This window comes from Medicago sativa, chromosome 6 (assembly GCF_051527215.1).
Source record: "Medicago sativa cultivar Bolivia chromosome 6, Bolivia_mono, whole genome shotgun sequence".
Lineage (NCBI taxonomy): Eukaryota > Viridiplantae > Streptophyta > Magnoliopsida > Fabales > Fabaceae > Medicago > Medicago sativa.
Window position 1 is genome coordinate 58,791,440 of NC_140754.1, and position 72,089 is coordinate 58,863,528.

The 72,089-nt window shown below is 37.6% G+C and overlaps 1 protein-coding gene and 1 non-coding gene across 2 annotated transcripts; one reads left to right on the forward strand and one right to left on the reverse strand.

Annotated features, from left to right (window-relative positions):
- Positions 1–17,061: 17,061 nt before the first annotated feature.
- On the forward strand, positions 17,062–22,128 carry LOC146915943 (uncharacterized). Its single transcript, XM_085721500.1, has 5 exons — positions 17,062–17,711; positions 17,856–19,569; positions 20,053–20,586; positions 20,722–21,398; positions 21,591–22,128. Exons 1-5 carry the CDS (start codon positions 17,062–17,064, stop codon positions 22,126–22,128), a joined length of 4,113 nt encoding a protein of 1,370 aa, XP_085577626.1.
- Positions 17,428–17,534, reverse strand: LOC146915944 (small nucleolar RNA R71). Its single transcript, XR_015017174.1, has one exon. It is a non-coding gene; the product is annotated as a small nucleolar RNA R71 (small nucleolar RNA).
- Positions 22,129–72,089: the final 49,961 nt, after the last annotated feature.

Consider the following 72,089-nt stretch of genomic DNA (forward strand, 5'->3'; position numbering starts at 1 on the left):
CAAGCTTCTAACAAAAAGGTTCGTCCCCTTGAATTTCAATAAGGGAACTTTGTACTACTTTCCAGCCAGACTCCAGGGGCAAGTGGACGCCTAACTATGAAGGCCCATGTGCAATGACTCTTGTGACTATGGATGGTGACAAACTCACACATCCCATGAATGCCGATGCAGTCAAGAAATACTCTGTCTCGATAAGTCGCAAATTCTAAAAAGCGGCTTAGGCAAAAATGAGCGTCTCGGTGGGCTGAAAACCCGAAAGGGCGGTCCAGGCAAAAATTAGAGACAAAAAAATGATGATTATCCTGATAGATTGAAAACCAAAAAGGCGATCTATGCAAAAGTTAAGGATCAAAAGACAAAGTAACTGCATCCGGTCAGGCACAATCCACTTGAGGCATATCTGCTATTAAAGAACCTCCAATTTGAAGCATTTGAAGCATCCACAAATCAAAGACTCGCATACTGGGGCATTCAAAGTTGTCAGGGAGTATAACGGTTATTGTGTTCAATGTACCTTCCCATTATATTTACCATTTTCTAAATTTTTTAAAGATCTGTGGAGCCATACCATTGGTAGGCCACCACTCAATTCATCAAATTTGAGCCTGTGCCCATTTATTTGGAACTCCCATTTATTCTATTTGCAAAATTTCTTCTATTTTTGATGACAATACTTGAAGCAAAAATTTTCAAAAATACGAAACTTTTTTTACATCTTTTGAAAAGTGTGAACAACAAACACACTCTCTTTGAACTCGTGAGTAGTTGAAGCGTACATCAGCATCTGCCTCGAGAACGGTTACATTCCGAAAGAGAAACATGGCTAAGCACTATGGAGAAGACCTCTGCTTCGAGCAAGATGCTTTCACAGCCCAAAAAATACAAAAAAAAAAAGAAATACAAAAAAGAGCTCGCTAAGCTGAAAACCTGAAGAGGCGGCTTAGGCAAAAATGAGCGTCCCGGTGGACTGAAAACCCGAAAGGGCGGTCCAGGCAAAAATTAGGGGCATAAAAAAGGATTATATTCCCGTTTTATCTTGGTTTTCGGGTGTCAAACATTGATTACGTTTGAACCTTTTTAACCTTTGATATCTCATTTTTTCTTGGGAAGGGAAAAAGTAAGCAAAACCCTTGAGAATCGAGGTCCGGGAGTTGTTTTCGCTACGGGAAGGTGTTAGGCACCCATAACGACTATAGTAACCTATAGGAACCGTCTTTAATTTCTACGCGCGCGCTTTATTTTTAAATGCTATTTTGAAAGATGATATTAAGCCTAAGAGTATTCTAAGTGAAGAATTGGAGGGAGAAGAATGTGTTTGAATTTTTATTTTATTTGAATTGAAGGAATTTTGTTTCCTTACCTACGTACCCGTTTAAGGGATCAAATCCACCGTAGTTCTCTTCCAAAAAGGTTTTTGTTTTCGTCGGTTGATTTTAAGTTTGAAAATAGGAATTTTGAAGAATGAGAGAGAGAGAGGCCTCAAGGGCATAAGATTGTGAAATTGTGAGGTGGAATTAGTTATTTTGCAAAATGTGGTCTAAGTATTATTAAAATTCATTCAAAATTTGATTAAAAAACAAAAGGGAAATTACAATGGGATTTTGACCCCAAGGTTTATTAGGAACACATTTGAGTGATGTTGTTCATATATTTTTTGGAAAATGATTTTTCTAAGTGTAAAGCCTAAGCATTCATCTAAACATACAATCCTAAACATACATCTAAACATGCATATTCTAAGCATACATCTAAAGTGAGGTTTGTGCATGTGTCGGTGCTTGTGTCGGTGTACATTATTAGAGTCCATTGTCCTTATTACATCATTGGCCTAGATACATTCTATGGTCTTGCAAGAAATTTAGAAATTGCATAAAAGTAAAGTACAAAAAAATCCTAAGTTTTTACATTCTAACTCTTGGTAAAATTTGAAGTGCAAGAAATAAAGTGAAGGAGGAGATGAAGTATGGAATGCTCATGATGTATGAAACAATGAACAAATGGTTAGTAATACAAGATATAACATGGAAAATAAGCAAGTGGAAATCGCATAACAAAATGAGCAAAACCTAACCAAAAAGTAATGAAAGCTTTAGCCAAAAAAATGGGAAAATGGACTTGAAGAATTACCATAACATCAAAGCAAATTTAAGACCTAAAATTCTCATATCAATGGTAATTTTCAATTGGTTCATTTCAGCCACATTATGAGAATCGTAAGGACAAATATGAGCCAAGACCTATAGTGCATTTTCAAATCCATTTTACACATCATTTCTCATGGTAACAATACACATTATTTACGAAACAAGAAATTCACAACTTGCACTTTCAAAACAGCCAAACAAACACAATTTTCAGAAGTAAACACATCACACATTTGTGTATTAAGTGTCAACATGATGTGGCAAAATATTGGAATCAAAAAGCATGCAAAAAAAACTCCACAAAAATTGACAAGAGGTAACACAAAATCACAAGAGAATTATACATAAACTCTTATCAATTTTTAACATGCAAGGAAAAACACAAGAATAAAGTCCCATGTATCAATACCAGCCACAAGAATGTTTATGCAATTTTGAAAGTTTTTTCACGATTTTTACCAAAGTTAAAAACACTAAACTAAACAAGCGATCAATATTTTCACCTATATTTTTCTAAGCAATTTTAACATATAAGACACATCAAGAATTAACAAAAATACCAAGAAGAACAACTAGAAAAAATTTAGTAATTTTATCAAGCAATTTGAGGCAAACAGGGGCGTAAGAAGCATTAGACAATGTAGAAATATCAAGAAAATTCCAATAAAGCAAAAACTGCAAACAAATAAGGCCCAGGCCCAGTCCAGGATGAAAAACGGGTAGGGTTATGGGTTGAAGAGTTGGAGCGGATAGGATCCATAGGTTATGGGTTATATGCACCTATATAAGGGGGTTTTTGTTAGTTTTAATCATTTCCTCCCACAAACTTCTCTCTAAAAAAAACGCAACAACTCCCTCTCTCTCTAGGAAAGGTACAGCTCGCCGGAACTGTGAGGAAGACGGCCGGAAAAATTTCCGATGCGGTGGTCGGTGGCGGCACCACCGCACCGGAGTTCTAAAACTTCACCAAACTTAAAGATTTTTACATGTTTCGAATCCTCTCGTCTTCCTCTATTCAAGAATCAACTCGGTTTTCACAGACAATTATCAAACAGTCCTAGATCTGAAAGTATAAAACGAGGAGGAAATGTTACCAAAAGAAGAACACGAACTTGTCACTTCCCGTTCCTTGTTCAGTTCGAAGCTTGTGATGATGAACTTGCAATTCTCGGCTTCGTTCCTATTCCCTTCGCTCTTGCCTATGCCGGTTTGCTCCTGTTTTGCATGAAACTGACGAGATTAACGCGTGGAGGTCTAAGTTGATGTTGTTCTTGTAGTGTTGAGGTCTGATTCAGCTTCGTTTCTTTGAGTTTGGTCCGATTTCCTTCTCTGCTGAATTTCTTCTCCCAATTTTGGACATTGTGCGTTTGTGATGGACGGATTTGGCCGAGTTTCGTATTGAATTCGGTTGTGAACCGAAGGTTTATGTTGTTGAAATCGGTGATGATGGAAAAATGGTGATGAATTTGGGTGGTTATGGAGGATATTGAAGGTGGTGGAAGGTTGTTATGGTGGTTTTGGTGATGGTGGGAGGTTATAGAGGAGAGAGAAAGTGGGAAAGAAAAGTTAGTTATGGTGGTTTGAGTGGTGGAGGAGAAAATTTGTTATGGTGGGAGAAGAAGAAAAGGGGCGGTTAGAGAGAAGAGGGAAAAAAAGAAATGATTTTGTGGTTTTTGTATTTTGTGGAAAATGATTGAAAATAAAATTGGTGAAAGAAAAAAAATGATTAGTTCCTTCACCTTGACCATGACTTTGACCTATTTATAGGTGATGTGGGAATGCTTGGACCAATGATGTGATGCCATGTGGCACTTGACTTGTAACAAACCTTGACTTTGACTTTAACGAACTTAAAAAGGGATTAAAATGCAAATAACAAAAGTACAAGGACCGAAATGAAAATTAAAACTAAAATTGAATTGAAAAAGTAAATTGAAAATTAACGTAAAGCGAGACGATTAAAAACAACAAAGCAGATTAAAATGAATCAGAAATTTTATGTGAAATGACCAAAATGCCCCTAGGGACTAAATTGACCTAAAATGACGCAAATGCAATTTTAAAATGATTTTTTAACAGAGAACTGAAGCAAGAGCTTATACAAACAAATTAAAAGGCTCAGAGACAATTTTAAGAGATTAACCAGAGCTTTAACACATGAAAAGACTAAAATGCCCCTAGGGGCTAAACTGACTCAAAATGACTTCAAATGCAATTTTTGAAATGGATTTCGACATAGAATTGAAATGAAAACTTATTCAAACCAATTGAAAGACTCAAACAATTTTTGAAAGATTGAAAGAAATTTAAACATAGGAAATGACTAAAATGCCCTTTTATGTGAATTTTTCAAGTAATATTGAAATAGGAAACAGAGAAAGATGCAATTGATCAGAGACATATTCAAATGACTTGAAATGCAAGAAAAAAAGAATTGAACTAGTATTTTTAGGTCCAAAATTAGGGTATAACAATTCCCGGTGGGCTGAAAACCCGAAAGGGCGGTCCAGGCAAAAGTTAGGATTTTCAAAACAAAAAAAAACATAAAAAAAACATGACTGTTGAAGCATGCCAGGGGAAAAGCACTCTGCGTCGGTTTACAAATGGCGACTTCTTGCAGACTTTTGGTTAAACAATGGGCTCCTTCCCAAGAGGCATCAGTTGCTACCTTGTACTGGGTTTTACACCGTCAACGGCTCGATTTGTTTACAATAATATCACTTCCAAGGAACTTTGCCGAGTGTTTGTACTGCGATGTTAGTCTGCCTCCCATCTTACCCGTCATGTCTCGTTTCATCGAGTTACCCGTCATATACAGTTTATACAGTCGTACAAGTTACATCCATACATCCATTTATACAATCATACATTCATACATCATACATTCATGCATACACAATATATACACAACATTTGCACAATACCAATTCATACATGGTTGCATCAGTCACCCAAAGTCTTTTTTGGTCGTATCCTCTCGTCTCAGTCTTCAATTGTTTCAAGCTGCCAATCCTAAACAACGGGCCGCTTGAGTTTACCTTTTGTCTTGTTTCAAGCTGCCAGTCCTAAACAACAGACCGCTTGAAATTATCTTGTTTCAAGCTGCCAGTCCTAAACAACGGACCGCTTGAGTTTACCTTTTTGTCTTATTTCAAGCTGCTAGTCCTAAACAACGGACCGCTTGAGTTTATCTTTTTAGTCTTGTTTCAAGCTGCTAGTCCTAAACAACGGACCGCTTGAGTTTCCTTTTTGTCTTGTTTCAAGCTGCCAGTCCTAAACAACGGACCGCTTGAGTTTCCTTTTTGTTTTGTTTCAAGCTGTCAGTCCTAAACAACGGACCGCTTGAGTTTCCTTTTTGTCTTGTTTCAAGCTGCCAGTCCTACACAACGGACCGCTTGAGTTTACCTTTTATCTTGTTGCAAGCCGCCAGTCCTAAACAACAGACTGCTTGAGTTTACATTTTTATCTTGTTTCAAGCTGCCAGTCCCAAACAACGGACCGCTTGACTTTACCTTTTATCTTGTTTCAAGCTACCAGTCCCAAACAACGGACCGCTTGAGTCTACTTTTTATCTTGTTTCAAGCTGCCAGTCCTAAAGAACGGACCGCTTGAGTCTACTTTTTATCTTGTTTCAAGCTGCCAGTCCTAAACAACGGACCGCTTGAGTCTACCTTAAATCATGTTTCAAGTTGCTAGTCCTAAACAACGGACCGCTTGAGTTTACATTTTTATCTTGTTTCAAGCTGCCATTCCTAAACAACGGACCGCCTGAGTCTACTTTTTATCTTGTTCCAAGCTGCCAGTCCTATACAACGGACCGCTTAAGTCTACTTTTTATCTTGTTTCAAGCTGCCAGTCCTAAACAACGGACCGCTTGAGTTTACATTTTGTCATGTTTCAAACTGTTAGTCCCGACGAATGAACAATTTGAAATCACATTTTATTTCCTCCGGTGTCATCCCCAGTGCGTCTGGTCAAGAGTTGTCACTAAAAAGTTTCGTCTTCATTAAAGCTACCACTCTAAATCAATACGATAGTAGACGGTCATTTTCCCAAGTGAAACTACATTCCCTCCAGCAGAATCGGATCCCTTTTCTTCAACGAATTTAGGTATCCCGTTGTTGTTTCTCGTCTCAGTCAAGTCATATTTGTCGTCTTGCATTCATACTTGCATCAAGAGCATCCATAGCATCTTTGGTCCAAAATTGGTGTACTTTATATTTAAGTCTCTTCGACCCGTCAAATCAAAGATTTCATCTTCAAATCTCCGGACGAAGAAACTTAAATAGGGGCATCTGTCATACCCCAATTTTTGACCTAAGGATCCTACATTCATACACCGACATGTGCCCTTCGATCCTGATCGATCTTTGACTTTTCGGTAAAAATCCGGCAGAGAGGTATTTTAAAATACCTCGTTTTTTTGTTCCGAGTCGGGCTCTCTTCTCTCTATCATTTTTATTTTTAGTCTTTATTTCCATCTATTAAATTTTTGTTTTTTTAATTAATTAAATTTTAAGTTTAGTTTAGTCATTATTTCTTTTAATTCTTTTATTTCCTTTTAGATAAATCCAAGTTTTATTCTCTTTTTTTTTTCATTTGTTAATTAGATAAAAATCAAAAAAATGTTAACGTGTCTATCCCTTTTTTAGTTCTTATTTTATTTTTTATTTATAAGTGTTAAGTCCAAAAAACAGTCTACATTCACATCCAAGCAGCTTGTTCACATCTCCCCAATCTAGTACGCGCTCTTCCTCTATCCAAACCCAAAATCCAGGAACAGATTCACTTTCCTTCTGCACAAGCCAGGGATTCGGTTTCTTCTAAACCTGGCACTATAAAATAAGCATTTGTAGAACACAACAGAGGAGGCTGAAACGTTCATCAGTAAACCCGCACATGCCAACAATTCAAAAGCCAAAATTCAACACAGCCAGTAATACATAATTTTTTTTCAATACGTAAACCTGCCCAAACAAAAAACCAGAATCACACTTCTCAAAAAAGGCAATAACACACAGCCTCAACCCAACATCAACAACACATCCGCATCCTCAACCCAACACAACAGAAACCAAGGACGAACCATACCAACACATAAAACCGATTTCTCAATAACCACAGAGGAGAATTGCAAACCCCAATCACCAGTACGTGAACCAATCACAAACATCCCGATCCAGGTCAACATACAAGCAGAACCCGCAAAGAAATCAGAAGGAATACGACGCAAAGACAACCGCGACACAAACAGGACGTCACGAACCAAACCGCAACCGTCGAAGCCGTCCGCAGCATTCAATCATTCCAGCACCGACATCATCATCAGTCTGAATCATAGCGTTACGCAGACCGTGAATCCAAACACAACAGGTTGTTGTTTCTTTCTTTTTTAGTTTTGAATTCATTTGTGAACTTCCTGGAATTTTTGTTTTAGAATAAAAAAAATCAAAAGAAAAGAGAGAAGAAGAAGGTATAGGTGAGAAATAACAAAAAAACAAAAAAGGATAAGCTTAGCAGTTACCGGCGGCAGCGCCGCCACCCCTGGCCGGCCAACCGCCGCCGGAACCTTCATGTGGGAATACAGTTACAAGAACACCGAGAAAGATAGGAAATAGAGAGAGAAGAGAGAAAATAGGATAGAAGAGAGAGAAACAATTTGGGAAAATGTTGAAAGAACGGTCCTGTGGCCTATGTATATGTCGAACCGGTTTGGTTCTCTCTGAACCGAACCGGCCCCCCGGAACCGACCCAAAACCGGTCCCTTTGGCCCATCTGCGTCCCCTTCCCTTTAAGCCTAATTCCCATGTTGTTTTGATTTCTGCACCCCCCAGGCTTACTGTCCACACCCCCTTTTGCATCATTTTTTTTATCTTCTTCATGCATTTTAATTTCATCTTGCATTTTTATTATTTTATAGCATGTTATTATTCTTATATTTATTAGACTAGGCTGCATATCTATCATTCATTTATCTTTTGCATACATATTTATTTGGTGTCATTTATTTCTTATCATATGGAACTTAGAATGTACATATAGGTTTGATGTAAATAATTCATGCATATTCAAGCGCATATTTTAGAATGTATATTTAGGTTTTAATGTAATTCATTCATGCATCTTTATCGCTTTCGCATCTTAAGTTATTTCTCGTCGGATTTTAGAATGTAAATATAGGCTTAATGTAATTTATTTATTTTCTCGCATACCATATCATGTATCATAGGTTTAATGTAATAGTTTTAGGTGCATGTGTGCGTGCGTGTGTGTATGCCTCTCATCTTGTTCCTAGTCTAGGTCAATGGTCTTTGTGGTGATCCAACGTCACTGCAAAGTACCTACGCTTTTATTTTTATGCTCCGTTAGCTATTTATTCAAAAACAACAAAAACATGCAAATAACCAAAAAAGCACAAAAATATTTTCTTAAATAAACCTTGATCTTAAATCAAGTGACGTCTTTCTTATTTTCTTTTCTTAATCAAATATCAATCAATTTAACTTATTTTGAGTCTATTTTCTTTCAAATTAAAAAACACAAACAAATTTATTTGCCATTTGGCTTTTCCTTTTAAAACATTTTTTTCAAACCAATAAAAAACACACAACCAATCAAACGTCAGTTTTTTACCACGAACTACGTGATTTTGATCCCTCACGGGTACGTAGGCAAAGGACTTGTCCTCTCAAATCAATAAAATGTAGATAAACTAGGTCTCCTTTCTTTTATCATTTCAAACTCCATTTTTTTTTCAAAATAAGCAAGTTATAGCACATTAATTAAATGAAACCAAGAGGTTCCCGTAGAGTACTACGGACATAAAGGGTGTTAACACCTTCCCTTCATGTAACTAACCCCCGAACCTAAAATCTTTTCAAAATGGGGTAGTTTGAACTTTTTCCCCCTTTTCCTTAAAAAATTAAATGTTCGGTCGTGAAATAAAAAAAGTGAGTCAAACGCTAATCAAATAGCCTTGATCTCCGAAAAATGACGCGACAGATGTATAATCCCTTTTGGAAAATTTGTAGTCGTAGACTATTTACTTTGATGTTTTTTTTATCATAGTGATTTGTTTGTACGTTTAATTTTCCTAATATCCATAAGAATTAAAATTTGGAGAAGTTTTTCAAATTGGTTAAAATCATGCATAAGAATAGATAACTGTTCATATTGGATTTATATTCCTAAAACATAATTCAAAATTGTTTTTAATACATTTTAAAGTTTATGAACCAATTCATGAAGACAATGAAATGATTCATAAGATTTCCTTATGTTAAAATTCTAACTAAGAGTTTATGAATAAATTCTTAATGATTTCAAAATTGCAACATTTTAGTAAATCATTCATAGAAAATAAATCAGTTGCTTCATGTATAGATTTGTAGAACATGAGTCGATTCGTGATATTATACCGATAGTAAAAAAACATAAGTGCTCTGCCTTCTCTCTAACTAAACCCACCGTCGTACTCCTCCTTCCCCCCACATCCAAACTTCAACCTCCACCATGTAGCTTCCATTAACGGTGGTGCGTTGAGCTTCAACCTCCGCACCACCGTCGCGCCTCCGGTCCAGCCTTCCTCTGTTCCATATCGACCTTCTGCCGTCAGATTCGTGCCGGTTTCGTTACTCTGTTTCCGGTACGTTTCTGGCAGTTTCGGCAGCCTTTGGCTCCAATGTCGGTGGTGTTGTTCGGGTTTGAGTCTGCTGTGATGGTGGCAGCACTGTCGTCTATGTCTCGCCGGGTGTGTTGGTTTGAAGCTTTAGATGCAACGACGCGATTTTGTTTTTCTGTATCTTTCGTGTTTTGTTATTTCTGTATTGTTTGGGTTTTGTATTGTACTGCTTGTTTTCAGGTTCTATGTCGAGAGTCAAGGTGGCTTTAGACATGGTGTTCTGTTGGGTTTTGGTGTGTTTCGTTTGCTGGGTGGTCGTAGGTTGGGTTGTGCGCCTTCTTATGGCTTGTTTTTGCTGTTGGTGGTTTGTTTTGTTGTCCAGATCAGTGTCAGTGTGCAGCTGGATTCTTTTCCGTTGTGCTTTTTTGGGTAGCAGACTCCGTCTTTTGCCGACGGGTGTTGTGTTCTGTCTGCTATTTTTTCTGTTTTGGTTGTGTTTGTTTTGCTGTGTTTGTGTTTTAGGTGTTGTGTTCTGTCTAGGGTTGGTTGTTTAGATCTCCCTCAGCCTCTTGGTGGTTCACGTTCAGCTGTCTTGTTTGTGTTTGTTTTGCTGTGTTTGTGTTTTATGTGTTGTGTTTTGCCATGGGTCTAGGGTCGAGGCTTTCTAGATCTCCCCCAGCCTTTTGGTGGTTCACTTTCTTCTCTGGTCGGTTTCTTTGAGTTGTTGGGTGTGTTTTGTCGACGTTGCCTTTTGTTCCTTTGGAGCCTTGCCGCTGGAGGCCTCCTGCTCTTGGATTTGGATTTGGTTGCTTGGCTGTTGTTGCTCGAAAGAGCTAGGTGTGTAGATGCTTCGTGTTGACGGAGTAGTCTTTTGTTGCACCTTAAGCCTTCCTGACTGCTTTGTTGTCGGCGGCTGCAGATCCTTCACGATTAATCCTCCTTCTTCGCAACTCCCGGATCGTTCGTGGTTGTAAGGATCGTGCTGGTTTGTGGTTGTCTAGCCGAGGGTTCGGGCGTGCGCCAGTCTATTCGGGTGGTGGTGATGCAGGGTGATTTGGTGGCTTGTTTTGAGATTGTGTTCGAGCTGGTTCGCTTTGCGCTACTATTCCGCCTTTTCTCTGTCTTTGGATTTTGGCATTAGGTTTTTGGTGGGTCAAGGTTTTGGACAGGTTAAGGTGTTTGCTTTGGTGGTTCGTGAGTTGAGGGGTGCCTGTTTTGACTTGTGTCGGGAGTCTTGTGGGCCGATCGCTTATGATTCGAGGTTGGAAGCAAGTTTGTGACTCAGGTCCTTTAGGCTGTTGTGATGTCTCCTCCGATAGACCGGAACTTGAGTGGTGGCCGTAGTTGATCGTTTTGAAGCAAAATCATTATCGGGTGCTTAATTGTCCACTGTTGGTGTTATTGGTTCTTTGAGGAGCTTTTGTTAGCGGATTCGACATTTTGAGGGTGCTGGTGGTTTTTCTTTGGGGGGTTTTTGGTGTTTTATTTTCTCTTGTTGGTGTATTACTTGGGATTTAATCCCCTTATATATATACTAGAACGTTGACCCGTGCGCCGCACGGGTCTTTTAGAGTTGAATGTTGTAATATTTTTAACCATGGATATTGTATCTTTATTTGTTTTGGTAGAGAAGAGCGCAGAGCCCAAATTATTTCTTGATATTTTATTTTTAATTAACATATTAAATGGTCATGTAAGTTTGAAGAAAAAATTGTTTATTAGATAATATAAAAAATTAGTTATAAATTTGTCTTGTATTAACATTATGTATGCAATGAGATTATATAAAAAGGGAAATGATATTTGAACAATAATTTTTTAACAACTTTTATGATAACTTTCTCTCTCATACTCATAGTATGTTTTTACTCTATCTCTCTATTACTTTGGTTTTTATGTCAATACATCATTTTCTTTATAAAATTTTGTTTGTTTCAAAAGTTGTCCTATATATGATGTTCAAATTAAATAACACAACTCATATAAAAAATAGTGATATGGATCCTTAGTACATAAATCTTCTAACAAATGTTGCTTGGTGACATTATTATATATATTTTTACGATGTATTTTCCCTCTTTTTACAATTATCAACGACGTTATTGAGGCAGCAACTTACCAATTTGAATGCCATTTATCTCAATATTGATCTTCAATGACATTTGAATATTACCAATTTTTTTATTTTAGTTTTAAGGGATCTATAAACATAATTATACTTATTTAAAAACACCTTAAAAATAGCGATGGCAACAACTTTATAGACTCCAAGTCTTTAAACCTTATTAGCTTCCTAATATTTTTTTTAGGAAAAGATACTTGCATTAAAATTTATTTATTTTTTTGAACAAATCAAAATGGAATATATTGCATTATATGTTGCATTATAAATTTGTAACAGAAGTACCCAAAATGGAAAGACACAAATCTAATGTACTAATTGATTTAAGTATTAATATTAGTTCCAATGGAAATATGGTGAATATAACTACTTTTCAATAATTTTTCAATATCCATCGTAAGCAATGGAGATTTTTTCATGTTTCATTACCTAACTATTGCCTATGATGATCATTGCCACATAGTTGCTTTAAAATAATTAATAGTTTATATGAGTAGCAAAGTATATAAAGGCTGATAAACCGTTCAAATTGCTTGTTTACCACGTGAATTAATGTGTGTGGGAAATAAACAGTTGTATGACCCAATATTCTATCACTTATACTGATAACTAAAATTCATTGGAAATTCCCTATTAATTAGGCGTGAGCATATACCATTTCCCAATTAAACAAAAATACTTTTTCCAGCATTTGAAGCTCAACCGTTTGTATATATCACTTCCAACAAAATAGGGATTAAACAGACATAAAAGCTCAACCGTTTCGATTTATACGCAGTAAAATCATTTATAAAATGATTTTATAAATGATTTATATTAGTTTTTCATGAAACTTAATAGTTATTAACAAATTATTACTACAAATTATTCATTATATTAATTTATAAAATGAAATATAAATCATGTTTATCAAATAACTTAATATTAATAACCAACAAACTCTTGAAGTTCCTTAATATTATTTTTGATACACATGTTTATCAAATAACTTGTCCCGTAAGTGTAGCTCAGTTGGTAGCTACCAGGGACAATGTTTGCAGGGGCCGGGGTTCGAACCCCGGATTTCCCACTTCTCCACACTTTAAAAAAAGTGTGTGATCTAGCCACTAGGCTATTGAACCAAAAAAAAAAAAACTTGATCTCAATCCAACTTACATATTTTTCTTTTCTCTTTATTATGTCACACAGATTAAAGCTTAAAATTAAGTTAAGTCTATTTTTTTTTTGTCAAGAAGTTAAGTCTATTTTAAAAACCGGTGGAAATCAGTTTTAATTTTTTTTTGTTTATATACTTTGCTGAAACGTTGCATTATAACATGCATCTATTCCCTCAAAAAAAAAAAAAAAACATGCATCTATTAAGTTTAAACGGCATCTGGATAGCTTTATACTATCACCAGGTGTGCACATGCCATTGATATTTTATGGATTTATGGAATATGAATATAACTAACTGATTGCATTCAGTACTCTACACATTCATTGCTTAAAGGTGCAATTTAAAGTTAAAACATTTTCTGCATATCAATATCCCTAATCACGGTTCTGGATTTTTTTTACTGATTCAACCATGTAAAATGTCATCTACTTTTAGTTTGCTTATATGAAAATACTAATTATTTAAATGCAAATTGAAATAACCAAAACATGAAATAGCAAATTTGATAACACAAAACTGATGCTTCCTCACAGTGACAACTGAAGCATCTAATGTTTAACGTATAACAGAAAAGCAAATATCTTTTGTTTGGTGGTCGTCTGATCCTTCTGAAATCTTTACTGTCATCTCTGCCGGTTTACTTTCTTTCCTTCTTCAAGGCACCCACAAGTATAATTTCTTCCATAGAATCTTTATTTAAAAATTTCTTTTTGGGGGGGGGGGGGGGGGGGTGAGGATGTCAAGAAAATTTCATGGGATACTATTTGTTTACCGAAGGAGGAAGGTGGTTTAGGTGTCAGGAGGGTGAGGGAGTTTAATGTCGCTCTGTTAGGAAAGTGGTGTTGGCGTATGTTGGTTGACAGGGATGGACTTTGGTATAGAGTCCTAAAGGTGAGATATGGAGACGAGGGAGGGCGGTTGAAGGAAGGGGGTGGTGACAGTTCGGTGTGGTGGAGGATGTTGTGCGGTATTCGTAGAGGCGCAGGTGTAAGGGAGGGGAGTTGGTTTGAGGATAATGTCCGTAGGGTGGTTGGTGGAGGGTCTAGTACTTATTTTTGGTTAGATAATTGGTTGGGGGGAGCTCCTTTACGAGTGCAATTCCCCCGCCTTTTTGAGTTGCTGAACATAAAGGGGCAACGGTGAAGGAGATGGCTGAGAGAGGGTGGGATGTAGGTGGTGGTGCCTGGGCCTGGAGGAGGCGTCTGCTAGCCTGGGAAGAGGAGTCCGTGTCGGAATGTTCGTCCATGCTGTGTGATATTGTTTTGCAGGTATCTACTCATGACAGGTGGCGGTGGGTGCTAGATCCTATTAGCGGTTACTCTGTTAAAGGGACATATCAGTACCTTACGCTTCCTACTACACCTGTGGAGACCGGTCTTTATGATGCAGCTTGGCTAAAACAAGTTCCGTCAAAGGTGTCTGTGTTCGTTTGGCGTCTTATCCGCAACAGGCTCCCGACTAAAGATAACCTCCTTCGCAGGAGAGCTCTTCACCGTGATGACATTACTTGTGTGGGAGGGTGTGGCTGCCCGGAGACATCGCATCATCTCTTCTTCCGCTGTGGATTTTTTGGCGGCTTGTGGTTTCATGTATACCAGTGGCTCGGTATCTCCTTCGTACCTCCAGATACGGTTCTTGAAAGTCTTCACCAGTTTGGTAATTTAGCGGGACTACCGCGTTCTACTCACTCTTTTCTTCAGGCTATTTGGCATGCTTGTGTTTGGCTCATTTGGAAGGAAAGAAATAACAGGATTTTTAATCACAAAACCAAGGAAGTTGGTCTTTTGTTAGATAGTGTCAAGCTAACATATTTTTCATGGTTGAAAGCTAACAATCTTACTTCCGCTTTCAGTTACACTGACTGGTGGTGGGAACCTATTCTATGTATGGGTGTTAGAGATTAGCTTTCTTCTTGTTTGTTCCTCATTCGATGTGCTGTTACTTTGGCATCAGACACTTAACTTTGTAACTTTGTCGAGGGGTTCTCTCAGCACACCTTGTGCGAGTTGAATCTCTCTTGTTGGTTAATATAATCCCATTTTGATTTCTTCAAAAAAAAACGTATAACAGAAAGAAAAAAAACATAAAAACGCTGGATCATTAGACAACCAACTAAAATGAAAAGAACACCAAAATAGATCATCCAACAAACGCAAAAAACATGGAAACTCCATCCCCAAGAACTCCATTGATCCTTTCCACCAAAACTTCAAAATGATTGTTCTTAGGATCAACTAAAGTTGCAAAACGATTAATCTAATCGCCAAAGTCAGGAGTAAATATGCTCTGTAGCTGCAAAGCGCCCTAAGACAACAACAAATCCAATTAGAATATTTCATAAGAAAAAATGAACATAAACAGGCTGCTTATAAGAAAACATAACAAAACGCTCTGTCAGACACAAAAGATGAGTCAGAATAAATCACAAACATACATCCTAAAAAGAAAAAAAATGTTATTTATATCTTATTACCAAATATCCCTTGCTAACATCATCCTCTGTTAATTTTTTCACAAAATTAAGCTGGAGATTTCCAACAGGGTGGCAATAAGAGAGAGCTTCTATATTGGGTGGGAGATCCTCGTTGAAGTATGGATGAACAGAGGATTTGTCAATGACAAATCGCATGGGAGGTGATGAGTCATAGATAGTCTAATTTATTGCCTTATTTAGTTTAGTTTTAAATAAGATTTGATTTAGTTTTATTGCATTTTATTTTCTTTTAGAATATTTTACTTTAAATTGTCTTTTATTTTATTTTAGGAATGAATATATGGTGGAAGGTGCCTTGGAGCGAAAGAAAGAGGACTGGAGCAAATACAGCGCAAGAATACGAAGATACGGGACAAAAATATGTTCCCCCAATCTCAGAAGCTTGGCACGGCCCGTGCCAACATGTGGCACGGCCGTGCCCATCCCAGAACACTCTTTTGCTGCTTTTCTTCGGGCCCAAGTTACCCTGTTGCAGCTTTACCGTTTTATCCCTTTAGTTGCGTAGTTTCTAAGTCGATTGTAAAGCTATAAATAGAGTAGCTCTCCATCATAAAACATTCACCTTTTACTTTGTTTATTTCAAGTATTATTTCAATAAAAAGTCTTTATTTCCTTTTTACTTTCTTTGCAATTTATTTTACTGTTTATCTCTCTTCTTCCCCCATGTCTACGATGAACATGAGTGAGTAGACTTCTTCGTCTTGGGATTGTTGGGGAGTCTAATGACTCAATCCTAAACAAAACAAGCCTAAACCCTAATTTCTATGTAACCCTAATTTCTAATCTAGATTCACCGTCTTAACGTGGATTAACAATTATCAAACTGTGGAAGCGAAAGCGGAGGGTTTGATAATCGTTAATCCATTATCCCAAACATCAATTCATAAAGCGAGAGCGGAGTCTTGATGTTGGAACAAGTGAATCTAGACAATAATTGCAAAACAGTGAAATAGTCTTTGCAATTATTGAGACAAAGAGTAGTTTCAATCCTCTATGCATCTTCTAGTAATCATGTCAGCGAAATAGGCTTGGTTGCTAGAAGTAAACTCTCACCGGACTTTCATCGGAAAGGTGAGGGGCTAAGGGAAACCGATCTTTAGAAATTAGTGTGTAAACCATGAAATTAGATGTTTAGGTCTTGTCTAGTGAAGGATTTGTCATTATGATGAACCAATGATCCCGAGGCCCTTTATTATTATTATTGTTTTTACCTTCAGCAATAAAACTCCCTTTTTCTAACTTTCTCTCCTCTAATCATTCACTAAGAGTTAATTAAGTTGAACAACTCCCTAGCGGAACGATACTCTTACTTACTACTATTACTTCGATAGGCCGTGCACTTGCGGTTTGGCTTTATCAAGTTTTTGGCGCCGTTGCCGGGGAGTTAACTAATTTAATTAGCTTTTTCTTAGTGATTAGAATTCTCTCTTCTTCTTTCTCTTTTCTTTTCTTTTTATTTTTAACTTTTTATTTTTTCCCTTCATCATTAACTTCTTGGAAAACATAAAAATAATACCAAACATGGCTGAAAGACGTGCTCTTAAAGAATACGTGACTCCTTCAACGGAAGAGCCATATGCTATTATTGTGTATCCAACGGTTGAAGATGAAGATTTTGAAATTAAGCCTGCCCAACTTAAGATGGTGCAGCAAAATTATTTTTCGGGATCCCCCGATGAGGATCCCAATCTCCATATCTCAACTTTTTGGCGGCTCACCGTAACATATAAGAAAAACCAAGAAACTTTGAGACTGCATCTCTTCCCTTTTTCTCTAAAAAACAAGGCTCTTAATTGGTTCCATTCCCTAAGAGTTGGTTCCATCACCTCATGGGACCAATTGAAGCGTGAATTTCTTATCCGTTTCCTTCCCCCTTCAAAAATCGGCCAACTAAGGGCCAAGCTTTTTCAATTCACTCAAAAAGAGGGGGAATCCCTTCATGATTCATGGGGACGTTTTAAAGATATGCTTAAACTTTGCCCCCTCCATGGACTAGAGGAATGGTTGATCATCCACACTTTCTACAATGGTTTATCTCAGGCCACTAAAATCTTTGTTGATACAGCTGCAGGTGGTGCTCTAATGAACAAGGACTTCGAAACAGCTTATGCCTTGATTGAAGACATGGCTCGAAATCTCTTTCTATGGACTGATGAAGAATTCTCTACAAAGTCTTCACCCTCCAAAAAGAGGGCAGGTATGTACGAAGTCTCTAACTATGACCACATTGCTTCTAGGATTGATGCACTAACCCACAAATTTGAAAAACTTAATGTTAGTGATACTACTTCTACATCTCCTTGCAATACATGTAGTGAATGCAAACTAGGTAGTGTTGAGCAAATAAACTTTATTCAAAGCAACCAAGGGGTAAGTTTTGACCAAAGCCCTAATGAAAATCCCCTGGTTTACGGAACAACACCACCAAGTTATGCTAATGATCAAAAGGTTATTCAAAAGTCTAATCTTGAACTTTTAATGGAAAACTATCTTCTTAACCAATCCGAGCAGCTCAAGGAGCTTGCAAATCAAACTAGACTTTTAAATGACTCTTTTGTTTCACTTACATCAAAAGTAGACTCCATTTCCTCTCACAACAAAGTCTTAGAGGCTCAGCTCTCTCTAGTTGTTCAATTTTGCCAACCTCGAATGAACGCCGTTACACTTAGAAGTGGTAAGCAATTAGAAGACCCCTTAAGAGTCAAGCCTAGTGAGGAAGAGACTAGTGAACCACAAGGTGAGATGACTAGGGAAGAGAGTGAGAAACCACAAAGTGAGGAAGTTACACCACCCCTCTTCAAACCAAAAATTCCTTTCCCTCAAAGATTTGCCAAGTCTAAACTTGATGAGCAATTTAAAAAGTTCATTGAAATGATGAATAAAATCTACATTGATGTTCCCTTCACCGACGTTCTAACTCAAATGCCTACCTATGCTAAGTTTTTAAAAGAGATTCTTTCAAAAAAGATGAAAATTGAGGAAAGTGAAACGGTGAACCTTACGGAAGAATGTAGTGCCGTCATCCAAAATAAGTTGCCACCCAAGCTTAAGGATCCAGGAAGTTTCTCCATACCTTGTGTCATAGGGTCTGAAATAGTAAAGAGGGCAATGTGTGACTTAGGAGGCAGTGTAAGTTTGATGCCTTTATCTCTTTACGAAAGATTGGGGTTGGGGGAACTTAAGTCAACTAGGATGACCCTACAATTAGCGGACCGTTCCCTTAAGTATCCAGCTGGAATCATAGAGGATGTCCCTGTCAAGGTAGGAGAAATCTATGTCCCTACGGACTTTGTTGTGATGGAAATAGAGGAAGATAACCAAGTACCAATACTTTTGGGAAGACCTTTCCTTGCTACCGCTGGGGCTATAATTGATGTTAAACATGGGAAGTTGGAATTTAATGTTGGTGAAGATACTGTTGAATTTGAACTTGCTAAACTAATGAAAAATCCCTCCATTAAAGATTCTTGTTGCATGTTAGATATAATTGACCATTGTGTGAAAGAGTGCTCCTTAGCATCAACTACACATGATGGCTTGGAGGTGTGCTTGGTTAGTGATGCAGGTACAAAGCTAGAAGGAGATGCCAAGACCTACGAGGAGTTATTGAATGAAAACCCTCCCATGCAAGGTTTGGGAATGGAAGAATTAATAAGGGAGGAAGCAGCCCCTCTACCAAAAGAGGCACCAAAGGTGGAGCTCAAGCCACTTCCACCAAGCTTGAGGTATGAATTCTTAGGCCCTAACTCAACCTACCCTGTTCTTGTGAATGCAAGCTTGAATAAGGTAGAAACTGAAAAATTGCTTTATGTTCTCAAGAAATACCCTAAAGCCATAGCTTATACCATTGATGACATTAAAGGAATAAATCCCTCATTGTGTACGCATAGGATATTGAATGAAGAGGACTATAAGCCCTCCGTTGAACACCAAAGAAGATTAAATCCTAACATGAAAGAAGTTGTGAAAAAAGAAGTCTTAAAGCTCCTAGATGCAGGTGTTATCTATCCAATTTCTGATTCTAAATGGGTTAGCCCGGTTCAAGTAGTACCTAAAAAGGGTGGTCTTACAGTTATTAAAAATGATAAAAATGAATCCATTGCAACTAGAACCGTCACCGGTTGGAGGATGTGCATCGACTATAGGAAGCTTAGCAAAGCAACCCGTAAAGATCACTTCCCACTCCCCTTTATAGACCAAATGTTAGAAAGGTTAGCTAAGCTTTCACACTTTTGTTACTTAGATGGCTATTCTGGATTCTTCCAAATACCCATTCACCCTAATGACCAAGAGAAAACCACTTTCACATGTCCCTTTGGTACCTTTGCCTATAGGAGAATGCCCTTTGGTCTTTGCAATGCCCCCGCTACCTTTCAAAGATGCATGATGTCTATTTTTTCTGATTTTGTTGAAGATATAATGGAAGTTTTTATGGATGATTTTTCTGTGCATGGATCTAGTTTTGATAATTGTTTGACTAACCTGGAAAAAGTTTTGGAAAGATGTGAACAGGTGAACTTAGTGTTGAATTGGGAAAAATGTCACTTCATGGTAAGAGAAGGGATTGTCCTAGGACACTTAGTCTCTGAACGAGGTATAGAGGTAGATAAAGCAAAAATTGAAATTATTGAAAAAATGTCTCCTCCTACCTCGGTCAAAGAAGTTAGAAGCTTCCTAGGACATGCGGGATTCTACCGCCGTTTCATTAAAGATTTTTCTTCAATCACTAAGCCACTAACAAGCTTGATCCTTAAGGATGCAGATTTTGTGTTTGATGATACATGCCTAAAAGCATTCTGCAGGTTAAAAGAAGCCCTGGTCACTGCCCCAATCATACAACCACCAGATTGGAACTTACCTTTTGAAATAATGTGTGATGCAAGTGACTATGCAGTTGGAGCTGTGTTGGGACAAAGAAAAGACAAGAAGATGCACGCCATTTATTATGCAAGTAAGACCCTTGATGAGGCACAGGTAAATTATGCTACAACTGAGAAGGAACTGTTAGCAGTAGTCTATGCTATTGACAAATTCAGGCCATACTTGGTAGGATCAAAAATCATTATTTACACAGATCACTCGGCAATAAAATATTTGTTAAACAAAAAAGATGCCAAACCGAGGTTGATCCGATGGATTTTGCTCATCCAAGAATTTGATATTGAAATAAAAGATAAAAAGGGCACTGAAAATGTTGTGGCTGATCACCTGTCCCGTCTTAGGGAACCCAATGAGGACGAGTTGCCTTTGGATGATTCTTTTCCGGATGACCAACTCTTCTTATTGGCGCAAACTAACGCACCTTGGTATGCATACTTTGTTAATTTTCTTGCAGCAGGAGTACTACCGCCTAACTTGAACTACAAGCAAAAGAAAAAATTCTTCCATGATCTCAAGCACTACTATTGGGATGAGCCTTACCTCTTCAAAAGAGGTTCGGATGGGGTTTTTCGAAGATGCATCCCTGAAAGCAAGGTAAGTAGTATTCTTCACCATTGTCACTCCTCCTCCTATGGTGGCCACGCCAGTAGTCAAAAAACTTCTTTCAAAATTCTTCAATCTGGTTTCTGGTGGCCATCACTTTTTAAGGACGTGCATCTCTTTGTTTCTAAATGTGACAATTGTCAACGCACCGGTAATATTACTAAAAGGAATGAAATGCCCTTGAACAATATCCTTGAAGTGGAAATTTTCGATGTATGGGGTATTGATTTCATGGGGCCATTTCCTTCCTCTTTTGGTAATCAATACATATTAGTGGCTGTTGACTATGTGTCCAAATGGGTTGAGGCCATTGCTTCCCCCACCAATGATGCACATGTAGTTATGAAATTGTTCAAAAAAGTTATCTTTCCAAGGTTTGGGGTGCCAAGGGTTGTCATAAGCGATGGAGGGTCTCACTTTATTTCTAAACATTTTGAAAAACTTTTACAAAAATATGGAGTGAAACATAAAGTTGCAACACCCTATCACCCACAAACTAGTGGACAAGTCGAGGTCTCAAATAGACAAATAAAGGCCATTCTTGAAAAGACAGTTTCTATCTCTAGGAAAGATTGGTCAAGTAAGCTTGATGATGCTCTTTGGGCCTATCGAACAGCTTACAAAACTCCCATTGGAATGACTCCTTTTAAGCTAATTTATGGGAAATCTTGTCACCTCCCGGTTGAACTCGAGCACAAGGCTTATTGGGCAATTAGGAACCTTAACTTGGACCCCAACTTAGCCAGTCAAAAAAGGAAACTTCAACTAAGTGAGTTAGAAGAACTTAGGATAGATGCCTATGAGAATGCTCGCATTTATAAAGAAAGAACTAAAAAATGGCATGATAAGCATATCCTTAAAAAGGACTTCAAAATTGGTGACCTTGTGCTGCTCTTTAACTCTAGGATGAAGCTCTTTCCAGGAAAACTAAGGTCTAGGTGGTCTGGTCCATTTCAAGTCCGCAAGGTCTATCCCTATGGGGCTATTGAAATCTTTTCTGAAAAAACCGGACCATTCAAAGTTAACGGACAAAGGCTAAAAGTTTACAATGTAGGAGAAGGGACTGAAGTAGTGGCTGCTTGGAGACTTATTGACCCGCCTTAAAGTTGTTTTTCTTTTCGTCAAGCTAATGACGGTAAAAGAGCGCTTCGTGGGAGGCAACCCACGCATTTAATTGCTTTTGTTTTGTTTGTTTTTCTTTGTTTTAAGTTGTTTTGTAGGTAATTGTCCAAGTATGATTCGACAAGAAGTCAAGAAATTGAAAATTTTTGAAGTCCCCTTACCAGAATGTTGGCACGGCCCGTGCTGAGGATGGCACGGCCGTGCCATGGTTTTTAAGCAAAAAAGGGAGGGCTGCCACAGAATGTTGGCACGGCCCGTGCTGAGGATGGCACGGCCGTGCCAGCTTGCAGATTCCAAAAATCAACATTTTTTGCTATTTATAGCACAATGTGAGCTTTCTGCACCCCTTTCTTCTTTCTTCTTCTTCTTTTGCTTTTTAATTTCTTTTGTTTTTGAATCATTGAGGACAATGCTTCCCCTAAGTGTGGGGGGGGGGGGGGGGGGGGGGGGGGCTAATAAAGTGTCTAGAGTCATAGTGTCCAAACTCCCTTGAACTTTATTCTTTTGTTTTGTTTTTATAGTGAAAGGCATGACTAGTAGCTTGTTTTTAATGCAAAAAATGGCATGAAATTTTTTGTTTTGTCTCTTCTTTAGGTTGCTTCTTGTACATGAAAGTAGTTTCTTGTGTTTCTTATGATCATACTATACCCATATCATGTTTTATTGTGAAATTCTCCAATGAGAAAAGCACTCGGTTGCAATCCTTGGGCAAATGTATGAATAGGTATTTTAAGGAACACGTTCTATTTTAATGTTAACTTAGACCTTTTAAAGTCTTAAGAGTAAAAGTAGTATAAGTTTGTGTGGGAAATTAATCTATGTTCTTAATTGTTATATCCTTAATTGTTAAAGTTAAAATGGGGCGGGAGAATGGCACCAACATGTGGGGGAAAGGACAATCCCTAACTTCCTAATTGTGGTGGTGACTCCCTAATTTGAACTTAAAGTGAAACAAATTCATCAATGCTAGGGGGAAAGGACAATTACATCCAAAAAGACTTCCTACGCGGAGATGAAACAAATAAAATTTTGCAGCGCTGCTTAGGGTGATTATGAATCTAGGGGGAAAGGACAATTACATCCGAGAAGACTTCCTACGAGGATAGATAGCCCCTAAGCATCTGCAGCCCCTTGTGCTTAATTGTTAAATTAATTCAATCTTAACTTAAATTCCCATCACTCTTATATGAAATGAAGAAAGGACTTTTCTCGGTTACTTTAGCACTAAGGATAGAACCTATTCCTCATAATATCTGTCTTATACAGGAGCAAGAAAAGGGTTGGACTGCACACACACACTCACTTGAGACTTGATGTTGGGTAGAATAGGTTCATGAGAAGTATTTGAAATTGTAATTAGTGTACTTGAAGCAAAGCCTTTCTTTTGAGACATGTGTTCTTAATATTGCCATAATAATATTTTGTTGCTGCTATGTCTGTTGCCTTTTGCTTGAGGACAAGCAAAGATTCAAGTGTGGGGGAGTTTGATGAGTCATAGATAGTCTAATTTATTGCCTTATTTAGTTTAGTTTTAAATAAGATTTGATTTAGTTTTATTGCATTTTATTTTCTTTTAGAATATTTTACTTTAAATTGTCTTTTATTTTATTTTAGGAATGAATGGTGGAAGGTGCCTTGGAGCGAAAGAAAGATGACTGGAGCAAATACAGCGCAAGAATACGAAGATACGGGACAAAAATATGTTCCCCCAATCTCAGAAGCTTGGCACGGCCCGTGCCAACATGTGGCACGGCCGTGCCCGTCCCAGAACACTCTTTTGCTGCTTTTCTTCGGGCCCAAGTTACCCTGTTGCAGCTTTACCGTTTTATCCCTTTAGTTGCGTAGTTTCTAAGTTGATTGTAAAGCTATAAATAGAGTAGCTCTCCACCATAAAACATTCACCTTTTACTTTGTTTATTTCAAGTATTATTTCAATAAAAAGTCTTTATTTCCTTTTTACTTTCTTTGCAATTTATTTTACTGTTTATCTCTCTTCTTCCCCCATGTCTACGATGAACATGAGTGAGTAGACTTCTTCGTCTTGGGATTGTTGGGGAGTCTAATGACTCAATCCTAAACAAAACAAGCCTAAACCCTAATTTCTATGTAACCCTAATTTCTAATCTAGATTCACCGTCTTAACGTGGATTAACAATTATCAAACTGTGGAAGCGAAAGCGGAGGGTTTGATAATCGTTAATCCATCATCCCAAACACCAATTCATAAAGCGAGAGCGGAGTCTTGATGTTGGAACAAGTGAATCTAGACAATAATTGCAAAACAGTGAAATAGTCTTTGCAATTATTGAGACAAAGAGTAGTTTCAATCCTCTATGCATCTTCTAGTAATCATGTCAGCGAAATAGGCTTGGTTGCTAGAAGTAAACTCTCACCGGACTTTCATCGGAAAGGTGAGGGGCTAAGGGAAACCGGTCTTTAGAAATTAGTGTGTAAACCATGAAATTAGATGTTTAGGTCTTGTCTAGTGAAGGATTTGTCATTATGATGAACCAATGATCCCGAGGCCCTTTATTATTATTGTTTTTACCTTCAACAATAAAACTCCCTTTTTCTAACTTTCTCTCCTCTAATCATTCACTAAAGGTTAATTAAGTTGAACAACTCACTAGCGGAACGATACTCTTACTTACTACTATTACTTCAATAGGCCGTGCACTTGCGGTTTGGCTTTATCAGGAGGATCAAGGATAGGACACCTAACATAAACGTTAATAACAAACTCAGAAAAAAATGGATTTCAGTTAGCATGAATTGATATTTGAACACCAGTTAAGCAGTGGAAGGACAGAAGACTTTTGGAAAAAAAATTTTTTTGAAGATATGCGAGTGACGATTGGGATAGCAGGATTGCCATGTATTTATAGTACAAAAAAGGCTGTAGAAGGAATGCCTTGGAAACCAACATACGTAAGATGATTGGCTATGTAACTGAGTTTGCATGGGATATGGGAAAGGTCAAATTTAATAGCATAAAAAAAGTACATTGACCAACACTCCCCACTTATTCTCACGCGGCCTATTAGGGAAAAATCAACAATCAGGATTTGAATTTCAAAATGGGGATAAAATAGGAGGGAAAAGTGGTAGAGTTAAGTGACTATTAGCATTTAATGCAGGATAATTAGAGGGAAAAATTAGGGTAAATGGTTGCAAGACCTATTAAGCATTTAGAGTCTTGTTTTGAGATTGTGTTCGAGCTGGTTTGCTTTGCGCTACTATTCCACCTTTTCTTTGTCTTTGGATTTTGGCATTGGGTTTTTGGTGGGTCAAGGTTTTGGACAGGTTAAGGTGTCTGCTTTGGTGGTTTGTGAGTTGAGGGGTGCCTGTTTTGACTTGTGTCGGGAGTCTTGTGGGCCGATCGCTTATGATTCAAGGTTGGAAGCAAGTTTGTGACTCAGGTCCTTTAGGCTGTTGTGATGTCTCCTCCGATAGACCGGAACTTGAGTGGTGGCCGTAGTTGATCGTTTTGAAGCAAAATCATTATCGGGTGCTTAATTGTCCACTGTTGGTGTTATTGGTTCTTTGAGGAGCTTTTGTTAGGGGATTCGACATTTTGAGGGTGCTGGTGGTTTTTCTTTGGGGGTTTTTGGTGTTTTATTTTCTCTTGTTGGTGTATTACTTGGGATTTAATCCCCTTATATATATATATATATATATATATATATATATATATATATATATATATAATATTTTGCCATTAAAAAAAAATAGTCGATTCGTGATTTAAAAATTAGTTCACAGACTTTTTAAAACACCATGAAACGATTCATACTTAATTATTAATAAGTTCATGAGAACAAATTTTTCAATTTTTTGTATTTTAAGTTGTAGATTCTCTTGTAGTGCATACCATATAAATAAAATTATTGAAGTGTTTCTCATTCATTCATTAACACTATGAAAATCATCAAGATGTAAAAATTTCTTAGAATGATACTTAAGAGAGAAAGGCGAGGTGTGTTTTTTAACTATGTTCTTGAGAGAAAAGTAAGAGTGAGGAATCATTCATTGATTCATTAACTATGTTCTCTTCTAGGGTGAGGAATCCTTATAGTGAAGTTTTAGTTTTTGTTGAAGCTGCACTTCACGTTGTAATTACTTCCTCACAGATTTTTCTATATGCCAATTAAATTTGATTGGGAGAAAATATCATGTTTATACACAAGGAATTGATGAAATTTCACAAGAAATGAGATCTGGCTGAACGGGTATAACAGAAATGGATCTTAATTATTATTCATTATGGTCCACCGGTGAGGGACTTTGTTAGAACCCTCATCCTAGAATTCACCATAAATTGTCATCTTCTTCACCCTTGTTTTTTTTATTTTTTTTCAATTTAGTGTCATATGATCTTGTTTTGAGTTTCTTCATAAATTTTTAAATAATAGGCAATTTTTTCTTTGTATAATTTCTTTAGTTTATCAATTTTAGCAACACAATGAGTGAAGGGAAATCATGAACACAAAGGCAGCGGGAATTAAATTTTTTGATTTCCTTTCCTTGAATCATTACGAGTTTGACATGAATCAATGATGAAATTGTTACCTCTTATAGTGCAGAAAAGATCTCGATCACGATAAAGCAATGTTGCAATGCCTCTACTCGTCCACAAGAATAGCTTTCCACTGGTTCCCAATGCAAGCCAAACAATCAGAGGTTCAGAGAGAACTAGGGTTTGGTTTGAGGTTTTAGGATTTCTTTAAAGCGGTGTATCTTACTTTAGCACAAGGGTTCTATTTATAGACCTCCTTGTGTGCTCTGCATGCCAAGTAATCACAATTGGGCTTCTATAAGGCCAGTAACCCATTACCCTTTGCTAACTAATTAGCCTTATTTTCTGACTATACCCAAATTATAAGTCTTACTTATATTTCTCGTTTTAACCGTTCTATTGTGTGTGACCCTATATGTTCTTGTAATGTTGGCAATAATATTAAATCTTATATTTAATATTATAAACAATGAGAGGTATCTAGTGTAACATCATAAACCTTTAAAGCGATAAATAACGTAAATAATACAAATCATGCAAAAAGATTTAGATGCTACTTCTTCTATAAGTTCAAGAAATGCATAATTAATTTTTCTCAAAACATTGCAGTGGAAATAATGTTATAACATCTCAACAACAACTACATAAAATTTCCAAAATAGACATGTCACATAATCAAAATACATCACCAAAATAAATCTGACATCTCAACATACTGAGTGGTAAAATCTCAACAAGTCATAAAACATAAATAACATACGGATACCTCTAATCATAGTCTAACACTAAGACTCCAAAACGAAAGACGAGGTAGCTCCAAAGCTATCCTCAAGCATACTCACCAAGCAAAGTGACAACTAATCTTGCAAATCATCTACCCATTCATAAAAATAAGGCATGTGGTCAACCAAACGACCACTGTGGCTTAGATAACATTGCACAATTAAAGTAATCAGACATCAGAATTCAAGGATTTCATGCATAGCACATATTCCACTTGAATCAATATCAAAAGCTTATCACTTAACAAACATCAATCAATATAACAATTTCTCACCTCATTACTTGTTTAGTTTAATCATCATCCTACACCCACTCATCGTTTAGGAAGTATAATCATACATGAAACTTTACTCATCTTACATAAAACAATTATTTCACCTAATGCGTATAATTCATCTAATTCACATCAATCATATAGGTCACATAAGCTCTTGCCTAATCAACTCAACAAATACGATTCATCATTTCAAAAGTATAGACAAGAAAATCATCATCAAATAAATTCACCAAGTGTAAAAGCGTGGCCAAGAATAACAAACATCATCATATACACATTTTCACACAATTCACATTATCACAACATTCACCAAAATTCATCAATGCATAATGTAATGCCCTATTTCTATTAAAGCGAAAACACGCGAAGAAAGCATTTATACAAGAAAATGACGCTACGTCTTCAACAAAATTCCAACAACATGCATTTAATAAAAATTCCCAACAGTCACAGCGGATATAAATCATACATCACCAAAGTATACAAGTCATAAGATCAAAATGCATCCATAAATAAAGTCTCCAAAACCCGACAAATGGGCAAAATCTCCATAACACGGATAAATCCAAAATATCATGAAACCGACACCTAATCAGAGCCTAATCTAAGACTCTAAGAACCGATAACGGAGATTAACTCACGCTATCCAAGCTATCACCAAGCAACTCACCAAAAACAAAATATTTTTGCACTCCGTCTACCCATTCTTACAAACAGGTAGGCGGTCAAAACCACTGGGGGTAAGCTTCACATCAATCATAATCAACAAAAACAAACATAAGCATTCAAGGATTCATGCATATCACATATATACATCCATCCCTCCTAGAATACTAGCATCACATGATTATTATCTCCCATCCCTTACATCTCAAGCTATCACATTACTAACATAGCATAACAACATATTCAATCTCTAATCGAGTCATTGACATAAGCTCATCATTTATCAACATCAATATCACATGATTATTATCCCCCATCCCTTACATCTCAAGCTATCACATTACTAACATAGCATAACAACATATTCAATCTCTAATCGAGTCATCGGCATAAGCTCATCATTTATCAACATCAATCAATGAAAATATTACTCACCAAATTCTTCATTTAGTATACTTAACTCAACAAGTACAGTTCATCATTTCAAAGTTATAAGCAAGCAGTCATCATTATCAAAGAATTCACCACATCATATGTATATACATATACAATTCTCACCTCATTGTTATTACCAAAATAATTATCATCAATTAAATTCACCAAGTGTATAAGCACAAGCAAGTAAGACATGCAATTAGAGCATAATTCAATTATTCACAACCGTCAACAAAATCCACCAATGTACATATACACCAATCCACATAATCACAACATTCAAAAAATTTCACCAATGCACAATTCACCAATGCACAAATTCAATTATGACACGACTAATCAATTACTCCAATGCATGCAATGTTCTTGACTCTTCTAGATGCATGCAGTACCGACATCAACAACGTCTAGGCCGTCACCCCATGATGCCAACTAAACATCATAATCACCTCAATTGGATATAAAATCCGTCACCATCAGTCATGAATTCATGAACATATGACTCTAAAACAATACATATGTTCACACAAACAATTCGCCACATTTCGGATATATAAAATCCATCACCATCAGTCATGTATGCATGAACATATGTCTCAACAACAATGCATATGTTCACACAAACAATTCACCACACCAATATCATATATGCATTCATTAACGTATATTCATTCACAACAACATATATGTATTCACCAATAATATCACCATTCTTGACATATATGCAATCACCAACAACATTCACAATTCAATCAACATATAATTGTCATATATACATCAATCAACTTCAACTATATAATGTAGCTCAACAACTCCATACACTTTCTCACAATTCAAGTAAAGAGAAAACATCATATTCAACACCTAGCAAGCATTCACATATCTTCATTTAATTATATAAAGTCATTCACGAAAGGTGTATAAGATAACCGGCTTTAAAAAACCATTTTCGGCAAAGTTCGTCTCTCATTTTACAACATTAAAATAATTGAGACAAATAAATCAAGACCTGTTATACCCTAATTTTGGACCTAAAAATACTTGTTCAACTCTTCTTTTCTTGCATTATAAGTCATTTGATATGTCTCCGGTCAATTACATCTTTCTCTGCATTTTATTTCAATGTTATTTGCAAAATTCATGTAAAAGGGCATTTTAGTCATTTCCTGTGTTAAAATTTCTTTCAGTCTTTTAAAAATTTGGTTGAGTCCTTTCAAATAGTTTGAATAAGTCTTCATTTCAATTCTATGTCAAAATCCATTTCAAAATTTGCATTTGAAGTCATTTTGAGTCAGTTTTGCCCCTAGGGGCATTTTAGTCTTTTCATGTGCTAAAACCCTGTTTAAAATTCTAAAAATTGTCTCTGAGTCTTTTAATTCGCTTGTATAAACTCTTGCTTTAATCCCTTGTTAAAAATCATTTTAAAATTGCATTTGAGTCGTTTCGAGTCATTTTAGTCCCTAGGGGCGTTTTGGTCATTTCACATAATATTTCTGATTCGTTTTAATCTGCTTTGTTGTTTTTAATCGTCTCGTTTTATGTTAATTTTCAATTTACTTTTTCAATTCAATTTCAGTTTTAATTTTCGTTTTAGTCCGCGCACTTTTGTCATTTGCATTTTAATCCCTTTTTAAGTTTGTTAGAGTCCAAGTGCCATGTGTCCAAATGCTATTGGTCCTTAAGAGTTTGTTACAAGTCTAGTGCCACATGTCTCTATCCTATTGGTCCAAGGTCAAAGACTTAGCCTATAAATTGGTCAAAGGGTCAATTCATTGATTCACCAATCATTTTTTCACAAAATTCCACAAAAAAAAATCACAAAGTTTTTTTTCTTATTTTTTCTTTCCCACTTTCTCTCTCCTCTAACAAACCTTTCCTCCACCATAACCAATTTTCAACCACCTACTTCACCACCATAACAACCACAATCCACCACTTCCTCCTCCACAACCAATTTCTCCGACTACCAAACCACCACAATCCACCGTCGTACAACAACGAATTCACCGAACTCGTCTTCAACAATTCCTCAAGGAGCTGCGAAAATCCATTTCCAACAACACAAAGCTTTAGCTCTCGTTCCAGCATCAAAGAAACAACAAATTCATCAAGCCAATTTCTGATTCTCAAACAAAGATTCGAGTACAGCGATAAGGCTTCAGATCGGTGTTCAACGCATACAACGAAGCAAAATCCAGAACGAGTTCCGCTTCCAAACGTGAAAAACGTTCCCGGTATTGTTGTTCCTGAGTTACGAACACGCATCCGAAACCAGAAGCAAGAAGAAAGTGAGGCGCAGATCAAAGGAACGGATCAGTAAGAATCACAGCAAGGAAATTCAACACTGAAACGTTGAACAAGGTAAACGCCATATCCTTACGCTTTTACGTGTCTTTGTTTCTGTTTGCGTGTTGTTTGCGAACCTGGTTGCATCAGATTTAGGCCATTCTTGATTTAATTTCGAAAGATATGCTTGAATTTGAATAGAGGAGAGAAAACCGGTTACAAAACTGTAAAAATTTGCTTTAGATCGGAGTATTTCGAGACTCGCCGGAATCTGCACTTCTCGCCGGAGAAGATGAAGTTTCCGGCGAGTTGATGAGTTTTCCGGCCAGGCATGAGTTTTCCGGCGAGAATAGGTGAGAGAAGAGAGAATTCGTTTGAGTTGTGAAGAGAGGAAAGAGAAAGACATGAGTAAAATGAGGATTTGTGAAGAAAAGAACCCTTATATATGTGTATATAGCCCATTTCGAAATTGCTCTTAGGCCCAACGTTTTGTGCTCATTTTTTCCAGATTGCTACGTACACCCCCCCCCCTTTCCTGCCTGTTTACTATTTTGTTGCTAATTGCACCCCTGCATGTTCAAAAAATCCTTTAAAAATTCTGGAAAAATTCCTATAATTTTCTTTGTACTTTTTGATCAATTTTGACATATTGCATGTCAAGATTGATCAAGAAATACTGGAGAATTATTTTTACTTTGGTTTATTGTTTTTTTCTTTAATTTTTGTTGAAAATCTTGATAAAAAACTTGTAAAAATCTTGTGCTTTCTTTTACATTTGTTTTGAGTGATTAAGACTTGTTTCTTGTGACCTTTTGCATGTTGAAAATTGTTAGAGAAAGTGCATGTGAAATTGTGAATGATTTGTGTTGTTTTTCATCATATTTTGTGAAGCTTTTTGCACGTTTTAATTCCAATATCTTGGCTCATGATAATTGGTATTTGATGGATGATCTTAGAGTGTTATTTGTTGCATAATATGTAGTGTTTGGTGCTGTTTTGAATGGGTGATAATTGGTTGCTTAGTTAGCAAGTTATTTGTCATTTTAATATGTGAATTGGTGCAAAAATATACCTAATTTCATATCATGATTCCTTGGCTTATAATTTTCTTGTAACTCTCACATTAGGGCTGACCCCAAAACTCTTTGAAAAATGTTACAATGTGAGGGTTATGAGTCTTTTGTTTGCTTGGAATTTTGGTATCTTGTTAGATGTATTTTGTCATCTTTCCTTGCCATTTTATCATGTTATCATGCCTTATTTCTTTGTCAATCTTTTCTACTATCACATGCCTATTATTACTAACCATTTGTTCACTTGTTGCATACACAATGAGCATTCCATATTCTCATCCCATATTCTCCTTTATCTTCTTGCAATTTAATTTGTACCAAAAATTAGAATGTAATAATTAGGAGTTCTTGTAATATTTTACTTTTATGCCACTTTTAATTTCTTGGCAAAGAGGCCATAGAATGTATCTAGGGCATGATGTAAAGGACAATGGACTCTAATGATGTACACCGACACAAGCACCGACACATGCACACACCTCACCTTAGATAAATAGCTAGAATATGCATGTTTAGATGTATGTTTAGGATTGTATGTTTAGATGAATGCCTAGGATTTATACTTAGAAAAATCAATTTTCCAAAAAATGTGAACAAACATCATTCAAACCATTTTCAAAATAAACCTTGGGGTCCAAAACCCCATTGAATTTTCCTTTTATTTTCTTAATCAAAAATTCAATAAAAATTAATCATACTTTGACCATATTTTGCAATTCACTAATCCAACCTCACAATTTCATAATCTCATGCCCTTGAGGCCTCTCTCTCTCATTCTTCAAAATTTCATTTTCAAAACTTAAAATCAACCAACAAAAACAAAAACATTTTTTGGAAGAGAACTACGGTGGATTTGATCCCTTAAACGGGTACGTAGGCAAGGAACAAAATTCCTTCAATTCAACTAAAATAAAAATCCAAAAACATTCTTCTCCCTCCAATTCTTCACTTAGAAACTCTTAGGTTTAAATAAACACTTTCAAAATAGCATTTAAAAATAAAGCGCGCGCGTAGAAATTAAAGACGGTTCCTATAGGTTACTATAGTCGTTATGGGTGCCTAACACCTTCCCGTAGCGAAAACAACTCCCGGACCTCGATTCTCAAGGGTTTTGCTTACTTTTTCCCTTCCCAAGAAAAAATAAGATATCACCGGTTTTAAAAGGTTCAAACGTAATCAATGTTTGACACCCGATAACCAAGATAAAACAGCTGGCGACTTCACTGGGGAGATTCGAGAGTTACGCCTAGTCTTTATTTCCACGCTTGCGCTTGTATTTTTACTTGCTTCTTTTACTTGCTTTCCTATGTGAATAAATGTTTAATTTCTTGCAAACGTGTGGGGTGAGAATATCAAAAGTCCTGCACCCGGGCTGAGTGAACTTAGGATTTAGGAGGGATATAATCGACAATTCATTCCGGGGGTTGCCTCGTGTTTTGGATTATGCGATCAATCCCACATAGCTGAGGCATTTTGGGGGTGATGTTGTCGGCGCGTGTTGTCGCGTTTAGGCACTTTACTTCTAATTGTTCTATGACGCTATGGACCGTAGATAACCGAACCCATCCATGGCCATTTTCTAGGACGTAGTGCGGAGGCTAAACCGAGTGTTGTCTCGAGTTTTAGTCGTCACGCGATGCTACACTCAAGTTAGACCTTCCACGTATAATCATGGAGCGAGTGTTGTCTCGTGACACCATGAGATACGTCGGAGAGGTTGCAGCTTGGGAACCTTTAGAACCCGGTTACTATTATCCTAAAGCCCTAGTTTCACCGGACGCCGTGTCCACCCATGACTCCTCGACTTTGAACTTCAACCCACCATGTTTTCTCCGAACTTGAACATAATCATGCATTCATGCATACATGCATACATGCATAAACTTTTGTCATGCATTGTTATCGAAGGGCTTAGACAAGTTGAATTTGTAAACATTGTAGGGATGAAGATGACTAAGTCCTACAAGTTCAAGGAAGTGGATTTGGCTAGTTTGAGAGATTTGGCACTCAAGATTGAGGATCCGACTGGTTTCCGACGTCGTTACGGGGCCTTACTTCCTATTCTCCATACTAATGTGGATGAGAAGCTTGTGCACACTCTAGTGCAATTCTATGATCAGAGGTATCGGTGCTTTACTTTTCCGGATTTTCAGTTGATGCCTACTCTAGAGGCTTATTCTTGCTTGATGGGTTTATCTATTGCTAAGGGGGTACCTTTCGCGGGACTTGAGCATCCTCCTACTTCTTTGGTTATTGCTAAGGATCTCTATCTCAAGACCACCGATGTCTCCAAGAATCTTGTCACTAAGGCACGCATCCGAGGGTTCACTTCAGAGTATCTTCTTGGGAAAGCCAACCTCAATACCACTTGTCAAGACACTCTTGAGGCTATTCTTGCACTCCTCATCTATGGGCTTATTCTCTTTCCGAATCTTGATGGCTTCGTGGACATGAATGCTATTATGATCTTCCACTCCAAGAATCCGGTTCCTACTTTGCTAGCTGACACATACCATGCTATTCACGATCGTTCCGGCAAGGGTCGTGGATATATTCTTTGTTGTGTGCCTCTCCTCTATAGGTGGTTTATTTCGCACCTTCCGCAGTCTTTCCACGACAATCCGAGGAATTGGTCTATTTCACAGAGGATTATGGCTCTCACTCCTAATGAAGTGGTTTGGCTTACTCCAGCTTCTAGAGTTAAGGAAATTATCTTTGGCGGTGGAAAGTTTCTTAATGTACCTCTTCTTGGTACCCGGGGTGGAATCAACTATAACCCGGAGCTTGCTTTGCGACAATTTGGTTTCCCGATGAAAGATAAACCCATCAATCTTGCTACAGCTCCTTACTTCTTTCACTACTCCAGTGCTCCCACGGGAATTAGAGAAGATTTCATGGATGCTTGGACTAAGCTTCGGAAGAAAGAGGTGAAACATATGGGTGTAAGGTCCGGTATTGCTCATGAGGCCTATACACAGTGGGTGATAAACCAAGCTGAGGAGATTGGTATGCCTTACCCCTCTATGAGATATGTGTCCGCATCTGTTCCTACCATGCCTTTGCCTTTACTCCCACCTACCCAGGAGATGTATCAGGAGCACCTAGCTATGGAGAGTCGGGAGAAACATCAGTGGAGGGCTAGATACTATGAGGCTGAGAACTTGATCATGACTTTGGATGGAAAGGGTGAGCAGCAGACTCATGAGGTCTTGACACTGAAGAAAGAGTTAGCTAAGGCTAAGAGAGAGATTGAAGAGAAAGATAGGATGCTTATGAGGGACTCCAAGAGGGCTAGGGGTGCCCGTGACTTCTATGCACGATACTGCAGCTATGAGTCTGAGTCTGAGGATGATGCTTCCACTTCCTATGCTTGAGGATTTCTTTTCCTGTTGTTATTTCCAGTTGTTTATGTTGTTTTACATTTCAAAGTCTATCCCTTGGCTTAGCATTTCAAAGGGAATCGTCTTGTAAAACTATATGTTGGTTGTTTGTTCCTGTTTATGTTAATTGTTGTTTAGTAATGTTTACAAATTTCTAGTTTGTTTAAAACCCTTCGATAACACATAAAAAGAATCTTTTCGCACGCATTTACACATTTCATGCATCATATGCATTCATTGGTCACAAAAAAACTTCTCTCGTGCTCATTGCCTCCTGGTTTTGTCCGCCGCAGTCTGAAAAGTGGCTCGTGCTCGCAAAGTCTACCAACCAGATAGAATTCATCAAACAAGATTTCACAAGAGAAGAATGATGGCTAACTTTGAAGAAGAAAATGCTCAGCTCCGTGCCGAACTGGCTGCTATGAGGGAAGACTTGGCTAAGGCTCATGACGCTATGTCCACTATGATGGCTGCACAGGAACAACCAGCCACATCTATTCCAGCTACTACTGAAACAATTCCATCTATCCCACTGTCTACTGTGGCTACTGATGCTCGGTTTGTTATGCCCAATGGCCGTCCTTATGGCCTCTCAGCTTACTACTCTCCTAATACTGCTGCTGGTATCTCTGGTTTTGCTGGTCAAGGACAGATTCCTATGACAACTTTTGCTGGTGCAAGTACTTCTATGCCCCAGGTGACTACTGTTGTTACCGACCCTATTGTACACACTGTGCAACAGGTGATTGATGTTGATACTCCGCGTGGACAAGATCCCGCAATGGAAGCTATGAAAAGACAGTTGATGGAGTTGGCTGGAGAACTCCGTGAGGTCAAGGCTAGCCGAGGAAACAATGGTGCTCCTGCTAAAGCTCGTGATCTATGCTTGGTGTCCCGATTTGAGGTTCCTAAGAAATTCAAAGAGCCAGAATTTGACAAATACAATGGAACTTCTTGTCCGCACAACCATGTCATCCGGTATGTCCGAAAGATGGCTAACTACGCAGATAATGACGCACTGATGATCCACTGCTTCCAAAGTAGCTTGACAGATGATGCATCAGATTGGTATACTAGTTTGAGCAAAGACAACATCCATACTTTTGAGGATCTGGCTGCTGCTTTTGAGAGTCAATATGAATTCAATACCCGTCTGAGGCCAAATAGAGACTCTCTTAAAGCCTTGTCTCAGAAATCAGATGAAACCTTCCGAGAATATGCTCAGAGGTGGAGAGGGGCAGCTGCCCGTGTTTCTCCACGACTTGATGAGGAAGAATTGACACAGACATTCCTGAAGACTCTGAAAAAGGAATATAAAGAGAGAATGATAGTCTCTGCCCCAAACAACTTCTTTGATATGGTTACCATGGGAACTCGCCTAGAGGAGGCCGTCCGGGATGGCATTATTATCCTTGAGAAAGGTGAATCTTCAACCAGTGCACCAAAGAAGTATGGTAATGGTCATCATAAGAAGAAAGAATCTGATGTAGGGATGGTGTCTGGTAACCCATCTGCAGCTGCTACACAATTACCTCTGCCCTATCACTACATGCAATACTCCCAACATCCTTTCTTCCCACCATTCTACCAGCAATATCCTCTGCCACCGGGCCAACCACCAGTGCCCGTCAATGCCATCGCTCAGCAAGTACAACAACAGCCTCCTGCTCAACAGCAGCAGCAACAACAGGGTCCCCGACCCAGACCTTCTTTTCCACCAATACCAATGCGGTATGGTGAGCTGCTCCCAACTCTACTGGCCAAGGGACACTGTGTCACTAGACCAGGCAAGCCTCCGCCCAATCCATTGCCTCCCAGGTTCCGACAGGATCTAACATGTGCATTCCATCAGGGTGCTCAGGGCCATGATGTTGAGGGTTGCCTTGCTCTGAAATATATTGTGAAAGACCTAATAGAAAAGGGACGGTTGACTTTTGAGAATAGTGCTCCTCATGTTCTTGACAACTCGCTTCCAAACCATGCTGCTATTAATATGATTGAGGCTTTTGAAAGGGTCCCTGTTCCTCAAGAGGATCCCGTGCTGGATGTCCGCAATGTTGTTACTCCCTTGGTGCCATTACATGTCAAGCTTTGCTAGGCTTCTCTGTTCAAACATGATCATGCTTCCTGTTCAGGATGTCTTCAGAATTCTATGGGCTGTTGTGTGGTGCAAGGTGATATCCAGAGCTTGATGGATGACAAACACTTGACCGTCAGTGATGTATGTGTGATTGTGCCAGTGCTTCAGGATTCTCCGGGTCAAGAAGGGCAGACTGCTGGCTGGGGCAAAGTGATTCAGATCTTGGAAAACAAGCGTAAAGAGGGCCTTGGATTCTCTCCAACCTCTGGTGTTTCAACTGGAGCTTTCTACAGTGCTGGGTTCATCAATGCTATTACTGAAGATGCTGCTGGAGGTGGTTACGTGCCCACATTTGTTATACCAGGAGGCACTGTGAGAAATTGGGAAGCCGTTGATGTTCCTTTAGTCATGCATGCTTCCATGTAATGTGTTTTGTTGCTCATGTCTTTTGTTTTCAAAATAACAATCCTTTCACTCTGCCCAAGGCGAAAGTGATGTCATTGTAAGGGCATGTTTGTTTCGGCATTGCCGTTTTCAATAAAAGTGGTCGTTTTTCTCACGACTCTTTGTTTTTTTTACTTTTTAGTGCCTTTTTCTTGGAAATAATGGTAATGCCAGAAAAAACCAAAACATCTGTATTTTCTTATTAATTTTAAAAATCTGCATGAAAAACATTTTTCTAAAAATCATCCCAATCATATTATGCAGATTGAACCAAAATAAACCCGTTGAACACAGTGACCCTATGGTTCCTCCAAATTTTGAATTCCCTGTATATGAAGCTGAAGATGAGGATGATGATGATGAAGAGATACCGTATGAGATCACTCGACTGCTTGAGCAAGAAAGAAGAGCCATTCAGCCTCACCAGGAAGAGATTGAACTCATCAACCTGGGTACTGAAGAGAACAAGCGAGAGATCAAGATTGGTGCCGCACTTGAGCCAGAAGTGAAAAAGAAGATTATTCAGCTTCTCCATGATTATCCAGATGTCTTTGCATGGTCTTATGAAGATATGCCGGGTCTAGATCCCCAGATTGTGGAACATCGGATACCGACAAGGCCTGAATGTCCTCCTGTCAAACAGAAATTGAGAAGGTCTCGTCCAGACATGGCTCTTAAGATCAAGGCTGAGGTGCAAAAGCAAATTGATGCGGGTTTCCTCATGACAGCTGAATATCCTGAGTGGATTGCCAACATTGTACCAGTACCAAAGAAAGACGGGAAAGTTCGAATGTGTGTTGATTACAGAGACCTGAATAAAGCCAGTCCAAAAGACAACTTCCCATTGCCTCATATTGATGTGCTTGTTGACAGTACTGCTCAATCCAAAGTGTTCTCTTTCATGGATGGTTTTTCTGGTTATAATCAGATACGAATGTCTCCTGAAGATAGAGAAAAGACGTCCTTCATTACTCCGTGGGGAACGTTCTGTTATAAAGTAATGCCGTTTGGCTTGATAAATGCTGGTGCTACCTATCAAAGAGGTATGACAACTCTGTTTCATGATATGATTCACAAAGAGATTGAAGTGTATGTTGATGATATGATTGTGAAGTCAAGTGATGAAGAGCAGCATGTTGTGTATTTGAAAAAGATGTTTGAAAGACTGAGAAAGTACAAGCTGCGGTTGAATCCTAACAAGTGCACATTTGGTGTAAGATCTGGAAAGTTGCTAGGCTTCATTGTCAGCCAGAGAGGCATTGAAGTTGACCCTGACAAAGTCCGAGCCATCAGAGAGATGCCGGCCCCTCAAACTGAGAAGCAAGTCAGAGGTTTCCTCGGACGTCTGAATTATATTTCAAGATTCATATCTCACATGACTACTACTTGTGGTCCAATTTTCAAATTGCTTAGAAAGAATCAGCCTATTGTGTGGAATGATGAGTGCCAGGAAGCTTTTGATAGCATTAAAGAATACCTGTTGGAGCCACCTATCCTTGTCCCACCAGTGGAAGGAAGGCCTTTGATTATGTATCTGTCAGTGTTAGATGACTCAGTTTGTTGTGTTCTCGGTCAACAAGATGAGACTGGTAAGAAAGAGCATGCTATCTACTATCTGAGCAAGAAGTTCACCGACTGTGAGACTCGGTATACAATGCTTGAAAAGACATGTTGCGCTTTAGCTTGGGCTGCCAAACGCCTGCGTCATTATATGGTGAATCATACAACTTGGTTGATATCCCGAATGGATCCAATCAAATACATCTTTGAAAAGCCTGCTGTTACTGGAAAGATTGCACGTTGGCAAATGTTGTTGTCTGAATATGATATTGTGTACAAAGCTCAGAAAGCAATCAAAGGAAGTATCCTTGCTGAGCATCTTGCTTGTCAGCCTCTTGATGATTATCAGCCGATTAAGTTTGATTTCCCTGACGAAGAGGTCATGTATCTGAAAGCAAAAGACTGTGAAGAACCACTGATCAATGAAGGGCCAGATCCCAATAGTAAATGGGGCTTAGTGTTTGATGGTGCTGTTAATGTTTATGGTAAAGGGATTGGGGCCATCATTGTAACGCCACAGGGGCACCGCATTCCTTTCACCGCTCGAATAACTTTTGAATGCACAAACAACATAGCTGAATATGAAGCATGCATCTTGGGCATTGAAGAAGCCCTTGATCTAAGAATTAAGCACCTTGACATCTATGGAGATTCTGCACTTGTTATTAATCAGATAAAGGGTGAATGGGAGACTCATCATGAGAAGCTGATCCCATACCGTGACTATGCAAGACGTCTATTGACATACTTTACCAAGGTTGAGCTGCACCATATCCCTCGGGATGAAAATCAGATGGCTGATGCTCTTGCTACTCTGTCTTCCATGTTTCGTGTCAATCACTGGAATGATGTGCCCGTGATCAAAGTGCAGCGTCTTGATAGACCCGCTCATGTGTTTACTATTGAAAATATGCCAGATCAAGCTGACGAAGATGTGAATGGTAAAAAGCCTTGGTATTACAACATCAAGCAATTCTTGCAGAATCGTGAATATCCACCTGGTGCTTCCAACAGGGATAAAAAGACCTTGAGAAGATGGGCTAGCAAATTCCTTCTGGACGGAGAAATCCTATACAAGAGGAACTATGACATGGTCTTGTTGAGATGTGTTGACAAACAAGAAGCTGAGAAATTAATGCATGATGTACATGATGGTACCTTTGGGACCCATGCTTCGGGTCACACCATGTCAAGAAAACTGTTAAGAGCCGGCTATTACTGGATAACTATGGAACGTGATTGTCACAAACATGCTAAAAGATGCCACAAGTGTCAAATTTACGCTGACAAGATTCATGTGCCTCCACATGCCCTCAATGTTATATCTTCCCCATGGCCTTTCTCTATGTGGGGCATTGACATGATCGGAAGAATTGAACCAAAGGCTTCCAATGGACATCGTTTCATTCTAGTGGCAATTGACTACTTCACCAAGTGGGTTGAAGCTGCCTCCTATGCCAATGTGACCAAGCAAGTGGTTGTCAAGTTTATCAAGAATAACATCATCTGTCGATACGGTGTTCCCAACAAGATCATCACTGACAATGGCTCCAATCTGAACAATAGCATGATGCAAGCTTTATGTGAAGAATTCAAAATTGAACATCACAACTCTTCTCCTTATAGACCTCAGATGAATGGTGCAGTTGAGGCCGCTAACAAGAACATCAAGAAGATTGTTCAGAAAATGGTCACTACTTACAAAGACTGGCATGAGATGCTACCGTTTGCCCTGCATGGTTACCGTACTACAGTGCGCAGTTCAACCGGGGCAACTCCCTTCTCTCTGGTATATGGTATGGAAGCAATTCTCCCTCTGGAAGTGGAGATTCCATCTCTTCGAGTGATCATGGAAGCAAAATTAACTGAGGCTGAATGATGTCAAAGTCGGTATGATCAATTGAATCTGATTGAAGAGAAACGTATGGATGCTATGACTCATGGACAGTTGTATCAAGTGCGAATGAAGAATACTTTTGACAAGAAAGTCCGACCTCGATAATTCAAGGAAGGCGAACTTGTATTGAAAAGAAGGATAAGCCAGCAACCCGACCCAAGGGGCAAGTGGACACCTAACTATGAAGGTCCTTATGTTGTCAAGAAGGCTTTCTCTGGTGGTGCTTTGATTCTCACACACATGGATGGTGTTGAACTCCCAAATCCTGTTAATGCCGATATAGTCAAGAAATACTTTGTCTAAAAAGAAAAGAACAGCGTGGTAGGTCGAAAACCCGAAAGGGCGGCCTAGGCAAAAATGCGCTTCCCGGTGGATCGAAAACCCGAAAGGGCGATCCAGGCAAAAGTTAGGGACAAAAAAAATGAATATGAAAGAGCTCGCTGAGATTGTACGCAACTCAGGCAAGAATGAGCGCCTCGATGAGCCGAAAACCCGAAAGGGCGGTTCATGCAAAAATGAGGTTGACAATAAAAGACAAGTAACTATATCTGGCAAATCACCATCACTCCTTGGGGCATCTGCAACTGTCAATGGTCGTCTTCATCAAAGGCTTCTGTACTTGTGAATTCAAGATTTCTATGAAATGTAGCGGTCATCGTGTTCAAATGTATCACCAACCAATAAAATTACCATTTTCCAAGCTTTGTAAATCCGTGAAGTCATGCCTTTGGCTAACTCTCACTCTTATACATCAATTTGAGCCTGTGCTTTTGTTTGAAACTCTACTTTTCTTTCTACTTTCAATGCTATATACAAAACATTTTCTTTCTATTTGATAATGTTAATGTCTGAAACAAACATCTTTGAAAATTGAAAAATCTTTTTCTTGTCTATTTTGAAAGCAAACCTGAGCAATAGGGTACATTTCAATGAAACATGCATGAATGAATGAGTGTCAATGTCTATTTCAATGCATGTTACAAGCAGGTTACTCCCCAGGATGATCTGTGGTCAATGGCAAGAATGAAAAAACAGAATGAAAATGAAAGTAAAAAAATGAAAAAATGAAAATAAAAAGCTCGCTAAGTTGAAAACCCGAAAGGGCGGCTTAGGCAAAAATGAGCACCCCGCTGATTGACAACCTATGAAGGCAATTCAGGCAAAAATGGGGCAATGAAAAGAATCTTTACTCCCCGGTGAATCGAAAACCCGAAAGGGCGGTTCAGGCAAAAATGGGGTTTGAAAATGAAAAATGAAAAGAATATTGAAAAGCATTGACCACAGATGCGAACATCCAATGTTTACCCAGCACTGACACGCCTAGCAACGGCGACCTGTATCCAAGAACCTTCCAAGGGTCCCTTCTTTACAAGTTTTACTGCCCTCAGCCATGGTTTCGATACGTCTCTCAACGACGGTCTCTCCAAAGAGGTTTTCCCCTGTGAATATGTCACAGCACGAGCCACTATGTGCCCAATCTTCCAATGATTCGTCTATCTCTGTGAAACTTTCTCTGTCAAGTTACAAACCAATCATGCATTTCAAGCATTCATACATGCATAATCATGCATTTTATGTGCTCATATATCCAATAATCTTGCTATACCATACATACATGTTGCATATCCAACTGTCAACTGTCAAATTCAATGTCAATGTCAAAAGTCAATGTCAAATGTAGATATTCAATGTCAAATGTCAATATTCAATGTCAATGTCAAATGTCAATGTCAAATGTCAATGTCAAATGTCAATATCCAATGCCAATGTCGATGTCAATGTCAAATGTCAATATCCAATGCAAATGTCAATGTTAATGTCAAATGTCAATGTCAATGTCAATGTCAATGTCAAATGCCAATGTCAATGTCAATGTCAATGTTAATGTCAAATGCCAAATGTTAATGTCAAATGCCAATGTCAATGTCAATGTTAATGTCAAATGCCAATGTCAATGTCAATGTCAAATGTTAATGTCAAATGCCAATGTCAATGTCAATGTTAATGTCAAATGCCAATGTCAATGTCAATGTCAATGTTAATGTCAAATGCCAATGTCAATGTTAATGTCAAATGCCAATGTCAATGTCAATGTTAATGTCAAATGCCAATGTCAATGTCAATGCCAATGTCAATGTCAATGCCAATGTCAATGTCAATGTCAATGTCAATGCCAATGTCAATGTCAATGTCAAATTCAACTTTCAACTCAATTCAAATCAATGTCAATTTACTCTTGGGCCAACAAAAATGGTCATGTCTACTTACAAATCAAGTCAATGACAATTTACCCTCAATTGGTATCTTGTTAAACCAGACTTTCAATTTGTATCTTGATTACTGGTCAAGTGCAAGGTTCAATCCAAAAAGAACCACTTGTACCTGCTTATATGTCTATGTTTCCGGTCAAACGGCAAGTTCGATCCAAAGAACAGTTTGTACCCTTTGCTTATGTTTTGTTATCGGTCAAACGGCAAGTTCGATCCAAAGAACAGTTTGCACCAACTTACATGTTGTGATATTGATCAAGTGGCAAGTTCGATCCAAAGAACAGCTTGTATCTACCTTTTGTCTATATTTCCGGTCAAGTGGCAAGTTCGATCCAAAGAACAGCTTGTACCCGTTTCTTGTTTGTATTTCCTCGGTCAAGTGGCAAGTTCGATCCAAAGAACAGCTTGTACCCGTCTCTTGTTTGTATCTCTCGGTCAAGTGGCAAGTTCGATCCAAAGAACAGCTTGTACCCATCTCTTGTTTGTATCTCTCGGTCAAGTGGCAAGTTCGATCCAAAGAACAGCTTGTACCTGTCTATTTGTTGCCCGTTCTTTCTACCTTGATGTCTATAAATCCCTTGGTGGTGTGACACAACCCGTAGATTCCGGTTCGATTGTCTTGCATTCATAAATGAAATGTTGCATGGCATTCGTGTTTGTTTGAAAATCTGAAAGTGTATTTTATGTCCAAAAGCAGTGCAAATGTTAATATTTAAGTATCTTCGTCCCGTCAACTCAAAGACTTCGTCTCTTGACTCTCCGGACAAAGAAACTTAAATAGGGGCAGCTGTTATACCCTAATTTTGGACCTAAAAATACTTGTTCAACTCTTCTTTTCTTGCATTATAAGTCATTTGATATGTCTCCGGTCAATTACATCTTTCTCTGCATTTTATTTCAATGTTATTTGCAAAATTCATGTAAAAGGGCATTTTAGTCATTTCCTGTGTTAAAATTTCTTTCAGTCTTTTAAAAATTTGGTTGAGTCCTTTCAAATAGTTTGAATAAGTCTTCATTTCAATTCTATGTCAAAATCCATTTCAAAATTTGCATTTGAAGTCATTTTGAGTCAGTTTTGCCCCTAGGGGCATTTTAGTCTTTTCATGTGTTAAAACCCTGTTTAAAATTCTAAAAATTGTCTCTGAGTCTTTTAATTCGCTTGTATAAACTCTTGCTTTAATCCCTTGTTAAAAATCATTTTAAAATTGCATTTGAGTCGTTTCGAGTCATTTTAGTCCCTAGGGGCGTTTTGGTCATTTCACATAATATTTCTGATTCGTTTTAATCTGCTTTGTTGTTTTTAATCGTCTCGTTTTATGTTAATTTTCAATTTACTTTTTCAATTCAATTTCAGTTTTAATTTTCGTTTTAGTCCGCGCACTTTTGTCATTTGCATTTTAATCCCTTTTTAAGTTTGTTAGAGTCCAAGTGCCATGTGTCCAAATGCTATTGGTCCTTAAGAGTTTGTTACAAGTCTAGTGCCACATGTCTCTATCCTATTGGTCCAAGGTCAAAGACTTAGCCTATAAATTGGTCAAAGGGTCAATTCATTGATTCACCAATCATTTTTTCACAAAATTCCACAAAAAAAAATCACAAAGTTTTTTTTCTTATTTTTTCTTTCCCACTTTCTCTCTCCTCTAACAAACCTTTCCTCCACCATAACCAATTTTCAACCACCTACTTCACCACCATAACAACCACAATCCACCACTTCCTCCTCCACAACCAATTTCTCCGACTACCAAACCACCACAATCCACCGTCGTACAACAACGAATTCACCGAACTCGTCTTCAACAATTCCTCAAGGAGCTGCGAAAATCCATTTCCAACAACACAAAGCTTTAGCTCTCGTTCCAGCATCAAAGAAACAACAAATTCATCAAGCCAATTTCTGATTCTCAAACAAAGATTCGAGTACAGCGATAAGGCTTCAGATCGGTGTTCAACGCATACAACGAAGCAAAATCCAGAACGAGTTCCGCTTCCAAACGTGAAAAACGTTCCCGGTATTGTTGTTCCTGAGTTACGAACACGCATCCGAAACCAGAAGCAAGAAGAAAGTGAGGCGCAGATCAAAGGAACGGATCAGTAAGAATCACAGCAAGGAAATTCAACACTGAAACGTTGAACAAGGTAAACGCCATATCCTTACGCTTTTACGTGTCTTTGTTTCTGTTTGCGTGTTGTTTGCGAACCTGGTTGCATCAGATTTAGGCCATTCTTGATTTAATTTCGAAAGATATGCTTGAATTTGAATAGAGGAGAGAAAACCGGTTACAAAACTGTAAAAATTTGCTTTAGATCGGAGTATTTCGAGACTCGCCGGAATCTGCACTTCTCGCCGGAGAAGATGAAGTTTCCGGCGAGTTGATGAGTTTTCCGGCCAGGCATGAGTTTTCCGGCGAGAATAGGTGGGAGAAGAGAGAATTCGTTTGAGTTGTGAAGAGAGGAAAGAGAAAGACATGAGTAAAATGAGGATTTGTGAAGAAAAGAACCCTTATATATGTGTATATAGCCCATTTCGAAATTGCTCTTAGGCCCAACGTTTTGTGCTCATTTTTTCCAGATTGCTACGTACACCCCCCCCCCTTCCTGCCTGTTTACTATTTTGTTGCTAATTGCACCCCTGCATGTTCAAAAAATCCTTTAAAAATTCTGGAAAAATTCCTATAATTTTCTTTGTACTTTTTGATCAATTTTGACATATTGCATGTCAAGATTGATCAAGAAATACTGGAGAATTATTTTTACTTTGGTTTATTGTTTTTTTCTTTAATTTTTGTTGAAAATCTTGATAAAAAACTTGTAAAAATCTTGTGCTTTCTTTTACATTTGTTTTGAGTGATTAAGACTTGTTTCTTGTGACCTTTTGCATGTTGAAAATTGTTAGAGAAAGTGCATGTGAAATTGTGAATGATTTGTGTTGTTTTTCATCATATTTTGTGAAGCTTTTTGCACGTTTTAATTCCAATATCTTGGCTCATGATAATTGGTATTTGATGGATGATCTTAGAGTGTTATTTGTTGCATAATATGTAGTGTTTGGTGCTGTTTTGAATGGGTGATAATTGGTTGCTTAGTTAGCAAGTTATTTGTCATTTTAATATGTGAATTGGTGCAAAAATATACCTAATTTCATATCATGATTCCTTGGCTTATAATTTTCTTGTAACTCTCACATTAGGGCTGACCCCAAAACTCTTTGAAAAATGTTACAATGTGAGGGTTATGAGTCTTTTGTTTGCTTGGAATTTTGGTATCTTGTTAGATGTATTTTGTCATCTTTCCTTGCCATTTTATCATGTTATCATGCCTTATTTCTTTGTCAATCTTTTCTACTATCACATGCCTATTATTACTAACCATTTGTTCACTTGTTGCATACACCATGAGCATTCCATATTCTCATCCCATATTCTCCTTTATCTTCTTGCAATTTAATTTGTACCAAAAATTAGAATGTAATAATTAGGAGTTCTTGTAATATTTTACTTTTATGCCACTTTTAATTTCTTGGCAAAGAGGCCATAGAATGTATCTAGGGCATGATGTAAAGGACAATGGACTCTAATGATGTACACCGACACAAGCACCGACACATGCACACACCTCACCTTAGATAAATAGCTAGAATATGCATGTTTAGATGTATGTTTAGGATTGTATGTTTAGATGAATGCCTAGGATTTATACTTAGAAAAATCAATTTTCCAAAAAATGTGAACAAACATCATTCAAACCATTTTCAAAATAAACCTTGGGGTCCAAAACCCCATTGAATTTTCCTTTTATTTTCTTAATCAAAAATTCAATAAAAATTAATCATACTTTGACCATATTTTGCAATTCACTAATCCAACCTCACAATTTCATAATCTCATGCCCTTGAGGCCTCTCTCTCTCATTCTTCAAAATTTCATTTTCAAAACTTAAAATCAACCAACAAAAACAAAAACATTTTTTGGAAGAGAACTACGGTGGATTTGATCCCTTAAACGGGTACGTAGGCAAGGAACAAAATTCCTTCAATTCAACTAAAATAAAAATCCAAAAACATTCTTCTCCCTCCAATTCTTCACTTAGAAACTCTTAGGTTTAAATAAACACTTTCAAAATAGCATTTAAAAATAAAGCGCGCGCGTAGAAATTAAAGACGGTTCCTATAGGTTACTATAGTCGTTATGGGTGCCTAACACCTTCCCGTAGCGAAAACAACTCCCGGACCTCGATTCTCAAGGGTTTTGCTTACTTTTTCCCTTCCCAAGAAAAAATAAGATATCACCGGTTTTAAAAGGTTCAAACGTAATCAATGTTTGACACCCGATAACCAAGATAAAACAAGACCAAGCAAACAAGATCCAATGCCTCAACTAAATATACATCTAGGCCACATATAAGTGCAGTAGAGTATACATGTTCATTTCACCAGGTAATCACAACGGAATCATGAAATTCACAAAGTTTGTCTCATGGTATCATTTTGCAAAACCAATTCATTAACAAAACAAAACCAAGTTAGATCCATCACATCATGGGTTAAATACCATTAAACACCTTAATTGAACTCATAATACATAAGTTTTGAAGTTTGGAAACAATCCATAAGGTTTGGATTGACTTAGAAATAGTTATGATAAGTTTCCTTAAAATTTCTCCAAGACCTACTTGGAGTTTTTTCATCATATCTCAAAATTTAAAAATCGTTTTCAAGTAAAACCAAAGCCACTGGAAAGTTAACGAAATTATCTAAAACTTTCATGTTTACACCAAAGGTCAATTCAAAACAGAAATGTGTAAAAGAGACGCAAGAACTCGAAACAGGGAAAGCTGTCACTGAGTAACTCGCTGTAAGCGAGTTTTTAGCCATAAGCGAGTTCCTTCTAGAGAGAACTCGCCATAAGCGAGCTTCAAGCGATTTTTCTCCTATTCTTACGGGTTTTTCACCATTTTCACCCAAAAATCCCACTTTTGACTCCCCAATGCCCGAATTTGATTCCAAAGTGTGTTTAAACGTTTCTAATCATGAAAGGACACTTAAATCCATATAAAACTTAATTCAAAACATCATTTCAACAAAAATCACCATTTGACTCATTTTTCATGAAAACCTTCAAGAACAACACAAATTCATAGCAAGTTCAAAGATTATGATAACCCATGGTTTCAATCATCAACAACAACATCTCACAACTACAACAACAATGACCAAATCATGAATTCATCAACAATTCATCAACAACAACATTGTATCTCACCAATTTTGAGCAAAAACACAAGTATACATATATACATAACTTGAGCATGTAAATTCATCATCAACAACTTAATTAACATCAAATTCACATACCCAAACATTGCATCAAATCATAAGCACGAATTTCACCATTTAAATCCACAATAATCAATTATACAAATAAACACTTATGCATAGAATTAGGGTAGAAGCTACAACTAAGTGATTATGAATGAAATCTAACCCCTTACCTTAATTCTTCACAAATCTAAGCTAGAGCTTCACTTTAGCTCCAAACCCTTGAGTTTCTACCCTCTCCTTGCTCTCCAAGTTCTTCTCTCTTCAAAACCCTCTCTCTAGCTCTTGTGAAAAATGAACAAATGATCTTACAAGACCTAATTTTCCTCACAACTAGAGTTTAAATAGGCTCACTACTATTGGGCTTAACTCTTAATGTCTTAATGGGCTCAACTCACTCATTAACCAATTCAAAATGTTTCTACTCACTTAACGGTAAAATAATAGTAACGATCACTTACCGGTTATAAAATAAATTACTACAACCCACTAGTAACTTAAACAAATAATAATGGCTCTCACCAAAATTTACTAAATTACCATTACTCACAAAATGACCAAAATACCCCTGCGTCCAAAATGAGTAAAATACCCTTCTAACACCGAATTCTAATAATCCTAACCAAAATACATACAGAGGTAATTAATCACATATGATTATATATAAACACATATTAAAATAATTAAAAACAATTCTATGAAAATTGGGCTTTTACAACTCTCCCCCACTAAAAGGAATTTTTGCCCTAAAAAATTACCTGAAGGAAACAACTCCGGATACGAAACCCTCATCCTACTCTCCGACTCCCAAGTGGCACTCTCACCAGTTGGTCCAACCCAAATCACTTTCACCAAAACAATCTCTTTGCCACGCAAACGCTTCACTTCGCTATCCTCAATCCTAACTGGCCAAGTCTCAACGGTCAAATTATCCCTTACTTCCAAATCATCCACTTGAATCACATGAGACACGTCATACACATACTTCCGCAACTGAGACACATGAAACACATCATGAAGATTCGACAAAGACGGTGGTAACGCAATCCGATATGCTACAACCCCAATCTTCTCAATAACTTCAAACGGTCCAACAAAATGAAGAGTCAACTTCCGACACTTCAAAGCACGACCAACACCGGTTACAAGATTCACTCTCAAAAGCACATGATCACCAACCTGAAATTCAATGTCCTTCCTCCTCTTATCATGATAACTCTTCTGCCTACTCTGAGACTCTTTCATCTTCTCTTGAATCATCTTAACCTTCTCCGTAGTCTCTTGTACCACCTCTAGTCCTAACAATGCACTTTCACCTGACTCATACCAACATAACGGAGTCCTACACCTTCGACCATACAAGGCCTCAAACGGTGCCATACCAATACTAGAATGAAAACTGTTGTTGTAAGTAAACTCAATCAACGGTAAACATTCGACCCAACTGACACCTTGTTCCAACACACAAGCTCTCAACAAATCTTCTAAACTCTGAATAGTCCTCTCTGTCTAACCATCAGTTTGGGGATGATAAGTGTAACACCCTACTTCTAATAAGAGGTAAAACGCGCGAATATACAAATATATTCTAGAAATAGATGCTACGTCATCAAAACAAAAACAGCATACATGTATAAATTGTCAAGTCTCATAAACATAGCAGCGGAACACATATATAATCATGTGAATAACATCTTCAAATGTCATGACAAAAAATACATCTCTCAGATACAATCAATGTCTCAACTCCAAACTACATAATCAAAACAAAATCCAACATGCAAGCACTACCCTAGATCAGAGCCCTAATCTAGACACTTGCATATAAAAAGGAGGAACTCCGCTCCTCGGCAACATCAAGCACACAATCTAAGCACCATGCACTCCATTTACCCGTCCATACAGAAAGGTAGGTGGTAAACCACTGAGGGTTAGCATTACATCATCATAATCCATATGAAAACATAGCATTCAAGGAATCATACATATCACATGTACAAACCATCCCTCCTAGAATACTAGCATCACATGATTATTATCCCCCATCACTTACATTTCAAGCTATCACATTATTAACATGGCATAGCAAGTATATCCAATCTCTAAACAAATCATCGACATAAGTTCATCAATTATTAATCAATGAAGGATTACTCACCTTATACTTCACTTAGCATACTTAACTCAACAAGTACAATTCATCATTTCAAAGTTATAAGCAAGCAATCATCATTATCAAGAAATCACCACATCTCATGTATATACACATACAATTCTCACCTCATCATTATTATCAAATTAATTATCATCAAATAGGTTCACCAAGTGTATAAGCACAAACAAGTAAGACATGCAATTAGAGTATGATTCAATTACTCACAACCATCAATAAAATCCACCAATGTACATATACACCAATCCACATAATCACAACATTCACCAAATTTCACCATTACACAAATTCACCAAGTCACATATTCAATTATAACACGACTCATCAATTAATCAAATGCATGCAATGTTCTAGACTCTTCTAGATGCATGTGGTACCAAATCACCTCAAGGTCGTCACCTTCGATGCAACAAAAACATCGTAATCACCTCAATTGGATATAAAATCTGCCACCATCAGTCATGAATGCATGAACATATGACTCGACTCAATGCATATGTTCACACAAACAATAATCACCTCACCATCACCATCATTTGCATACATGCATTCACTAACAAGATCACCATCAATATTAGCATGTATGAATCCACCACCAACAATCAATATTTAACATGTTCAACAAACAACATAACATAAACATGTTCATCACCATTCAATTAGTATATATGCATCGACAACAATTCACCACCACTTGACATATATACAATCACCAACAACAAACACAATTCAATCAACATATAGTTGTCACACATATACATCATCAATCATCTCCACATAAATCAACATATAGTTGCCACATTTCCACATAATTCCTTACAATCCAAATAAAGGAACAATTACAACATATGATCACAAACATCATATTCATCACTCAACAACCATTCATACATCATCTCATAATCATATTAATCTATTCATAAAGGATTCATAAGCAATTGACTCTCAAAAAATCATTTTCTACCAAGTTCGTCTCCAAAAATCACAACATTGAAAATAATTGAGCATTTAAGTCAAAACCAAGTAAATTAGCCTAATTGCCTATGCCATGTATTCTCATAAGTCACATGTACGTGCAGTAGAGGTTACATTAGCATTTCATCGGCCAAACACAACGAAATTATAGGATTCACCAAGTTCGTCTCTTAATTAATTCATTTCAATGCCAAGCAACGTAAAAACTCAATAGACCCCTTTAAACAAAGTTATTTCCTTCATAAAACACCCGTAGATGGTTAGGATAAAGCCCATACACTTTGGAATAAGTTTGGAAGCAATTGGATTGAAGAAAAATGCATTTTTAAGGTTTCTTGTCAGACAGGATCGTGGCACGTGGTGTTGGTGTAAGCCCTAGAGGCCAATAATTTACGTTAAACATTATTTTATGTATCATGAATTTTATTATTAAATAATATATGACACTCTTTATTATATTTGTGTAATGATAATAAAGTCCTTAGAATAGATAGTTCGTGTAATAATATATTAAGTGTGACTTAATCATGAGATTACATTATCATAAAGAACACTATTCTTAAATGTATCCATAGTCAAAGCTTTAATATGAATAAAGGATAATAATAAAGCGTCGAGACTATTATGTACGTAGACTGATGACTGTATCTCATGGGTAATAGATATGAGATATTAAGTCTATACATAAGTATAAATATTAGGAGTAATATTTATACTGGATTGACCCACCGTGAGAATACTACATAGTAAGTTATGCAATTATCATAAGATATTCTCACAATGATAATAGTGTATATCGCTCTTAGACCTGAAACCACTATGATCCCTAGATGTGGACTCAAGTGCTTTGTTGCCATTCTAATGTTGTCTGTAAAAGGATAACCATAACGTTGGTTGATGGGTGCTTGATGAAGCATGCTGAGGGACATGAGTGTCCTAGATGGGATTTGTCCCTCCTCATAAACGGGAGATATATCTTTAGGCCTCTTGATGAAATATGACTGTAAAACTGCATGGCCATGCCGAACTAAGTCAATATAAGATATTGGACTTGTTCGTTATTCAGTATATTTCGGAATCAAGAAATATAAATATTGATCTATACAAGGGTGACAATATCTATGCCTTGGGATCAATAAAGATATCGAGACAAAGGAGTAATTGTACACATGAGTATTATCATGGAAAGGTTTCGTCAGATCACTTGACATTCTTGTCACTTGGGTAGCAATGATGTGTTGCTAGATACCGCTCATTGTTTATAATATTAAATATTAGATTTAATATTATTGCCAACGTGACTAGAACCTATACGGTCACACACAAAGAACAGTCAAAAGAGAAATATATAAGTATGACTTATATAAGGGGTGCGTTTAGTAAATAACGCTAATTAGTTAGCGAAATTACTAAACTCGTTGTTGGGCTTACTGAAGCCCAATAGTAACTTCAGACTTGCAGAGCACACTAGAAGTTCTATAAATAGAACTCTAGTGCTGAAGTTTTTGGTTACACGTTTTGGAGCAACCCTTCTTCTCTGAACTTCCGATTCATTGGCTAGCACCGAGTTTTGGAGGAGCACTGTTCGTGTGGACTTGTTAGAGGCTTTGCTACTTGCTGCTTGCTTGACTGTGATCGAGATTCCAGTTTCCAGTTTCCAACGTTCAGATTCCAAACTTTGAGGTAACAATCGAATCACTTATTCATGTTTGAATTTCGTAATGATCCAAGGAAAGAAAATCGAAATTATTCCGCTGCTTCTACTCCTTTCTTCTATTCGATTTTCCTTCAGTGGTATCAGAGCCAATTACGAAACCTTGAATCGGATTGCTTTGTTACCGCTTTATGTTTTAATTTGATTAAACATATTGAACGAAATTAAATAATAAAGAGAATTAAAATTGGCATCGTATTATCTTATGTTTTCTGTGCATGGCTTTTCGATTTGATTCGATGTTTCAGAAACCATTTCTGGTGAAACATCGACGTTTCGATTATACATATCGACAGGAACATAATTGATCGATCATAAAACACAGTTAATAATAATATCAATCACGTTTATGTGCATGGCTTTTCGATTTGCTTTGATGTTTCAGAAACCGTTTCTGGTGAAACATCAAACCTTTCGATTATACATATCGACAGAAGCATGATTGGTAAATTCTGTATAACAACAGTGTATGTGATATACTGGATTTGATCATAGTTTAAATAAGTCAGATGATATTTGTTTATATTAATTGATCTGATGTATGGAGCTTCGTAACCGATTCTATGTACTCTGGTGAAGCATCCTAGACTCGATCATGATATATGAATAAACAATCAGAGTACTTGTTTAATAAAATCAGATTGTTATGCGGGATTAGGGTAATCAGAAATGTGTCAAGTGTTGATGTAAAATACGCCGGTAATTCAAAGTGAATCGTTCATAGCGGAACCACCGGCTAATCTGCGTAGGGTGATCATATGTTGAATTTTAATTTAATTTAATTAATTATATGGTATAATTAATAATAATAAAAGTGTGTTTGTTATTATTGTCATGTGAATGATTATGACCTTAGTCCTTTTATTTTATTTCTTTTGGATATTGAAATACGGCCTGCGTGTCGTGCCTCTCTCTTATATCTCTATTGTACATTCTCTTCTCATCCACTCCCTCGTATGTAAAATGAGTTTCTTTCATATGTAATGTAAATAGAATACAAGGAGGTAATAGGGCTCAAGACGTTAGGATAGTCCTGGAAGTCAAGCTTGGAGAAGCAAGGTCGTTTCTAGGATTAGTTTAGATTCTCTCATTGGCTTGAGAGAGTCATAGCGTTAGCATGGCCATAATCATGTCACTTTATTATTGTATAATTGTTATGCATGTTATGATTGGAGTGCGAATATATGTGATATATAAGCCGTGGTGAGGTGAGATCAAATTTAATAAAAATCCTTCAATTCAAAATATTAAGTTCAATGCTTTCCAAAAGTTTAACACCCTTCAAGACTAATATCGAATATGTGGGTTTTGCCTCCGTGAAGCGCATATTTTATACTAGTAAGTTGCGGTGCGGTAATCTAATTTACCCAAGTGTTATTCTTTTGGGTCTAACTTAACTAAATTAATTTTAATAAGATTAGAATAAATTTAGAAGCTATAATTGGGTAATGTCTATATGATAGATTTGAATAAAGCAAGTTGAAATAAGGATTTCAATCCACTAGAAAATCTTCCAACGGGATTTTCCGAGTCAAATGTTTGAAGGTCATTTGATTTGAGTAAAATAGTGGGAGCGTATTTAATTAAAGGCCAAGTTAAATATGTTATTTTAATGATACTTATTTTGTATATTTTAAAATTGTAGATGGCCAATAACGCTTCAAACAACATTTTGCGATCACTCATTGAAAAGGAAAAATTGACTGAAACAAATTTTATTGACTGGTACCGACTGGTACCGTAACATGAGGATTGTCCTCACCCACGAGAAAAAGATGTATGTGCTTAATGGACCCATTCCTGAGGCACCACCTGCTGGAGCTCCTGCGGCTCAAAGAAATGCTCATACCAAGCATCTCAATGATTCCGTAGAAGTCTCTTGCATCATGCTAGCCACCATGACTCCCGAGCTGCAAAAACAGCATGAAGGGATGGCTGCGTTCGATATGATCGGACATCTAAGGACTCTTTATGAAGAGCAGGCTAGGCATGAAAGGTTTGATGTCTCTAAGGCCCTTTTCTCTACCAAGCTGTCCGAAGGAAGTCTCGTAGGACCTCATGTGCTCAAAATGATTGGGTACTCTGAGAACCTAGCTCGATTGGGATTTCTCCTTGAGCAGGAACTTGTTGTTGATCTTATCTTGCAATCGTTGCCTGAAAGCTTCAGCTGTTTTGTCCAGAATTTTCTCATGAATGACATGGACAAAACACTTCCACAGCTTGCAGCTATGTTAAGAACTGCTGAGAAAAATATGAAGGGAAAGGGAAAGGCTGTTGTCGTTTTAATGGTTAATAATGGCAAGTCCAAAAAGCACCATAAGAAGCCTAATAAGTCTAAGGGAAATGGCAAAGGCAAAGCTGTTGCCAAGCCATCAACCAAAGCTTTGAAGCCTACTGGAGGCGTGGGTAAGGAGGGCAAGTGCTTCTACTGCAACAAGCAGGGGCATTGTATGCGTAACTGCCCAAAGTATCTGGAAGACAAGAAGAATGGAAATGTTCCTACTACTTCTGCAGGTATTTTTGTTATAGAAATTAACATGTCTACTTCTACATCTTGGGTATTAGATACTGGATGTGGTTCTCATATTTGTACTGATGTGCAGGGCCTGAGAACGAGTAGAACATTGGCAAAAGGCGAGGTCGATCTTAGAGTTGGCAATGGAGCAAAGGTTGCTGCTTTAGCTGTTGGAACTTATGTATTGACCTTACCTAGTGGTCTTTTAATTAATTTAGAAAACTGCTATTATGTACCTGCCATTAGCAGGAATATTATTTCAATTTCTTGTTTGGACAAGGCTGGTTTTTATTTTACAATAAAGGACAAATGTTGTTCCGTTTATTTGGATAATATTCTTTATGCTAATGCAATTTTGATTAATGGACTTTATATCCTAGATCTTGATATGCCTATCTATAACATTAATGCTAAGAGGATGAAACCAAATGAGTTAAATCCGACTTACCTTTAGCATTGTCGTTTAGGCCATATAAATGAGAATCACATATCCAAACTTCATAAAGATGGAATTTTGGACTCTTTTGGTTTTGAATCATATGAAACATGTCGATCTTGTTTGTTAGGGAAAATGACAAAGGCTCCATTTACCGGTCAAGGTGAAAGGGCTAGTGATCTTTTAGGTCTCATACATACTGATGTGTGTGGACCCCTAAACATAACTGCTAGAGGAGGTTTTCACTACATCATCACATTCACTGATGACTTTAGTAGATTTAGATATGTGTATCTAATGAAACATAAATATGAATCATTTACTTTATTCAAGGAATTTCAAAATGAAGTAGAAAACCAACTAGGCAAGAAAATCAAAATGCTTCGTTCTGATCGAGGTGGAGAGTATTTGAGCTTAGAGTTTGACAATCATCTAAAAGAATGCGGGATCTTGTCCCAACTCACACCTCCTGGAACTCCACAATGGAATGGTGTTTCCGAAAGGAGAAATCGAACCTTGTTAGACATGGTCTGATCAATGATGAGTCATGCTGAACTTCCAAACTCCTTATGGGGATACGCCTTATTAACTGCAGCTTATACACTTAACCGAGTTCCATCCAAAGCGGTAGAAAAGATACCATATGAGATATGGAATGGTCGAAAACCCAATGTGGGACATTTAAAGATTTGGGGTTGTGAAGCTTATATAAAACGACTTATGTCTACTAAGCTTGAACAAAGATCTGATAAATGTTTCGTTGTGGGATATCCTAAAGAAACTAGAGGATACTACTTTTACAAACCTTCTGAGGGAACAATTGTTGTTTCCAGAAATGGAGTCTTTCTTGAAAAGGATTTTGTCTCCAAAAGAATCAGTGGGAGCAAAGTAGATCTTGAAGAAGTTCAAGACCCACAAAGTGAAGACATACCGATGGAGGAACAGGAACAGGATACACAAACTGTTGTGACTGAAATTCTTATTCCAGTAACACAAGAACCATGTAGGTCTAGCAGGATACGTCAAGAACCCGAGAGATATGGGTATCTCATATCAAAAGAGGGTGATGTATTGCTCATGGACCAAGATGAGCCTGTGACTTACACAGAGGCCATTACTGGTCCTGAATCTGAGAAGTGGCTTGAAGCCATGAAATCTGAAATGGATTCCATGTACACAAATCAAGTTTGGAACTTGATCGAAGCACCTGAAGGAATTAATCCTATAGGATGCAAGTGGGTTTTGAAAAAGACAATCGACATGGACGGAAAGGTTAATACCTATAAAGCGCGATTGGTTGCTAAAAGCTTCAAACAAATTCATGGTGTAGACTATGATGAAACCTTTTCACCAGTTGCAATGATTAAATCCATTCGGATCTTACTTGCTATCGCTGCATACCATGATTATGAAATCTGGCAAATGGATGTCAAGACTGCTTTCCTTAATGGAAATCTTCTTGAGGATGTGTACAGGACACAACCTGAAGGATTTGGCGATCCTAAAGCACCCAAGAAAGTATGCAAATTACAGGGATCAATCTACGGATTGAAGCAAGCTTCCAGAAGTTGGAATCTTCGTTTTGATGAAACTGTACAACAATTTGGATTCATTAAAAATGAAGATGAGCCTTGTGTTTACAAGAAGGTTAGTGGGAGCATAGTCTCATTTCTGGTTTTATATGTGGATGACATATTGTTAATCGAAAATGACATCCCTACATTACAAGGAATCAAAACTTGGTTAGGGAGATGCTTTTCTATGAAAGACTTAGGTGAAGCCTCCTATATATTAGGAATCAGGATCTATAGAGATAGATCACAGAGATTGCTTGGCTTAAGTCAGGGTACATATATAGACAAAGTCCTGAGACGTTTCAATATGCATGATTCCAAGAAAGGATTCATCCCTATGTCGTCAGGTATAAATCTATCAAAGACTCAATCCCCTTCGACTAACGAAGAAAGGGATCGAATGCGTGATATTCCATATGCTTCAGCAATTGGGTCTATCATGTATGCTATGTTATGTACTCGACCAGATGTCTCGTATGCTTTAAGTGCTACGAGCAGATACCAGTCTAATCCTGGCAATGATCATTGGATTGCTGTCAAGAATATCCTTAAGTACTTGAGAAGAACTAAGGATACTTTCTTGATCTATGGAGGTCAAGAAGAGCTCGCTGTAATTGGTTACACTGATGCTAGTTTTCAGACAGATCATGATGACTTTAGATCGCAATCTGGATATGTGTTTTGCTTAAATGGCGGTGCTGTGAGCTGGAAGAGTTCAAAGTAAGAAACAGTCGCTGATTCTACAACAGAAGCTGAGTATATTGCTGCATCTAATACCGCAAAGGAAGCTGTTTGGATTAAGAAATTCATTTCTGATCTTGGAATAGTTCCAAGTATTGTGGATCCCATTGCATTACTATGTGATAACAATGGAGCAATCGCACAAGCCAAAGAACCTAGATCTCACCAGAAATCCAAACACATACAAAGGCGCTATCATCTTATTCGAGAGATTATCGAAAGAGGAGATGTTAAAATATGCAAAGTACCAACATTAGAGAATGTTGGTGATCCACTTACTAAAGCTCTTGCCCAGCAGAAGCATGATGGTCATACTAGATCTATGGGTATTAGGTTTATGCCTGATTGGCTCTAGTGCTAGTGGGACATTGTTGGTGCAAGCCCTAGAGGCCAATCATTTACGTTAAACATTATTTTATGTATCATGACTTTTATTATTGAATAATATATGACACTCTTTATTATATTTGTGTAATGATAATAAAGTCCTTAGAGTAGATAGTTCGTGTAATAATATATTAAGTGTGACTTAATCATTAGATTACATTATCATAAAGAACGCTATTCTTAAATGTATCCGTAGTCAAAGAACAAAGAATAGTCAAAAGAGAAATATATAAGTATGACTTATATAAGGGGTGTGTTTAGTAAATAACGCTAATTAGTTAGCGAAATTACTAAACTCGTTGTTGGGCTTACTGAAGCCCAATAGTGACTTCAGACATGCAGAGCACACTAGAAGTTCTATAAATAGAACTCTAGTGCTGAAGTTTTTGGTTACACGTTTTGGAGCAACCCTTCTTCTCTGAACTTCCGATTCATTGGCTAGCACCGAGTTTTGGAGGAGCACTGTTCGTGTGGACTTGCTAGAGGCTTTGCTGCTTGCTGCTTGCTTGGCTATGATCGAGATTCCAGTTTTCAGTTTCCAACGTTCAGATTCCAAACTTCGAGGTAACAATCGAATCACTGATTCATGTTTGAATTTCGTAATGATCCAAGGAAAGAAAATCGAAATTATTCCGCTGCTTCTACTCCTTTCTTCTATTCGATTTTCCTTCACGTGGGTCTCCCATCGTGGCACGATTTTTCCAGAGTCAAAAACACTGAAATTTCTGGTCACCATCGTGGCACGTTGGCCCCGCATCGTGGCACGTTGGCCCCGCATCGTGGCACGTTGGCCCCGCATCGTGGCACGTTCTTAGTTTGACAGACGGCGCCAAATTTTTAACCTTCACGTTTTCGCGCATGAAAATCAAACCGTTAATCCGTTTTCGACGCCCTTTTCGCCTACATTCTCCTAACACTTAGCTCTATCATAATGTACAGAAAAATTCAAGTTTCAACCATCCCAAAATCATTTTCCAAAACCTCACATCACACTCATTTTTCAAAACGGTTAACACTCGAATTTTCACACGAAAATCCCGTTTTCTCCCAAATGACTCGACTAACAAAATCACAACATGAAAACAAAAATTCTACCAAGTTCAATTCATCCATCAACATCAAAAACTCAGCCAACAACTTCATATATCAAAATTTCATTTTGGTCCTTCACATGAACAACTTAACACAACTTCACTAGTTTGAACGACAACAACAACTCTCATCATAATTCTCAATTCATGATACCCAATGCATTAATTCGTCAACAACACATCTAACAACAACAACAACAACAACATCTAATCATGAAATCATCCACAATTTAACAACCACAACTTCATTCTTCATCAATTTCACACAAAAACATATCATATTCATATATACCCATTTTGATATACAAATTCATCAACAACAACACAATTATCATACAAATCATGTTCTCAAACATAACAACAACAATCATGCACGAATTTACACCAATTAAAATCAATTCATCAATTTCAAAAAAATGGGTAAAAGGGAAAAGTTATGAAATTACGAGTGAAACCTAACCCTCTTACCTCTAGCACCAAGAATCTCTAACCCAAAGCTTCAATTTAGCTCTTAGATGATGAATTCCTCTTCTAGCTCTAGCCTCCAAACCCATTCTCTTGTTCTTCTTCTTCAACCCTTGTCTTCTCTCTATCTCAATCTTTCTCTATTGTAAAATGGTGGTGAAAAACCCTATTTTCTCTACTAACAAGAGTATATATAGGTCCTATTTAATTGGGCTTAACCCACAACACCTTAATGGACCTAACTCATTTCTATTCCAACCCCAAAATGTTACTACTCACTTAACGGTAAAAAGTAATACTAACGGTCACCTACCGGTAAATAAAATAAATTACTACAACTCCTAGCACTTAGTAAAATAACATCTCTCACTAAGCACTAAAATTAACCCTCAACAAATTTACTAAATTACCCTTGCTCACAAAATGACCAAAATACCCCTAAGTCCAAAATGACTAAAATATCCTTCTAACTCCGAATTCTACAATTCCCAACCAAAAATACACACAGAGGAAAATAATCACATATGAGCACATGTAACACACATAATAAATAATAAAATAAATCTAACGAAAATTGGGCTGTTACAACTCTCGCTCACTAAAAAGAATTTTTGCCCACGAAAATTACCTGAAGGAAACAACTCTGGATACGCAACCCTCATCCTACTCTCTGATTCCCAAGTGGCACTCTCTCCAGTTGGTCCAACCCAAATCACTTTAACCAAAACGACCTCTTTGCCACGCAAACGCTTCACCTCGCGATCCTCAATCCTAACTGGCCAAGTCTCGACGGTCAAATTATCCCTTACTTCCAAATCATCCACTTGAAACACATGATGAAGATTCGACAAAGATGGTGGTAACGCAATCCGATACGCTACAACCCCAACCTTCTCAATAATCTCAATTGGTCCAACAAAACGAGGAGTCAACTTCCGACACTTCAAAGCACGACCAACACCGGTTACAAGATTCACTCTCAAAAACACATGATCACCAACCTGAAACTCAATGTCCTTCAACCTCTTATCATGATAGCTCCTCTGCCTACTCTGAGACGCTCTCATCTTCTCTGGAATCATCTTAACCTTCTCGGTTGTCTCTTGCACAACTTCCGGTCCTAACAAAGCACTTTCACCTGACTCAAACCAACACAAAGACGTCCTACACCTCCGACCATACAAAGCCTCAAACGGTGCCATTCCGATACTAGAATGAAAACTGTTGTTGTAAGTAAACTCAATCAACTGTAAACATTCGACCCAACTGACACCTTGCTCCAAAACACAAGCTCTCAACAAATCCTCTAAGCTCTGAATAGTCCTCTCCGTCTGACCATCAGTCTGGGGATGATAAGCAGAACTCAACCTCAACTTAGTTCCCAAAGCTACTTGCAAACTCTCCCAAAACTTAGAAGTAAACCTCGGATCCCGATCCGACACAATACTAGAAGGAATACCATGCAATCTAACAATCTGCTCAATGTAGATCTCAGCCAACTTCGCCACAGACATACCAGTCTTGATAGGAACAAAATGTGCCGACTTCGTCAACCGATCAACAATAACCCAAATCGAATCAAAACCCTTAACAGTCTTGTTGCATCAAACCCGATGGTTTCTGATGTTCAATCTTAGACTTCTGACAAACCAAACAAGCATACACAAACTCTGCAATCTCTTTCTTCATTCCAGGCCACCAAAACAACCTCTTCAAATCCTGATACATCTTAGTCGCTCCTGGATGAATACTTAAACTACTTCTGTGACCTTCTTCCAAAATCCGTCTCTTAAGCTCAAGAACATCTGGTACACAAACACAATCACGAAACATCAAAACACCGTTCTCACCCAACCTGAAGTCTCCACCCTTACCTTGGTTAACCAAAACCACTCAATCTACAAGTTCCAAATCTTCCTTCTGTCCATTCTTGATTTCTTCCAAAATATTACTAGTCAGCTTCAACATTCCCAACCTCACACCATCCGGTGTCAACTCACTAACCAAACTCAAATCTCGAAACTGCTCAATCAACTCCAACTCTTTAACCATCAAAGCCGACATATGCAATGACTTCCTACTCAAAGCATCAGCAACAACATTCGCCTTTCCAGGATGATAACTCAACTAGAAATCGAAATCCTTAAGATACTCCAACCATCTCCTCTGCCTCATATTCAACTCTTTCTGGTCAAACAAGTACTTCAAACTCTTGTGGTCACTGAACACTTCAAACTTAGAACCATACAAATAATGCCTCAAAATCTTCAACAGATACACAACAGCCGCTAATTCCAAATCGTGAGTCGGATAATTCTTCTCACGCACTTTCAACTGCCTCGAAGCATAAGCCACAACCTGACGATTCTGCATAAGCACACCACCAAGACCCATCTTAGAAGCATCACAATACACAACAAAAGATTCCTTTGGATTCGGAAAAATCAACACTGGAGCTGAAGTCAACCTCTTCTTCAACTCTTGGAAACTCTTCTCACACTTAGCATTCCAAACATAGGATTGTCCTTTCCGAGTCAACTGCGTTAATGGCAACGCCAACTTAGAGAGTCCCTCAATGAACCTCCGATAATAACTTGCCAAACCAAGAAAGCTTCTAACTTCAAAAACAGACTTAGGTGATTCCCACTGCAACACTGCATCGACCTTCGACGAATCCACAACAATACCACCTTTAGAAATCACATGACTAAGGAAACTCACTTCCCGCAACCAAAACTCACACTTCGACAACTTAGCAAACAACTTCTTCTCCTTCAAGACACCCAACACAATCCTCAAATGCTCGGCATGCTCTTCTTCTGACTTCGAATATGCCAAAATATCATCTATGAACACCACCATAAAACGGTCCAGAAAAGGATGAAATATTCTATTCATATATTCCATGAAGACACCTGGCGCATTAGATACTCCAAATGGCATCACAGAATACTCATAGTGTCCATACCTCGTTCGGAACGCAGTTTTGGATATATCTTCCGCCTTAACTCTAATCTGATGATATCCTGATCTCAAATCAATCTTGCTGAACACTTCCGCACCAATCAACTGATCCATCAAATCATCAATCCTCGGAAGCGGATACCAATTCTTGATTGTCACCTTGTTCAACTGCCGATAATCCACACACAACCTCAAGCTTCCATCCTTCTTCTTAACTAGCAACACTGGAGCACCCCACAGAGAAACACTCGGCCTGATAAACTGCTTCTCAAGCAATTCTTCCAACAGCTTGTTCAACTCATCCAACTCTGATGCAGACATCCGATAAGGCGCAATCAAAATAGGACTCGTTCCTGGTACCAAATCAATTGCAAACTCAACTTTCCTCTCCGGCGGTAATTCGGTAATGTCGTCCGAAAAAACTTTTGGAAACTCTTGCACTACCGGCAAATCACCAACTCCTTTCTCACTACTCTCCTTCAAGGAAGCAAACATCATGAACACACTAGCTTCACCATCCAAGGACTTCTTCACTTGCTCCGCGGTCAAGAACTTCCCACCTTCCTCAGCTACAGGCTTAGAAAATGTTATACTCTTGGTCAAACAATTAATGTCAACACCAAAAGTCAACATCCAATCCATACCAAAAATCACGTCCATATGCTTCGACGGAAGACACACAAGATCCAACTCAAATCAACAAGAACCTTAACACAACCAACTGAGCCTCTGTAGCCAAAGATACCTTCCCTTTCCAGACCAAACAAACCTGAAGCAAAATGCTACTCCCCCACTACGCTCAAACCCACCTAAAAGAACGGAACAGCAAAACAAGTACCGACAGGTACATGTCGCATACAACAGGAAATTCAACGAATACAAGTCTACTAGTCCATTAGTCCGGACAAGACTGACCAGGCTCTGATACTAACTTGTAACACCCTACTTCTAATAAGCGGTAAAACGCGCGAATATACAAATATATTCTAGAAATAGATGCTACGTCATCAAAACAAAAACAACATACATGTATAAATTGTCAAGTCTCATAAACATAGCAGCGGAGCACATATATAATCATGTGAATAACATCTCCAAATCTCATGACAATAAATACATCTATCAGATACAATCAATGTCTCAACTCCAAACTACGTAATCAAAACAAAATCCAACATGCAAGCACTACCCTAGATCAGAGCCCTAATCTAGACACTTGCATATAAAAAGGAGGAACTCCGCTCCTCGGCAACATCAAGCACACAATCTAAGCACCCTGCACTCCATCTACCCATCCATACAGAAAGGTAGGTGGTAAACCACTGAGGGTTAGCATTACATCATCATAATCCATATGAAAACATAGCATTCAAGGAATCATACATATCACATATACAAACCATCCCTCCTAGAATACTAGCATCACATGATTATTATCCCCCACCACTTACATTTCAAGCTAGCACATTATTAACATGGCATAGCAAGTATATCCAATCTCTAAACAAATCATCGACATAAGTTCATCAATTATCAATCAATAAAGGATTACTCACCTTATTCTTCACTTAGCATACTTAACTCAACAAGTACAATTCATCATTTCAAAGTTATAAGCAAGCAATCATCATTATCAAGAAATCACCACATCTCATGTATATACACATACAATTCTCACCTCATCATTATTATCAAATTAATTATCATCAAATAGGTTCACCAAGTGTATAAGCACAAACAAGTAAGACATGCAATTAGAGTATGATTCAATTACTCACAACCATCAATAAAATCCACCAATGTAAATATACACCAATCCACATAATCACAACATTCACCAAATTTCACCATTACACAAATTCACCAAGTCACATATTCAATTATGACACGAGTCATCAATTAATCAAATGCATGCAATGTTCTAGACTCTTCTAGATGCATGTGGTACCAAATCACCTCAAGGTCGTCACCTTCGATGCAACAAAAACATCGTAATCACCTCAATTGGATATAAAATCTGCCACCATCAGTCATGAATGCATGAACATATGACTCGACTCAATGCACATGTTCACACAAACAATAATCACCTCACCATCACCATCATTTTGCATACATGCATTCAGCAACAAGATCACCATCAATATTAGCATGTATGAATCCACCACCAACAATCAATATTTAACATGTTCAACAAACAACATAACATAAACATGTTCATCACCATTCAATTAGTATATATGCATCGACAACAATTCACCACCACTTGACATATATACAATCACCAACAACAACCACAATTCAATCAACATATAGTTGTCACACATATACATCATCAATCATCTCCACATAAATCAACATATAGTTGCCACATTTCCACATAATTCCTTACAATCCAAATAAAGGAACAATTACAACATATGATCACAAACATCATATTCATCACTCAACAACCATTCATACATCATCTCATAATCATATTAATCTATTCATAAAGGATTCATAAGCAATTGGCTCTCAAAAAATCATTTTCTACCAAGTTCGTTTCCAAAAATCACAACATTGAAAATAATTGAGCATTTAAGTCAAAACCAAGTAAACGAGCCTAATTGCCTATGCCATGTATTCTCATAAGTCACATGTACGTGCAGTAGAGGTTACATAAGCATTTCATCGGCCAAACACAACGAAATTATAGGATTCACCAAGTCCGTCTCTTAATTAATTCATTTCAATGCCAAGCAACGTAAAAACTCAATAGACCCCTTTAAACAAAGTTATTTCCTTCATAAAACACCCCTAGATGGTTAGGATAAAGCCCCTACACTTTGGAACAAGTTTGGAAGCAATTGGATTGAAGAAAAATGCATTTTTAAGGTTTCTTGTCAGACAGGATCGTGGCACGTGGGTCTCCCATCGTGGCACGATTTTTCCAGAGTCAAAAACACTGAAATTTCTGGTCACCATCGTGGCACGTTGGCCCCGCATCGTGGCACGTTCTTAGTTTGACAGACAGCGCCAGATTTTTAACCTTCACGTTTTCGCTCATAAAAATCAAACCGTTAATCCGTTTTCGATGCCGTTTTCGCCTACATTCTCCTAACACTTAGCTCTATCATAATGTACAGAAAAATTCAAGTTTCAACCATCCCAAAATCATTTTCCAAAACCTCACATCACACTCATTTTTCAAGACGGTTAACACTCGAATTTTCACACGAAAATCCCGTTTTCTCCCAAATGACTCGACTAACAAAATCACAACATGAAAACAGAAATTCTACCAAGTTCAATTCATCCATCAACATCAAAAACTCAGCCAACAACTTCATATATCAAAATTTCATTTTGGTCCTTCACATGAACAACTTGACACAACTTCACAAGTTTGAACAACAACAACAACTCTCATCATAATTCTCAATTCATGATACCCAATGCATCAATTCGTCAACAACACATCTAACAACAACAACAACAACAACAACAACATCTAATCATGAAATCATCCACAATTTAACAATCACAACTTCATTCTTCATCAATTTCACACAAAAACATATCATATTCATATATACCCATTTTGACATACAAATTCAACAACAACACAATTATCATACAAATCATGTTCTCAAACATAACAACAACAATCATGCACGAATTTACACCAATTAAAATCAATTCATCAATTTCATAAAAATGGGTAAAAGGGAAAAGTTATGAAATTACGAGTGAAACCTAACCCTCTTACCTCTAGTACCAAGAATCTCTAACCCAAGCTTCAATTTAGCTCCTAGATGATTAATTCCTCTTCTAGCTCTAGCCTCCAACCCCATTCTCTTGTTCTTCTTCTTCAACCCTTATCTTCTCTCTATCTCAATCTTTCTCTATTGTAAAATGTTGGTGAAAAACCCTATTTTCTCTACTAACAAGAGTATATATAGGTCCTATTTAATTGGGCTTAACTCACAACACCTTAATGGGCCTAACCCATTTCTATTCCAACCCCAAAATGTTACTAATCACTTAACGGTAAAAAGTAATACTAACGGTCACCTACTGGTAAATAAAATAAATTACTACAACTCCTAGCACTTAGTAAAATAACAACTCTCACTAAGCACTAAAATTAACCCTCAACAAATTTACTAAATTACCCTTGCTCACAAAATGACCAAAATACCCCTAAGTCCAAAATGACGAAAATATCCTTCTAACACCGAATTCTACAATTCCCAAACAAAAATACACACAGAAGAAAATAATCACATATGATCACATGTAACACACATAATAAATAATAAAATAAATCTAACGAAAATCGGGCTGTTACAATAAGCAGAACTCAACCTCAACTTAGTTCCCAATGCAGCTTGCAAACTCTCCCAAAACGTAGAAGTAAACCTCGGATCCCGATCCGACACAATACTAGTTCGCCACAAACATACCGATCTTGATAGGAACAAAATGTGCCGACTTCGTCAACCGATCAACAATCATCCAAATCGAATCAAAACCCTTCACAGTCTCCGGCAATGCTCCAACAAAGTCCATAGAGATACTATCCACTTCCACTCTGGAGCAAACAACGGTTGCGTCAAACCTGACGGTTTCTGATGTTTAATCTTAGATTTTTGACAAACCAAACAAGCATAAACAAATTCCGCGATCTCCTTCTTCATTCCAGGCCACCAAAACAACCTTTTCGAATCCTGATACATCTTAGTCGCTCCTGGATGAATACTCAGACTACTCATGTGACCGTCTTCCAAAATTCGTCTCTTAAGATCAAGAACATCTTGTACACAAACTCGATCATGAAACATCAAAACACCGTTCTTACCCAATCTGAAGTCTCCACCCTTACCTTCATTTATCAACACCACTCGATCTACAAGTTCCAAATCTTCCTTCTGACCATTCTTAATCTCTTCCAAAATATTACTCGTCAGCTTTAACATTGCTAGCCTCACACCCTCCGGTGTCAACTCACTAACCAAACTCAAATCTCGAAACTGCTCAATCAACTTCAATTCCTTAACCATCAAATTAGACATATGCAACGACTTCCTACTCAAATCATGAGTCGGATAATTCTTCTCATGCACTTTCAACTGCCTCGACGCATAAGCCACAACCTGACGATTCTGCATATGCACACCACCAAGACCTATCTTAGAAGCATCATAATACAAATCAAACGATTCCTTCAGATTCGGAAAAATCAGCACTGGCGCTGAAGTCAACCTCTTCTTCAACTCTTGGAAGCTCTTCTCACCCTTAGCATCCCAAACATAAGCTTGTCCTTTCCGAGTCAATTGCGTCAATGGCAACGGCAACTTAGAGAATCCCTCAATGAACCTCCGATAATAACCTGCTAGTCCAAGAAAGCTTCTAACTTCAAAAACAGACTTAGGTGATTCCCACTGCAACACTGCATCAACCTTCGACGGATCCACGACAATACCACCCTTAGAAATCACATGACCAAGGAAACTCACTTCCCGCAACCAAAACTCACACTTCGACAACTTAGTAACCAACTTCTTCTCATTCAAGACACCTAACACAATCCTCAAATGCTCAGCATGCTCCTCTTCCAACTTCGAGTACACCAAAATATCATCTATAAACACCACCACAAAACGGTCCAGAAATGGATGAAATATTATATTCATATATTCCATGAAGACACCTGGTGCATTAGATATTCCAAATGGCATCACAGAATACTCATAGTGTCCATACCTTGTACGGAACGCGATTTCGGATATATCTTCTGCCTTTACTCTAATCTGATGATATCCTGATCTCAAATCAATCTTGCTGAACACCTCCGCACCAACTAACTGATCCATCAAATCATCAATCCTCGGAAGCGGATACTGATTCTTAATCGTCACCTTATTCAACTGCCGATAATCCACACACAACCTCATGCTTCTATCCTTCTTCTTAACCAACAACACTGGAGCCCCCCACGGAGAAACACTCTATCTAATAAACTGCTTCTCAAGAAACTCTGTCTAATTAAAAGCAATTCTACGAAAATCGGGCTCTTGCACACAAATTCACCAAGTCACATATTCAATTATGAAATGACTCACCAAATATTCAAATGCATGCAATGTTCTAGACTCTTCTAGATGCATGTGGTACCAATAGGATTCCAGAGATAATTTTACCGTGTTGAATCCTTCAACTTAATAAACATCACTAATTACGTTCTGCAGAAGCTATGTAATAAACATCACCAATTACATTCTTCAGAGCTATGTGATAAACATCATCAATTACATGTTTTAGAACACCTCAACATGACTATGAATGCATGGACTTCAAGTAAGGACTCGACAATGCATAACTCACCAAACTATATTAACATAATAATAATCACCAATTATGTTTTTCACTAACATTTACATTATCAAATACTTACATTCATAGAATCAATAAGTCACAATTCAACAAGTCATAATCAATTCATCAAGTTAAAATGACCCAAGGAATGATCGTCATAATCACCATCAACATTTAACACTTCAGAGAAACGATAAAGTTTCACAATTTCATGTACATATACAACGTACAATTATCCACATCAAGATATTCATCATATTAAACACTCATTCATCATTGATTCATTCTTATCTTATCATATTATCATGAACATAAAGCCAATTGCAAGTTATCCGGTCGTGAAACCACGTTTTAAAAAAGTTCGCCTATTTTCACAACTTTCAACATTTTCTAACAAAACAAGGTATACCTATTCAAAGACCTCAACAAAGCATATGCATATAAGCGTCATAAGCCAATTCTGATTAATTCTAAAAATCTTACTAAGTTCGTCTCATTTCTCTTCCTTAAATATTTAACTAACACAAGGCTACATTAGACCTATTATACAACGTTAATTTTCTCATAAAAACAACCCTTTATGGTTAGGATAAAGTCCCTACATTAAGGAATAAGTTTGGAAGCATTTGGATTGAAGAAAAGTGCATTTTTAAGGTTTTTGGTCAGAAAAAATCGTGACCTGATTTTCTCAAATTGTGGCACGATATTTGTTGAACTAAAAACACCAAAATTTGGTCAAAATCGTGGCACAATTTTGGCCTGACAGGCAACATCAAATTTCAATTTCAAATGCGATTTTTGCCAAATAATCACTTTTAAGCCTATTAATCCAACCCCAATACTTCCAAATCATTACCAAACATAACCCATGTTTAAACCACTTATAAAAAACACTTTGAAGGTGAGAAAAACAAAAGAAGGGGGGTTGAATTGTGTTAGCTTTTTCTTCGTTTTCTCATAAGCTGAAAACACTCATCAGGAGCAGATAGAGTTCTGCTTCTGAAGTGATGTTCAGGACTAACTTGCAGCAGATAAAAACAGAGAGAGAAAGAAGAAAGACATAAAGCAATTATACAGGTTCCTTCCACAAACCGGAAGTAGTCCTGCCCCCCTTGCACTTCCAAGGAGAGTTCACTAAAATGTAATATCTGATTACAACTTCTCACTGCTAAACTTAACAAGAGACTTCAAACTGCTCAGGCACAACTGCAAGAGACTTCCTATGCTCCTGAACATAATCAAGATACTTCTAATGCTCAAGCACAACTGCAAGAGACTTCTAATCAAACAAAATTACAAAGAAAATGTTTGAGGTTGAACACTTGATATACAATCAGTGGTGCTCACGATACAAATCAGATACAGACTCTTAAGACTCTAGAATTTCTAAGATATGAACTTTGAAAAAGAAATTCTAAGTGAACTTTGAATGCAGAACAATTTCAGCAGAGTTTTGACACTTGTAAATTGTTGTTGAGTCCTTGCCAATCTCTAAGTCTTCACTCCTTTATATAGAGGTGTGAAAGAGACGTTGTGAATTGCCAGCACATCAAAAAGAGTCGTT

Coding starts and splice junctions, on each gene's coding strand:
- LOC146915943 (XM_085721500.1), top strand. CDS start 17,062: ATGGCTGAAAGACGTGCTCTTAAAGAATACGTGACTCCTTCAACGGAA. Junction 17,712..17,855: donor GATGAAGAATTCTCTACAAA/GTCTTCACCCTC, acceptor CAATACATGTAG/TGAATGCAAACTAGGTAGTG. Junction 19,570..20,052: donor CAATTTCTGATTCTAAATGG/GTTAGCCCGGTT, acceptor AGATGTGAACAG/GTGAACTTAGTGTTGAATTG.